Genomic DNA, 72,089 nt, shown 5'->3' on the forward strand with positions numbered 1-72,089 from the left:
AACTTTCAAACAGAGGTGCAGCTTCAATCCCTTCAAAAAATAAGGAAAGAATGATCTTTCCTTCTAGACCTCCACAGCAGGGGATAAAAGAGTTTTACAAGAAATGGAGGAAATGAAAAGAAAAGAATTAGGGACAAGAGTTAACACAGCATGAAAGGCAGATTAAAATTAAACAAGTATAAAAAATATACTTGTAAAAACTGAACATAAAGAGCACATAATCTATTTTTAGAGCAATAAAACTGTGAAGCAACACAAAGTCAATTAAAGCCGCAAGCGGCGTTGTATGGCCCGCAGACGCAACCCGCCTTCCACGCCCAACTCTACGCACCACCGCTGACCTCACCGCCCTCACTGCCCTCACCGCCCACAAATTAAAAGCTAGTCAAGGCTGATTTTGCTAATTATGCTAACTATGCTAGCTATGCTAATGTAGCTTAAAGTGCTAGCATAGCGATCAGCATCATCAACTGACTCAGAAAAACACATTACCTAAAATGCTAATTATGCTAACTATGCTAGTTATGCTAATGTGGCTAAAAGTGCTAGCATTGTGATCAGCATCATCAACTGACTCAGAAAAACACATTACCTAAAATGCTAATTATGCTAACTATGCTAGCTATGCTAATGTGGCTAAAATTGCTAGCATAGCGATCAGCATCATCAACTGACTCACAAAAACACATTCCTCCATTGGTGAGAGCTATATGTCATAAGTTTATAAAAAAAAACACTTTTTCCAAAATGGCGGCTTTTCTGTTGATTTTATCTCCATAGCAACCATTTTATGTTTTGGTCCCCTCTGGAGGACGAACAGATTGACGTCAGTTTCGGACAAATCGGTAAAAGTAAACTTTTTGTTGTCCTTAGCAACAGTGGTTTTATGCTAACCACGCCCACATTCCTTTTATTTCCATATCCAGTGTTTTTCAATGTATTCAGTTTCAGGCATTAATGCATGCATTCAATTTTCACTGTATTGTATTGAAATGCATGGGAGTTATAACAGTGCGCCACTTTGCTAGCTTGCCACGCGCACGCCGTTCAAAATCTACAACTTCTAATTCCAACATTTTTTACACAGTAGCTTGCCATTGATGCCCAAAAAGTTTTGAGACGATCGAAGAAAATTCCAACGACAAGTTTACGTTTGAATCTGGTGGTTAAGGTGTTTTTTATAGAAAATTCAAGATGGCCGCCTTATCCCGAGGTCAAAGGTCGACGAAACTCCAGAGGTGATTGTAGACTTACGCTAGGGACATGCGCGTCAAATTTCGTGAAAATCGCTCGAAAAAAAGTTCATTTATTCATATCGTGTAAAAACGCGAAAAACGCAAAATGGCAGATTTTGGCACAAAATGGCCGCCAAACCGTAGGTCGTGTCGCCATCACGTAATGATTTCAAAACTTTGTTTGGATATACCCGACAAAGTTATCTGGGTTTCGTTAGCCGATTCTTAAAAATAAAATCCGAAAAAAAATTTTTTTGCCGAGTCAGCACTTTTTTTTGCGATCGTTTTTTGTTTACCACGGCCACATTCCTTTATCGATTTTGTCGTATGTGACATCGTTTTGTTCAGTGTGGGCCAGGGTATTGCATATTTCAGTTTCAGGCTATTCCGATAAAATATGTGCGAGCTAGCTAAAATGGCGACGGATGCGAATTCGCCACGCGCACGCGTTTCAAATTCTACAACTTCTAATTCCAACATTTTGTCCACAGTAGCTTGCCATTGATGCCCGAGAAGTTTCAAAAAGATCGATAAAAATCCCTAGGACAAGTTTTCGTTTGTATCCGTTACTAAAGGTGCTTTTTTATGAAAATTCAAGATGGCCGCCCCTTCCCAAGGTCAAAGGTCAACGAAACTTCTTTGGTTATTGTAGAATCAGGGTCTTGGCATGTGTGTGCAATTTCGTGAAAATCGCTTAAACAAAAGTGTCGTTTTCCCATATTGTCAAAAAACACGAAAATCGCCATTTCTCTGTGTTCGCCACAAAATGGCCGCCAAGCCGTAGGTCGTGTGGCCATCCCATAATGATTTCATAACTTCTCTGGGATATCTCCAACATGCGTGTTTTGGTTTTGTAAGTGTATTTCAAAATATTTTTTTTTTGGCCCCATAAGCAATTTTCGGCCCATTCATTTTTTTTACGGGAACGCTCGCTGTGATGTCATCGACTTTGGGGGGGTGACGTTCTCTTTGCAGAAAATTCATTTTTAATTTATCCTAGGTGTGTGCCAATTTTGGTGAGTTTTCGGGTATGTGGCAGGGGTCAAATTTGAGCTCAAAACGTCCGTAACAAACAAGAAACGTAATAATAATAGTGAAACAAAGCAGAAACAATATAGAAGTTTTTGCGGTTAGGATTTCCTATGTATTTCAATGCGGCCTCTCTTTTACTATAGGCTGGGCATGTCTTTTTGGCTTTAAAACAGTCTTTTGAGGGCTTTTTGGGGCTTTTTCGTGTTTTTGTCGTCATTTTTGCGACTACAATTTTGTCGTTTTTGCATTGGTGTTGTACGTGTGTGTGTCTATTTTTGTTGCGTTACACAATTGTCGTGTTGTTGTGTGCTTTGGGCGACTTTTGACCCCATTTTTTGGCGTTTTGACACGTTTTTTTGACGTTTTGGACCTTTTTGAGTGTTCGACCCTCGTAGCAGTTACAATATGGTCCTTGCACTCTGTGAGTGCTGCGGGCCATAATAAATCTTAGATCTTACAGAAGAGAGCAGCATTTTACAGATCGCTGAAACATTGATTTGGTTTGGAGACTGTCCAGAGTCAACATGTTCAACCAGGACGACTTAAAGACTAAAGGGAGGCTGTCATGGCTCGCTTAGCGAAGCAGAACCAGATGCTGGAACCCCGAAGGAATGCACAGGTGAGTAAAGATTTATTTCTCTTGTCAGCGGGTTTGTCATAGCGTGACTTGACCGTGGTTCGTGGCGTGACTGGATCGTGACTCATGGCTGGAGGTAGCAATGGCTCATGGCTTGATTGGAGTTAAATTCTGGTTTGAGGTTTGGCAAAGGAGTCCTCGGGATTCCGTGAGGAGCTTCTGTTCTGTAAGACTGGATACTCAGGCGACCACTCATGGTTAGATTGTCCTGGAGACGAGGCATAGAATGGGGTCAAGCAAGGCATAAACACTTGAAGTAAGAAACTTAGTTGACCAGACTAAGCACCATTAGGGGCAACGAACTGGCGATGAATGCTGGTTCTGGATCCTCTTATGTAGGTCAGGAGGTTGATGAGGTGAGTGGTCACAGCTGGTAGTGTCAGGAACACAGCAGAGAGGGGAGGGGGAGGAGAGACTGCCAGAGGCACCATGACAGAGGCATCACAGGACAAACAGTGCTGTCATACATGGACCAGCTTTGCAGGAAGTTCTCCTTTGGAGAAGCAGTAAGTCAGGTTAATCGACAATTATAACATAATTTTGATGAACATGTTTTAACCCTTGTGCTATCTTAGATGACCCCCCCCCCTTCCATTGACGTGTTCTCCCTACCATGACAAAGGTGGATAAAGGTGGAAAGATTTCATGTAATCCATGGACACCAGTGAAGATCACAAATCATTGAAGAAAAATGGTTCAGAGCACTGTCTAGTGGGTCTAGATGACCCAACTCCCAATGTTTAAGTGCCTAGGATAGCACAAGGGTTAATATAGTCCCACCCACACTTAGAGGTAAATTTCTTTAGAACTTCTGCCGCTCTGCAGAAGCTATGTTCCTGGACACAGGTTTTTTTGTTTTTTATTTTGCCTAAAAATGACATAATTATGATGAAAAGACCACCTCTTTGGAAACAGATCAGAAGATAATTGGAGAGGGACTTTACTTCCAGAAAGGATGAACAACTTAAAAACCCATCTAGTGGTCTGACATCCTAACTTCTGGGGAAAAAGTTCAAATCTCTGAGTTTTGAGGTAAACAGCAACTTCTGAATAGCAAATGATTCAGCAGTTCTAGCTGAAAAGGGCGGTCTTTCTTTTCTGTGATACTTGTTGGGTATTTGCTTGATCTCTTAGCCCCACTGGTTGCTGAGGCTTCCCTCTAAGGCTTGGAAAAGCCTCTCTCAAGCATTTGACCTCTGTGCATGACTCAGCCGGTTCACTTGTGTTATCGAGGACACAGCCTTGACACCAAAGACTCACAGCATAGCCTCTAGTTCAGTGATAGGATGAAGAGACGTGGACTGAACTGACTGTATGGCTGCCGGACTCCGAGGTCTACAGGCTAAACTGTCTCGTTTGTTCCACCAACACTATCCGGGAAGGACAGTTCATTCTTTCAGGTTTTCCAAGTCCTCATCATATGACCCGACCAACCTTAGGGCTCTGTGGGAGTCTGAACTGCCCTGAGCAGGAGAGTGCTCCAAGACAAAAATACACAATAAAGCAAAGAAATTACAGCGTACTCAAGTTTACTCAGTAACCAAAAATAGTCATTTTGAGCTTAAATCCTGAACAGACTTTGGTGAAATGTGCCTCCAAATCCACCCATGGGGGGGTGTGCAGTTCTGAGTCTGTGAAGGGGGGCAGAGGTGGAGGGGCGGAGGAAACGGGGACCTTCAGAGATTCCCTGTGTGCCGAACCTGAAGGTTTCTGTTTCAGTGAACTTTACATCAAACGACCACGGGCTGCTGAGGTCTCTTTGAAGTGGCTGAGGGGCGGGGGTACCAGGACTAAATACAGACCCCTGCCTCAACATGCTTCAGTTCAAGGAGTTACAGAAGTTTGTTTCTAACAGCATTGTCATCGTGTAGACCTTTGCATCAGTACAAGATAGTCAAGCCTGTGATGAATAAAAGCCTCTGAAAACAGGGCTTTACTGTAATGAATTTTAAAATATGAACTCTTTAAAAACTTCCATTTACTCCATTCCTCTAGCAGGGGGTGTCAAACTCCAGGCCTCGGGAGCCGGCCTCCTGCAAGTTTTTCAGAAATCCTGCCTCATCTGCTGGTGATTACCTGTTTCAGGTGTGTTTAGCCAATACGGAGCTTCAATGGCAGGTTGGCTAGAAAACATGTAGGACGCCGGCCCTTGAGGCCTGGAGCTTGACACATGTGCTCTAGAGCTAGCACGGATAGGCTTGATGTTACGGAAAGGAGATGTTTTTAGAGCTTGGCTTTGAACTGTGGCAACAGAAAAGTTCGGTTGTGCCGTTACAACAGTGTTAGAAGCCAAAGTTGGAGCCAACCGCCTCCAGAATCCCAATGGTCATGTCAGATGGCTGGAAAGAGGTTTTCCATCATATCAGGTCAGAGGAGATTCTGGAGAGTTCCTTCCACCAAGCAGACGTTGGTTGGTTCACATGAGCTACCTGTGAAAATACAGACTTTGTTTTTCAAATAGAAAAAGAGGCATGGTGTGGTGTTATGTGAGATTAGTTTTAGAATATATTTTTTACTCGTGGTCAAATTCTTTATAGCAATTTAAAGAGAACAAGAACTAAAAGAATTTCAAAGCCAGTCTTTTATTTTGTCTTGATTGTTTCAGCTTTAGAGTGTTCTGTTCCATCCATGTTTCAATATCTAAAACACAGCTTAAAAGGTCATCAATGGGTCCCAAGTCATCAGGACACACAGCCACATATAACTGGGTGTCATCAGCATAACTATGAAAGTTTATGCTGTCTTCTGATGATGTCACCAAGCAGAAGGATGTACAGGTTAAAGGGCCAAGGATGGAGCCTTGTGGCACACCACATGTCAGTCTGTGCCTCGCAGATGATGCATCATTTACTCTGACAATAAAATCTCTTCCTGTGAGGGCGGATTCAAACCAGCTAAAAACTGTTCGGGTGATTCCAACCATGTCATGCAGTCTGTTTAAAAGAACTGAGAGGTCAACTGTGTGGAAGGCTGCACTCAGGTCCAGCAAAACTAAAACTGATGGTTCTTTATGTCAGTGTTGGAACTGAGACCATTTATGACCTTAACCAGCGCCATCTCTGTGGAGTGACGAGGTCAACCAGACTGAAAATGTTGAGAAATTCTATTTTTGTTCATGTAATAAAAAGCCTAGCTTTTCTAAAAGTGTACTTAAAATGGTAGGTTTGACACTGGTTGGTAATTGTCTAGATCTGAACCATCTAAACCGCTCTTCTTCAGAGCGGGTCTCACCAGAGCAGTCTTTGTGGACGTGGGGAAGATCCCAGTCTGAAGAGAGCGGCTAACCATGTTCAGGAGGATGTTTTACTGCCAAAGGTTACATATGGACTATAAGACTAGAAGAAATTGGATTGTTATATTCTCTGTCCTATAGAGTACGCTGGATTATAAGGCACTTCGCCTACTTCAATTTAGGCATCTGATTGGCCTGTTTATAACTAGAACTACAGAAAAAACATCATAAATATGAGAATTATTGAGAACATGTTAAAAAAAGGAACCAGATCCAGAACGGTTCTTCTGACCAATGGAATGACGTCTACCGTATTTTGTCTTCTTGGAGCCACTTCCTGTTTGGAACGCCAGGGGGAGGAGTCGATCAGTCCCGTTCTCCCACACAGTCAAGGGATCCACGATATCTTTCCATGCAGGCCAGTTCAGCAGCTGGCCCCCTCCAGAGCAGACGTTTGTAGCTTCTGTCGTCTGTGGTTTGCACTGACCAAGTTCCCAAACATCGTCATCATTTGGAGGGGATCATACATTTCCCTAAAACGCTTCTTTACCTTTTGATATTCAGTTGTTTTTGCATTATATGCAGGCTGCCTACACAACAGGCACATGTGCATCCCATCAGAGTCCATGACCTCTGATTACTCTGTGGAACATTTCCATCTCATTAACCTGGAAGACGATTAAAATGTCAAATTTGAATTTGGAGTTTTAGCCCAAAGGACATGACTGTGTTCTACCACAGCTTCCTTTTTGTGTGATAGAACATTTGTTGGCTTCTGCAGACGGTGTGACTGATTGTGTTAAAGTAAAAGTGGTTCCTGGCTCTAATCCTGGACTCACGGTAGAATCACTGACACAGTCATGAAGCTGACAGTTTCAGTGTCTGAGGGTTCAAAGACCATCAGAAAAGGAAACTTTGAAATCGCGCTAAGTTTACGTAGAAAAGGCCTTAACAGAAGTGTTTTCCTATTGGTTGATGGAAGTTGGAAGTTTATTTTATTTATTTCAGAACACAGGCGACATACAACAAAGAACAATACACTGTACAACAATTGTTCAGAGAAAACATCAGGGGGTTTACAGACACAAAATAAACGTATATTAAATCATGAAGCCGAGCATAATGACACGTTTAAATTGCTTTTTGCTTGTACTGTGGGAAATAGAATGTAAGTAAAATCTAATTTGGGCTAACAAAAGTGGGGGCTTTATTGCTAAATTTAGTCTTGTGGATATAATTCTTGGTTATTAAAATCCGGAGGTTTCTTAAATATAATTGATATGAGTTGGAGGTATCCCCCATCATGGAGAGGCCGAGTTCCGGCAGGCACAAGGACCATGCGGAGCCGTGACAGGCGGCGGGGCCGGGGTCTCTTCTCCGTGCAGCAGCATCCTCTGACATTAAACACCCGCTACACAACACAGAATAAGGAACCCGCACAGAAACGCAGCCTGCACGTGCAGCATCCACTGCTCGCTGCGCCACAGTCTCCACCGACCAGGAAGAATGGCCAAAAGTGAGACGCCGAGGAGAAGTTTGAGGACTGAAGGCTTCCTCTCTGACACCGAGCCGTCTGTCCTGGACCCGCAGGACTTGGACGAGTCCAGCTGCGGCTTCAATGACGTCTTTGACTCCAGAGACCCCCGCATGGAGCAGATCAACACTTTCCTGAAGAACGTGCACGTCCTGCTGGAAGCTGCCAGGTTCCTGGAAAGCGCCGACAGGAAGGACGGAAGTAAGTTTGCCTCCCTCTGACTTACTGTGGGGACACTTGGGAAAGAAAAGGCAGAGTTCCCGAGACCACCGAGCAGCGCGCGCGTGGCACGGCACGCCACCTGACAAATGCGTGTGGGCTGCTCATCCCCGCATGCATGCGGGCTCCCAGGAGTTTTCCTGCGCTCTGGTACCGGTTTGCGTGTTGGGGCCCATCCGGAAATACGGATTGTTTTTGTTGTTTTTTTGCCTTCATCGCACCTAAAGCAACACTGACTGTCAGGTGTTGATGCGTGAACAGTGCGTCCCGCACTGCTATAATAAATCTGATCACATTGCGGCGTCCTCCCGCTCCGTATGGAGTGATGTCATTGTGCCTCCGCAGATGGAAATGAAGCAGGAAACATTCAAACAAACAACCTTGCGCGATATCTTCAGATGTGTTGTTTACATTATGACCTTTTAAGAATATAAACATTTAGCACGTGGGTTTGTTTAATGTACCGACTCCTTGTTTCAAAGTAAGTCTTTTGCTGGTGCACAGACCTGGACTGTGCATGTGGACACGTTTGTGCAGAAACATCGACTGCACGAGCTGGATGCGCGTGCACGCTGACAGGTCGCCCGTCTCGTGTTTCGTGGGAATGTCAAGCAGACAGACAAGCAGATGTAGGAGGCAGCGCTTCTTCTCGCTTCTCTTCTCTTCTTCTTTTTTTTGTTGCTTTCTGCCGGGGGTTGGGAAAGGGGGGGTGGGGGCGTGCCGCGTTGGCTTCCACATGGCGCGTGCCTCCTCTGTGGTTGGTCAGGTGGGAGCACAGCCCCCCATGCCTGTCAAAAGTGTCTACCAATGAGACGCTGACATTGCTCATACGTCACTTGTTGCTGGGCCCGGCTTCCATGCCAGGTCCACGCCCCTCGGCACTGCGACCTGTGGGGTTTGTAGGAATTCGTCGTGAACTGGACTAACGGATCTTCCTGAGGAAATTTCCGGGTTTATGAGTCCAGTAGGACATTAGAGAGCGATTTTTGTTAATAAACAAGATACTTTATTGTGTTTGGATCTTATTACGATGGTTATGTGGTATTGTTATGTAATTACTTATTTATGTTTGCATTATCAAATCAGCAGTATTTGTTTTACTGAAATTAGTTTTTTTCTTTCCACATTTTTGCTGTTAATGGATGTTTTTCCGTATTTAGGCATACATTTTGTAATTGTTGTTGTTTATGACCTACAAATACATGCTATCATTTGTTATTATTTTGCTTGGTGCAGGCTAAAACACTTAAAACCTGTTTTGCCACATTTCTCTATCTTGAGCTACTTCCTCGGTTTCCCAGAGTTCTTTGCGCGTCGTCGTCCCGCCTCCCAGCTGAGCAGCTAGGTAAACAAACAGAAGAGGAAACGGCCAGCAGCACCGGGCAGTCTGCAGGCTCTAGGGTCTCTCTCTCCAAAAAATAAAATAAAATAAAAAAGGCATAATTTATATCGCGTTTATTTTTCTAATTAACTATGGTAAATGTCTACAGATTTAGAGTTTAATGTGTTTTTTGTAGTTGTACCAGCGACGCCGTGCAGGATTTGACCTCCCCTTCTTTCTAGCTTCCACTGAACTTCTTTACATTTTGGCCAAAATGCTCATCTTGTAGCGGCAGCGGACGAACCGCGTCGTTCTCCGCGGATGTAGCGATGCCTCGTCGTTGAGGCGATTGTCGTGTTTGTTCGTCTGCTGTTTGCGGGGCTGAAGCGAAACGACACCCGGGTCAGGGGCGCCGAGCTCAGGGAGGATGACGGCGGTTCAGCTGATGAACGTCCAGCGGCTGCTGGAGGCAGCAGAATACCTAGACAGGCGGGAAAGAGGTGAACACGTCTGTGCATCAGCCTGTCAAGAGGACGCGTGGAAATGTCGCACGCGCAGATCTGTCATGAGTGTGGTGTTCGTGTCTGGCCGGTTGATCAGCTGTTTCCTTTCCCTAAACAGAATGCGAACACGGCTACGCCTCCACCTGCCCCTCAGACCAAAGCACAAGCTACCAGAGGACACGAAGGTTCCGAAACAAGAAGTTCAACAACAACCACAACAGGTGAGAGCTCTCTAGTTCCCTATTTCCACTGACACGTCTGCGCATGCGTGGGACGTCTGCGCCTTGGCTTTGCACCTGAACCGGCTCCAGAACAGATAGCTTTATTTAGCTATATATCTGACTAATGTCACTGGAAAGAGCTTAAAGAAACAATAATAAAACCTCTATTTTATTAAAAATTACCAGATTCTAAAAGTATTTCTTTAAGCAACATCTGCTCCTTTATGTTTGTGGACAGTGGCTGCAGCCAATCAGCTTACTCAAAACTGGTCACATGACCTCATGTTCCAGCATTCTCTGCTTGGACACAGAGACTTGTGAACAAAAATCAGTACCTGCTAACTTTTATATTCTCGTGACATTTTCAGGAGCTGGAGAATGCAAACAATTAAAAATAAATTGTTTAGTATCAAAATTAGGCACCAACTTACTTGAATTAAAAAGCTGACGAGTGGTTTTGAGAACCGAAATTTTTGCCTGGAAAATTTGAAAAGCAGGTCGAAGACAAATTAATCGACTAAGTTATTACTAAATGTGCTCGACATTAAGCTACCCACCGATCAAGCTAGGTGTTTTCCCAGAGAGCGTCGTCGCTGCAGCCCGGCGCACAGCTGATCGCTGGTTTGGAAGAAACTTCCGGTGGCTAAGCTACTCCTACGCGCATCCCTACGTTATAACACCTGGTGCACACTAGCTTCTCAAATGAGGACTCTGGGTAATTACCCAACACGCTTTTATTCTCTCAACCCAGCCCCCCCCCCAAACAGAACAAAATAGAGTAATGCATAGACCGGGCATGTCCAAAGTCTGGACCGTGGGCCAGATGCGTTTAAATTCCCAACTGGCTTTTAAAAAATCAATCATATGCGGTTCTCGGCGTTTTCTAAAAACTGTGTAGGATTTCTTGATTGTGGTTGTGGCTAAATTACGTTTACAGATATCACCTCGAAGAGGAGGACCAGGCGAGACATGCTATCTGCGACAAGCTAACTTTGAATGACCAGTGCCAAACGTTGACAGCGGTTTTGGTAAAACGCATCTAGACGTATTTGTGTTCTGTGTGAAGAAAGGAAAAGTATGCCACAGCAATGACTATGAATTAAATAGTGCATTCAAATGTGAATGTTATTAAAATAGTTAAAAGAACGTCAGGCCGAACGGTGGACCTTTACAGACCCTAATCCAGGCGTAGACATGCACTTTAATGTAAAAACATTACACAACAGTTACTAATAATATTGCTATTATATGACTATACAGATGTTTTTATTTCTATAAATCCTCCTCGTTGTGTTGATGTGTAAAAGGCATTTTTTTTGTCCACCAGAGTAGGTTTTCACAGCATTTTCTGCACCAGCATTGGTCTGAAGCCAGCCGATCTCCACAAACACTCACTTCTTCTGCAGTTCAGACTCCTCCTCACATTTCTTTGAGGGTGGAGGAACCCAAAAAATTGCTCCAAGGAGCTGTTTCTTCTTCAACGTCTTTAACACTCGCAAACAGAATTCTGTCTTCCTCTGTGAAATCTTTAGTGGGCAAATGTACGGAGGCCCAGAAGGGTCACAACACAAAACTTTAACAACTCAAAACCAAAATATACCTGCAACAGAAGTTGCAGGTATATTTCCGTTGTAAATTATCGTGTAGTGTTGTAATTTATTGTGTCGTGTTATTGTTTTGTGTTGTGAGTTATAGTGTTGTAAGTTATTGTGTTGTGACAAATTGTAGCTTGTTATTTTGTGTTACGAAATCTAAAGTGATGTGTTGTGACCCTTCTGGGCCACCGTACAAATGCGCCTTGTAATGTGACGTGCTTTTTATTTTCACGCCGCAGGCACACCTGCATCCTGGTTTATGATGGAGCCTCAACCAATCAGAAGTCCCCTCCAAGAATAGTCGTGTCTATTGTAAATCGTTCCCAGTGGGTTTTGGTCAAATTTAAAAAAACGCTGTTGCCTTTTTTAAGACATAGCAGCAGGAGTTCATCAGAAATTTACCTGTTGGTGTGGAAGTAACCCTGCTCTGATATCCCATCATTCCTTTGTTCACACTCTGTCTGGCTAGCTTACAGCCCCTCACTAACATTAGCATAGCAAAAACCGACGCGCGATATGGGAGCTGATCCAGACCACAGCTCAGACTGGGAAAATAAATGGATTTATCTGCAGGTGGGGGCATCCCAATGGGGCGGAGCACGGAGACTTTGGCCCCCCCATCACCGTCGCTGCGTCACAAACCTGAGTTTCTTCTAACGGCGGGTTTTTCTCTGCAGCTTTAATCTCAAAGTCTTTTCTCTCTGTCCTCCATCATGGAGATAAAAACACCATTTTCATGAGGAGTCGTGTTTTTGAAGGTTTTGACGCAGAGACCACCATTTTTCATATCTATACTAAACATTTCTGCTTGTGCAGAAAGCAGTGGTGCATTGCAGAAACAGGCATGTTGTGGTGCCAGGTGAAAATTGCTGGGCTTGGTGTCGTTTTGGCACCAGGCAGGTGAGTTGGTTTCATGCATGGAAGTCGAGCTTTTCTCTATTTCTCACCAAACCTTAAATATTAATGTTAGAGATCCACAACAGGAAGTGCTCATCCTGAGAACTGCCTGCTGCCAGAGTCTGCATAGCAACAGTCACCATCAGATAAACTGTAAATCTGCTGCCCTATTTATAGCTCCTCATATGATTCTGGCCTCATAACCACTGGAGCCAAAATAAATGGCGTTTTAGAGGAATTTACTGTCCAGCGGTCAGTAATATTTAGGTGAGGGCGCTTTGAATAAGTCAGAATCCACAGTAGAGGAGAGAAATCAGGATTTCTTTCTAAAAGGCGACTTGTGTCGACTAAAGATGGCTCTGTAGGACAAATGTTGGGGCTTGATGTTGTTCTCTAAGGGGACTTGAACGCATCACAGTTCATTTTACAGCTGCAGATGGTGTTGTGGCTCATTTTATTCCCCGTTGGCTGAAAGACCTCAGTGTTGTTTAAATGTTGTCAGTGTTTATTAGAGGTCCAGTGTAATTACACTGTCCTGTAAATGATTTACTAATAGAGATGCTGTCATTTCTGAAGAGATGCACGTCACACGCTGAAGACGCCAGCCAGATACTCTGTAGTCTCCAGCACTTTTAGCAGAACTTTACACAATAGTTTATGACGATGTCAGTTTATCGTTCCCGTGATTGTTGGCCGCTCTGGCCTGTTCCAGTTACCTTGTCAGTGCTGTGGCGAGGCTTAAAGCGACTGGCTTATCTGGCTCCGCCCTCTCTTCCCTACCGTTTCTAGCAGGGGTGCTTTATCTCTCTGAAGCACTCTGAGTGTGCAGAGATGCACGCAGGAAAACACCAGGAAGCTGCAGGTCATGCGAGGCCTTGAGCCGGTTTGTAATCTGGGCGGCGTTTGTGTCACGGTTCACGCACGCCGCTTTCTGAGGACCGAGACGTAGAGTCGGTGATAAAAGCTGACGATAGACAAATGGATGTCTTCTGGACAGACGCCATGCTAAGATGCTCTGCAGCAGTTGATCTACAGCTGGGTTCATGTACATATGGACTGTGAACGCAGTCATAGATACTGACACAAAATATCTTTATTGTGGCGACGTTTTCTGATACGAATAACAGACATCCAGAGTCTGCACTCAAAACAAACCGACTTTTTTTCAGTACAGACACATTCTGCCTTGTCATGTCACTGGAGCTGCTACTGATAAGAAACGGGTTCAGACTAATGCTTCAAAGCTTAGTCACATGCACCCGTATGGGGGGGTTGACCCGGTTGTCTGGGGGGAGGGTCATAGAGAGGAGTGGCTGCATGGTACGGGGAGCGCAGGTGCATCTTGCATCGTATGCCCACCCAAAGGGACATCATGAAAATGGAACGTACCGTTGTCGTGAGGTGTGGGTTCCGGCTCCTTCCTGACCGCACACATGCTGCATGCACGGGGCGTGCACGTGATCCGTGAGTGTCTGTAGGACGTCCACACAAACTACACTGATTTTCTAACTTCCTCATTTCTAACAGTCAGGCTGCAGCGAGGAGTGTGCACGTATCCCGTGCACACAGGATCTGGAGGCATGGAAAAAATGAAAAATCTGTCTGACCCGCCTGCGTCTCACCCACTTCCCCTTACGTGTTGTAGAAGTGTCCTCTATGACCCGTGGCCTGCAGAAAACAGCGTTTTCTCTCTACGGGTTCACTCAGCGGTTTACGACCTTGATATTTTGTGCGGCTCACCTGCGTGCCGCGTCCAGGTTTGACCATTTTTCACCTGCAGACATCTGTGTCCACCTGTAAGGACAGCTGGGACCACGGCTTTGGTTTACTGCTTCACCCGCTGCAAAAGCCTCCTAAAACGTTAGTTTGGCTGAAAAACGGGAACAAGCCACCCATGCTTATATGTTCACTTTCTGCCCTGGCGGGGGGGGGGTTGTCCAAGCAGAGGACATGAACACATTGTCATGATGGAGTACAGACATTTTTAGTAATTTCATCGTAAAACAGTCCATTCCCACAGTATCTATACATATCATAGTATTTTATTCCATCTATTCCAAATATCTGTGCCTTTTCTGGACAAAATGACTGTTTTGGTGTTTGACGTGTATTGGAATGAAAGGAAATGCTCTGAAAAATCGCTTTCAGCATTGAAGTCGGGCGCCGCGTAGAGTGGGCGGTCCTGGTGGAGTGGGCGGAGAAGGAAAGGCGTCTGCTTTAGAGGAGGACGGTGGGAGACGAGCCGTCCTCCTCAGGAAGGCACTCTCACGGGCCGGCACATTCACTTCACGTTATTAACCCTCGTGCTATCTTAGATGACCCCCCCTTCCATTGAGGTGTTCTCCCTACCATGACAAAGGTGGATAAAGGTGGAAAGATTTCATGTAATCCATGGACACCAGTGAAGATCACAAATCATTGAAGAAAAAAGGTTCAGAGCACTGTCTAGTGGGTCTAGATGACCCACCTCCCAACGTTAAAGTGCCTAGAATAGCACAAGTAAGGGTTAATGGCCGACGAAGTGGGCGTTATTACTTTTTAAGGTAATAACGCCTGAACCGTCCAACGCAAAGTGCGGAAGCAACCAGTTCCAAATCTTCCGATTTGGATCGCGTTTCTCACAAAAAGCGGTCGTGATGCACCGCGTCACGTAACATATAGTCTGCGTCGCGCAGAACCATCAAGATTTGGCGATATATCTATGCTGATGGTCCCGATGGGTTGAATAAAGCATCAGTTCAGAGAGAAAGTTCATCTCTTACCGCTTGTTTTTGTCCAGATGATGAAGATAAAGGTTGTTTTAAAGAAGCCAGAGCAGTGATACAAAACATTTAAGCTAGCTGACCGAACTTCTTTTTTCACCGTGCAGTAATCAGGTTTTAATGCACACCCAGCAGCCAATCAGAATCGAGTATTCACCTGGACCGTGGTATAAGGGTTGAGATAGGGTTGAGCCCTAGGGTTGAGCCAAGCCTGTCCGATGGAGCTCCTCCCCCTAGCAGGGGGGGGCTGTCCCTCACCATCTCAGACTGTATCGCTCAGGAAGAAGCTGGGGAATGTATGGTCACAGTGATGAGCCACATCTGCTGACTGTGTTCAGTTTGGACAGACTGCTGTGCTTTCTAACCATCCTTTCTTTCATCTGATCAGCAAATACGTTCTTGAGTTTCATTTGACCGTTTCTTTTCTGTTTTTTTCAGGTCAACACACAACGAGCTGGAAAAGAACAGGTGAGTTGCTTTCATTCCCTCATGGTTTGACGCAACTGCTGGACAGGAATGCACATTTGTGGAACCATCGCCAACATCTGCTGTCCCATTGGGGCGTTCCCTCACTCGTTACAGAAAACTTTCCATATTAGCCTCGCCTTGACCCAAACAAAGGGGATTCCTAACGCCTGTTCTAACAGTAAAATCGGTCCAACACCAGAGGCCTGTTGGACAGGATGAGTTAACAAAAACTAAGAATCAAACTAAAGGGAGGTTGTCAATCGTGTCTTGGGTTTCTTCTCTTATCGCGCAAACTGAATTTCCTTGGTCATGCTTTGTTTTTCCATCCATGCTGCTGTGTGTTACAGCTGATGCAAATGCTTTTATCTGGACCGCATATGGATGCAGAACCACGTTGCACGCCTTCCTGGACTACTGCTCTAAGTTGTTTTAGTTTTTTATATTTGAACATGTGACCATTAAAACTATTCTGGGTCAAACACATGACCAGAATTCTTCCACATAGGTGCAAACAGCTGGTTGGAGTTTTTGGCCCAGGCTTAAAAAATGATGCCGTTTCTTTTGATGCAGTAAATAAGATGTCACCGATTTACAGGAATTAAAGACTAGTAGCTTGCTGTCATTTCATTGTCTCGGAGTCTATTTGTGCAACAAAAAGATGTGTGTGTGTGTGTGTGGGGGGGGGGGGGGGTATTCAGTCTAGTTACATACAGTATCGTCTCAGCCTGCCTTTCTCTGGCGGCTGAAGGATGGTAATGTTGGAGTTCTGCTCAGTCTTGCTCTTGTGCTGCCGTCCACCTGATTATAGCATCAGATCTCTGTTTACTGGTGTTGATGTGAGGCGTGGAAGTGCTGGCGTGAAGAGTTTGAGGCCGTGGGGCAGAGTTGAGCTTTCGTCACATGCACCCATACGGGGGTTGACCTGTACAGGCGCTGTGGGGCGTCGGGGGCCGTGGAGGGTCGTAGAGAAGAGCGGTAGCTGTACGGGGTGTTTCCCTCGGACAGCCACCTCAGGGGACATCGCCCAGAAGAGTACACCCCATTGTTGTGTGTGTGGTAAGCGTATTGTGAAGTATTCGCAGGGATAATCAAACACGCACTTATGATAAATGGCTGATGATGTCGTGTAAGTTCTGGTTCCCGGGAACAAAAGCTGCATGAATGGGGCGTGCACGTGACACGTAAGTGTCTGTAGGACGTGCACACAACCTACACTCTGATTTTCTAACTTCCTCGTTTCTAACAGTCAGGCTGCAGCGAGGAGCGTGCACGTATCTGGTCAACAGCACTGATGCGCAGCTTGTGCAGTCTGCAGGATTTGGGTGGGGTGGGTTGAAAAAATGAGAAATGTGTAGGACAGGCCTGTGTCTCACCTGCAACCCCCTCACTTACCGCTACACGCAGCATGAACATAGAACGCTTTCTCTCTACGGGTCACTGATCCTTGATGACCTTGATGTTTTGTGGAGGTCACCTGCGTGTCCCGGACAGGTTCGCCCGCAGACTTCCTATAACCAACCACCTGTAAGGGCAGTTGGAAAGTAAAGTAGTGCTAAAAGAGTCCAACTCATTTAGGACAGCATGCGTGTGCATTTGTCCATGGAATGAGGTACAAACCTCAGTGGAAGACCATTTACACAGGATTCCCACTGCTTTATGCAGGATTTAGTCAGTCACCATTTGGTTGAAGTCCTCCCACTTAAAAAGACGAGAAAGGCCTGTAATTTTCCCCATAGGTAAACCTCAACTATGAGACACCAAGGTAACTTTGGTAACTCACTAAAATGCATTCATAAACATTTGAATGGAAGAATTCTGTTAAAAGCTGTTTGCAGTTTCTGTAAACACGTCAGTGCTCAGAAACAAGTCAGGTCAGGTCAAAGATGGGTTAAGATGCAGCAGGAAACACATTAACAGGAAATATTCTCTGATTACTAGCTAGTCTGGCAATAAACCTGTCCAAAAAGGAATGTTTTGAGCCTAACTTTGAATGTGATACTGTCTCCTGCACCTTGCTATGGATCCTCCGTCTGGCTCCCCCCAGCCGTCCCCCCAACTCCATCTGGATGAAGCTCGTCTGCTGGACTTTGAATGTGTAGTTGTAGCGTTAGATAAATTAATTCCTCTCTAAGAGTTCTGGTAAAACGCCTGTCCGTCCTGGGGGAGGAGCCCTCCTTCATGTGGGCACCCCTGAGGTTTCTTCTTTTTTTCCAGAATCCGTTATTTAGGAGTTTTTCCTTACAGAGAAGGGGGGTCTAAGGGCAGAGATGCTAGTTTAGTTTAGTCAGTTTAGAATCATCGTGGGCTCCACGGTGGTTAGCGCTCTTGCCTCACAGTCCAATTTGAAGACGTAGGGGTTTGGCCTTCCAACAAGCTTCTTCTGAAGCTACAGTAGTCTGCACCCTAGATGGTAACCTGTCTCTCCCAACAGCTGAAACATTTAGGTTATAACATTCTTTCTGCTTTTCTTTCTAAACGTCAGTCCTGATCTCCTAGACCGGGGGTCGGCAACCCGCGGCTCCGGAGCCGCATGCGGCTCTTTAGCGCTGCCCTAGTGGCTCCCTGGAGCATTTTCAAAAATGTTTGAAAATGTAAATAGATGGGCGAGAGACATATATTTTTTGTTTTAATATGGTTTCTGTAGGAGGAAAAACATGACACAAACATTATTAACGTTTTCCAATGCTGTAAGAATGTGTAGAATAAATATTGTAGCGCTCGGCAAATACGTCACTTGCAGCGGACGAAACGGGAGCCAAGCTGTCATAAATGGTGAGCTGTCAATCAACTGGCAGCGCTGGAGAACTGTCCGTGGCCCAAACACCGCACGACTCCTCATAGAGGAGGAAGCTTTTAGCGGACCGCTAGGCAGGTGGCTGACGGAAATCGAACCACCGTCAGTTCTGAGCATTGCTTGATGAAGTTGAAAGTGAATATTCTGATCTCCTGCTACACAACACAGTCTGATGGATGTCCAGGGGGGACGTTTAGCGTCACTTTGTCGTCTGTTTAGAACACGTGAAAACATTCCTGAAAGGCAAAGACCTGAACTACCCGCAACTGGAAGATGCTGAGTGGCTGGAAAAGCTGCACATTTTGGTGGATGACTGTGACAAACACCTAAAGGAGCTGAATGAAAGTCTGCAGGCGCCACAAAGGCTTGAAGCTGTTCTGTCATTAGAGCCAAGCTGACTGTCATGGGGAACGTCGTCACGCACCTTCCATTTTATTGGTTTGTGTTCGAATCCTCAGAATAAAAATGACACCAAAAATCGGATTTCTTTATTACATTTCTTTAATTTTATCAATGAAACATAATTCATTGATATTGTAATGAAGTTAAACTTCAACAGAGCAGTCACGTGACGCGTCGTTCTCCCAGAATGCACTGCAGGGCAAATAAACATTTAATCGTTAATAATAAATATAGCTAATATAGATACACATCGCATGTGTTGCCTTCATTATAAGGCTAAAATAGGGCTGTTAATATTTTGCGGCTCCAGACATTTTTGTTTTTTGTTTTTTTGTCCAATTTGGCTCTTTCAACGTTTTGGGTTGCCGACCCCTGATCTAGACTGTGACCTTCCCCAAACCCTGCGTCCTGCTGGTTGGGAACAGCCCCGACTGTAAGCCTGTGTCAGGCTTTTACCAACAGTAGCATCTGCTGCTGTTTAGCTGAAGAGTCTCTGGTGGGTTTCCACCTTATCAAAGCTTTTTATCTGTGGCCACTGAGACGGTCCTCCTTGGTGGGGGGCTCAGGCTGTGATAACCTCCGAGCTGTGCCGGCTCGCCATGATAGCGCTAACATCAGGAAGAACTAAGGGAGGCAGAATGATACCATCCAGACATTTGGCCTCGTTTTGACACTAGAAAACATATCTGCAGCGTTTCTTATGTAATAAATTCTTACAATCTTGCTTTACTTTGTCATTGGTTAGGTAGAGTCTAACAGGAAGGATCTTGCAGGCTGTTGGTTTGCCTGCAGTGCTGCTGCCCCTCTAGAGGTGTCTTTCAGACGTGGAGTGACCCCTGAGCTCACGGTGTCGACTGATATCTGGCTGCTCCTCAGTTGTGTTAAATGAAGAGTATTTTTTGTCTTTTAGTGGCCTGTTGGAGCCTCAGTGATGTCAGGAGATGGAATCAAACATGTGTCTGTTTGAAACAAAACATTTCCTTCTACGCAGTCTTCTCAGGGAATATAAAAATCTCTGATGACTAGTTTGTAGAGTCACAGACATGCAAAAGTGGTTGTTGTTACCGGAGAGATCAGCAGTTACATTTTATTTTCTCTTTCTCTTCACCTCATTGACGAAGAACATCTTTGTAGGGACCTCCTTTGCTGGCCTTGTTGGGACATGTCCAGCCCTGAGCCTGGTTGAGGCTCAGATGTAGATAAAAGCCGGTGTCCTGATGCTTGTTTGGGAGAGCAGGGCCGCTTCAGGAGCCTCTCTTTGTCAGTCCATTGAGAGCAGGCTATTCTCAGGCTCAGCTGTAGGGCCTTAAACTGGGACCATTTGTCCTGAGCAACGTGACAACACGCAAGCTTTTCTTGGCTCTGAAAAGCAGCTTAAGGACTTGATCTTTGGTCTGGTGAGCCCAGCTAGAGCCACGTCCACGTGCTGGGTCGCTTCATCTGCCCTCCCTCTAGGGCCATCCGGTCCCGGTGCTTAACTCCCCGACCAGGCGAGAATTGGCAGGCACCGGGGATGAGTAAAGAGATTGGTCAAACGTACCTGACTAAAGGAAAGCCCTGAGTGGCAAGCTAGCCGGATCTACATTCCAGATTAGTGTTCCGTGATGGTTTCTCTACTGTAATTACTGCAGGGAGTCTAAGCAAATCCTTTACCTGCCCCGGAGTCAAATGTTGGATCTAAGGATTAGTGAACTTCTTCCTTCAGCCAGTGCTGCCAGAACAGAGACGAGGATGCTGTGGTCTGTGTTCAGAGGTTCAGCTCTTAGTGGTCTGCATCCAGCTGGGGGTCATCGGGTCAGTGAACCCCTCCTCATGTAGAACGTCCTTTAGTGATGCTCTGAATCTTCAGCTTCCCTTCATTTGCTGACATGAATGCAAATGTTCAGGCAAATGTACTTCCTATAGACGGCAAAGGCCTGCAGCTTATGGGCAAATGTGGGTGAAGAAGAAACTTCCTGTGAAGGAACATTTTATGACCCGAGGATAGAAGAGTATGTAGACTGTAAAGACGGTAGATCTGAGTCTGATCTTTGCATCGCAGCACAACTCAACTGTCTTTTGTAACTGATTAAAAATGTCCAAAGTTTCTGTCTCTCAGCTGCTTTGTCTGATTGGATTCTTCAAAAGTTATTTCTGATAATATAAAGAGGTAAAAACTGAACATGTCTTTCAGCATACTTAATGGATTCTGATATTTATGCATTTGTTGAAGGAAAAAGCACAGAGAATACTGGATACTGTTAATGCTGAAATGTTCAGAAAAGTGGGAACATTGAAAGTAGATTGTTGCTAAGCTCACTTTATGCAGAATGAAGGTTTATGGACACAAACAAAGTTCATTCTTTCCGTCTAGTTTGCCGCATTAACCACAGCTTCACTCAGGCTGGAAACACAGAAGGGGAGAAAACTGGATGCTCCTTTTACATCAGGGCTGTCTGATTTGGACTAAAGCTAAATACGCGTTTTAGCTGTAGAGTCTGAGCAAAGGGAAACACTTCTGCCTTTTGACCAGGTTAACTACCTTACCTACCTAACCACTCCCCTCAGCACATGCCTGCAGTCACGCTGCTCGGCCTGTGGTCCTACGGTGCGGTGTGACCTTTTTGACGTCTACCTGAAGGATTTGGAATTTGTACATCTGTTTTGAATTTCCTGTTGTGCTTATTAAAGATTAATGTCAAATATGTCAGCAGCATCCATGTCCCATCCCCCATTATGCATTATAGCACACCAAACATCTGTAAGAGGGTTATGTGGTAGCAGAAAACTGCCCCCACCCCGCTCACACACCCTGTTCTCCGGTCTGGCCCCGGAGCCCACATCTGTTGGGATCTCCGGCGGCCTAAGTAGGACATATTTGGTACATGGCCACAGCGCTCTGGTAATCCCAAGCTTCTGCCCTCGACCCCCCAGCCGCTAACGGTTGGCCTGGGCAGAGACGTTTAGGTGGTTCAGTCACAGTTTTAGACCTTTAGAAACCAAAGAACAGTAGAAGAAGAAGAAGCCAAATGACCTGGATAGAGGTGGAATCATTGATATGTGCTTCTTCACATGGAACTACACGTGTTAGAGTTTCCCATCAGGTTTGGATGTAATGTCTCCGTGTGTTTGTTGGAGGGGCCTTCCCTTCCTCCGGTCAGGGCCTCAGTTCCTTCCATCGCTGCCTCCATTCTTTCCATCTGGATGCTCGTTCTGTTCCCTTCTGCTCTCGGTTTCGGCCTTTTTTATCAGAGCAGATTAGGAGGAAGCGAGCATGTGTAAAGTAATCCGTGCGTTAGTGATGGGCTTCAGCCCCACAGCCTCTTGGCTCAGCCATGCAGAGGACGCTTCCTCTCTCTAAACTCCTGCAAACTTTGCACACGCGTGTGAGCACGTGTTCCTGTCTGTGGTGGCTGCTCGCTGACGGGACATCGCTGTGCCTTTTTTTTGTTTTTTCAGTTTGAAGCGGTCTGGCCTGTCATCCGTCAGGAGCATGCTCTGTGCGTCCTGTCCTGGATTTGGTTGTCCATCAGTGTCTTTATCAGTGTCTAAGTTCAAATGGATGCATTTCATTTAACCTTTTTTCCCCCAGTGTGCCTTCAGTCACGACTCCATTAGAAATTGTACTGCAGGCTTAGTGCCGTATGAAAAGATCTCTTTCACACACCGAACCTCTTTTTTGGGATTGAGGTCACAACTGCCTGAATGCTCTGAAGTCCTCGTCATGTCCACCCACTAGCAGCGCTGCATCTCTCCCCCTCAGTGTTGCTTCATAGCTGCACTTGGTCACAGCAGCCATGAAGATCCGAGACTTTCTGCTGATGGCGGTTAGCGTTCCAGTCACTGTGCACTGTAGTAACATGGACCCAGAATGGATGTCAGCCACAGGATGCCTCTAAGCCCCATCACTATCACAGAGTAGTAGAAATAAAATGACAGGACCTAAAATGCCTCTTTCATGGGCGCTCAACTCTTACCCATCATCCACTTTTTTGTGTGCATTGTTGATCAAAACAATAACCAAACATGGTCCTGAAATGAGCCAATCAGAGTGTAGTTTGTGTGGACGTCCTACAGACACTTAAGGATCACGTGCACATCCCGTACGTGCAGCATGTGTGGGGTCAGGAAGGACCCAGAACTCACACCTAACGACTAGAGCGTGGTGTGAGGACGCCGTACCACAGCATCACCTGTACGTCATACGTGTGTGAACCTCCATTATCCTGATGAATACTTTAGATACACTTACCACACACAGGATAATGGTACGTTCCATTTTCATGATGTTCCCCAAACTGTCCGTACGAGCCTGAAGACACACCTCTGAGGATGCAGCCGCTCTTCTGTACGACCCCCCCACGGACACGGACGACCCAAAGACCTGTACAGGTCAACTACCACACGTGACTGAGGCATGATGGACCGGCTCATGTTCAGGCCATGCTGAGTTTCTGGGCAGATTACACAAATCGAGCACTCCCCCTCCTCCCCCGACTCTCTGTAGCACTCCCCCCTCCTCCCCCGACTCTCTGTAGCACTCCCCCCTCCTCCGTATCTCCACCATGGGTTAGTAGTTAGAGAGTCTGAACAGTGGACCATAGCAGGCAGTGTGTCAGCAGCAGATGAATGTGGTGAACACTCTTTCATGTTGCAACATTATTATTTCACATAACTCTCTAAAGCAACGTACATGACACTCTTTCCCTGTGGGATCATTTGGGGAGAAACGCTTTGCCCTTCAGCACTAAACTCCAACAGTACAACGAGCTCAAAAGTTTGATAACCATAGAACCTAAAAGCAGCAACCAAGTCAAGTCAGCTCAAAACCGATAAGCCTGACTGCAGTTATATCTTCATTGGAAACCTAAACCTTGATGTCCAGACGTGATGACGTGGTAACAAACACCCATGAACCGTATGACATGGACTCAGCCACATACTGAGGAGCCAGAGAGGATTGTGTATGAGTAAAAAAGTTACAGTTTAAATTTAGTGTCAACTTAAACATTCTAAGTTCTGATTAACTTATTATTGTTAATTAAGAATAACTTTAAAAATATGATGTAATCGGCTTCCTCATAGACTTTGAGTTCACTGAACCTATTTTACAGTGCACTAGGGCACACAGGGCAGCTGGGGGTTTGAACCCCTGACCTACCTGTGCCAGACCGGATTCTCAATCTATTGAGAGCTACAGACATCCCATAATCAGCCTTCCCTTTGGCTCAAATCACTTGGTAAACATGAAGATCATTTCTACGGCATCAGTGAGAATCTGAGACGGCTGGGAGCTGGTTAACGTTTAAGCCGGGCGCCGTCACCTGCCCGCCACAGTGCAGATAATAGAGCTGTAATTGGCTAAAGTACACATGGAAGGCTCCAGCTGTGCAGCCAGGCTGGAGCCTCTGTGATGACTGTTCCAGCAGTTAACCCGCTGATTTGTAGTTTCCCCCGTTTTCTGTCCGGGTTAACATGTGACTCTGGCTGCACGCCGGCAGCAGCGGCGCGGGGAAGAGTAGAGCGGCTGCACGCTCAAACCTCGACAAAAGAAAGAGACCAGAGAAATGTAAGGAAAGAAAAGCCCTCTCTGTTATTTTAACAAAGAATCAGGAAAAACACAAAAGGCTGTAGTGGAGGATGTGTGTGGAATCTAGATTACAGATCTGTGGAGTGATGATCTAGTGTGTTTGGTCCCTATTTGATATTTTTCTACGCTGTGGATTCTGTGGCAAAGTCTTTAGGTTTGTGAGAAACTAGCTATCCGCGATGTAAACACATCTTTACACATCTTTAAGTCCTGCAGCAGTCGGGACCTCTTAGTGATGCTTCTTTCTTTCTGCACCTTTGAAGGTTCTTTTGCCCCCACCATGTAGTCCAAAACTCACCAAAAAAAACAGTTTTGGGCACAAAGATGTAAAGAAATCAAAAAGATGACATTACAACAGTCAAAACTGTCCAAAATTATTTCTGGTTAAACAAAGCTGCAGATGCCAGGTCGCGCCTGCAGGCCATACAGTGCTGCTCAGGGCTTTCATTTCATCATTTAGTGTAGGGCAATTCTAATTTTTTCAGATAAATCGGATCTCATAGAGCTGATTAGAGGATCTCCAGTTGGCCTTTCTGTTGTTAAACATGTCCCCAGTGGACAGAACCATGTAGTCCACCCCCCACCCCCCACTTTAATGGACATACACAGGATCAATACATTTGAACAGACCTTCATCACTGTGACTGTGAGACTTCCAGTCTCTCTGGAACCTGGACTGGATCTGAATTCAGGAGCTCCTGGTTTGGGGGGTGTTGACTGTCGGACCCCCGGCACTGTTTTGTGCTAGATTTTGTTTTTTAGCAGTTTTGCTTGTTATGTATTACAGCACTGATGAGCCGCCGATTGCTTTAAACAGAAGGATAAATAGCGCCGGACCTGATGATCTGGGATGTCTCAGACGGGGACACAGAAAGAACAGGATAAGCTTTTCTATCCGACAGCCCCATTCCCCAATGGAGCCCGTCTACTGATGCCTTCATTTCCTTTCTCATGTTAATGTAGACGATGGATCACTGAGGCTGTCATTGGTCAGATGTAATCAGTGTAATAACTGAGCACGTTGACCCTCTCTTTACATGTATTGGAAGTGGGTCTGGTCTGGTCTGTGTGTGTGTGTGTGCGTGTGGGTGTGCGTGGGTGTGTGTGTGGGTGTGTGTGTGTTTTAAGTGGAAGTGGGGGTTTGTATGGACTGATTTTTGTTCTGGAATCCCCTCCTGTGTCATCCAGTCATTATCACACACACACATACTGCATGTGTGTCTGTAACATACACACATGTACACAGGCAGAGGCTATCCCAGCTGTCTTTGGGGTTGGGAGGGGGCCATCGTAGCGTAGTCGTGTTAATACGGGCTGATCAATCACCTGTCAAAGCCAAAAGGCGGAGCTTGCTGCCTGTGTGTGGGGCCGTCAGCAACACAAGCCGTCCGTCCCCACGCTAAGGGACATCCGGGCCTGAATGAGACGCATGTCAGTGCTGCTGGTAGAGTGGAAGCGCCTCATTGTCTGGGGGGCAAAGGGAGGGATGGCTGTTTATCAGACGTCCCTGAAGGAGAGAGCATGGACACGTTAGGATGGAGGGAAGGATTTCTGCAAACCACCGGATGGCATGAAGACAAGTCCAACTGCAATAACTGGAGTTTAAAGTGGAGCCGAGTCACTGAAGTCAGCACTAACACCACTGCTGGAAGAGTTTCTGTGAAGCTTCAATGAGACTTTAAGGTTTTCTCATCAGTCAAAGTTCCCGAAGCCTCAGCTACGGCTGTCTGAACCCTGAGTTTCCTCTGGTCCGTCTGCATCTCTGTTGCAATGGATGAAGAGACCGTCAGTTCATTTCCATCCTCGTTGGGTCTCCGGTCCCCCCCCCCCCAGCGGAGGAATTTGTCCTGCTACCCCAGTGTCATCACCAGCTAAACCTTCAGCAGTCAGGCCCCATGCCCTCTCCTTCCTTAAACACTGCATGTTTGTCACACATGATGTCGTGTTTTTGGACCTTCAAAATGAAACTTTTGTTGTCCATGACGACAAAGGAGACAGGTGTTATCTGCTGTGTTCATGTGCGTCTCCGTATGAGCACGCCACCGTAAATATGACATAACGTTTTTATCACGTTTTCTTTGGAAGTTTTTATTTTGTTTCCCGTTTCTCCGCCTTTTTCACCGGGAAATCGGCACGATGGCGGACTGGAAATAGAGGCGCGGCAGTAAAGCTGGCGTGGCGTTGCAGCGGGCCAGACTCCACGCGCAGACATGACGCCGGCCACGTAAACATTCTGGTTGATTCATGCATGTTCTATTTCTTGTGTCAACGCACCGCAGACCAGAAATCCGCCTTTACAGGTAATGGTAAATGGTAAACGGCGTATACTTATATAGCGCTTTCTACCCTCTTTTGAAGGCCCAAAGCGCTTTACAGTCACAGTCCCATTCACACAGTCACACACACAGTCACACACACAGTCACACACACAGTCACACACACATTCACACACACAGTCACACACACAGTCACACACACATTCACACACACAGTCACACACACATTCACACACACACACACACACCGTCACACACACAGTCACACACACAGTCACACACACATTCACACACACACACACACACACAGTCACACACTGATGGCGGCTCCGCTGCCGAACACTGGCGCCAACCTCCCACCAGAGGCAAGGTGGGTTTCAGTGTCTTGCCCAAGGACACTTCGACACATGGGCGTGCAAGGCGGGAATCGAACCTGCAATCTTACGATCATGGGTCGACCGCCATTTTGGAAGAACTTTGAGCGTCTGGAAAAGCAGATAAATCCAATTCATGGACATTTTCTCTACGTTCATGCTGCAGCGACCGGTCGTAGAGGACACCTCTACAACACGTGATGAGACGCAGGCGTGTCCTACAGATTTTTCACTTCTTTAAACCCCCCCTCCCCCAAAATCCTGCGGACTGCATAAGGATCCTGGTAGAGCTGTTCACGTGACACGTGCACACCCCATGCATGCAGCACCGTGCACGGTTGGTAAGGAGCCAGTCCTCACACCTTGACAACCAAAGTGTGGCGTTAGGACGCCGTAGGACAGCATCACCTGTACGTCACACGTGTGTGAAACTTCCATTATCCTTACAGGATACGTGAGCAGGTTAAGGTTTACTGGGAATACATCATATTATTAATGTTTTTCTTTGTCTGGTTTCTCAGGAACATCCGTCCACTGAATCCAGGGTCAAACGGGGTTTTTGTGTGTCTGTTTGTTCATTTGTGTTTCGTTATTGTCAATGACTGAACCGGAACGCTTCTGTGTTTAATGATCTTGGTTGTGTGTTGTGTAATCCATCATCAGCAGACTCTAGAGCTGCACAAAACACAGCTGTGAGGGGGTTTCTTCATGTATCTTCTTCTTCCTCTTCAGTTTTTTCCACAACAAAATCAGTGAAAGCCCCTTGAAGAACCTAGAACATCTGTTAGTCCCATGTTGACCTAAGTAGAAAGTTGAAAACAGCCTGCATTTCTTTAGTTCTGACCCTCCTCAGAGGGAGGGATCTGCCGTCAGCCTCATGGACATCGTGCACATGGATGTCTACGTTCAGGCTCTCTAAATCAGTCCTTGGCCTCATAACTGGTTGTCCTCCAGGCTTTTCTGTTAACCAGCAGCTGTTTATGGAACCAGTATTGGCCTTTTCTGAGAACTTGCATGACTACAAGAGGCAAAGGCAGATTCTGCCTCCAGCTCGCAGGTATTTATGGTCCAGATCTGACACTCACTTTCTAAACCGCACATGGCGTTAGCTTTTCGGCTCTGGATTGAAACAATTCTTGTTGGAGGAGATCACCAATCGTGACCTTTGATGCTTTAACAAAGCAGGCATGCCTGTGTTCAAATGGGACGGTGCTGAGGAGAATCCTCTGAACACAACGTCACTCCTGACCAATGGGACCTTAGCTAATCCCATTGGCACCTTATTGCAATAGAGACTAGCATAGTCACAAAGGGCTACAATAGCTCTCTCAATGCCCAAAATCCTGTCGTTATTCAAAAACAAAATAGTTTTGTTATAGTTCTTTTACTTTTCATCCCCTGAAATGATTAAAATATTCCAAAATAAACTGTTTTTATGCCACCAGCTAGCATTTCAGACAAAACACTGCACTTTATAGAAATCAAAGCTAAACCCAGCAAAAGCGTACATTTCTGTGGGGATGCCGCTGCAGGCTATGCTCTCCAGGAGAAGCGCTCATGCAACCATCCTGGTCTTCTGCTGCCTCTGCCGACGGCGTCTGAAAACACCTCTGTCTCTGACTTGGAATTGTTAGTGGCGGTGAGTTTTTACTTCTTTGGGATTATTTCAAATGTAAGGCGTATTTCTTGATGAAATAGCCATTTCATGTCATGGTGTGTGACGTGTAAGAAACCATCTGCGCTTAGTGTTTCCTCCAATTTTGAAAATCCTGTCCACGTTTTGCTTTGGGTGTTTTTCACCAAATCACGTCCTCCCCTTATTAGTCTGGTTTGCTTTTGCTACATGTGCAAGACGTGTTTACTGGCCCCGCCCACATCCAGTCACCCCTCAGGCATTTGTTGCCTTTCTGATGTTTTCCAGCCATCCTCTGATCAGCGCTCTCTGCCGTGTTTGCCTTCAACCGCGTCCTTCTGGACAGCCAGGTTGTCCTCCTGAACACTTGTTTTGCTGCGGTGCAAAGTGCATCACGCATGTGTGAGGACACACGGGAAACATGAGACTCCACAGGGTGATCCTCAGATGTGTGAGGGCGTTGGTGACTTTACTTTGGTTCAGCAGAAGTCCAGGTTGGTCGTTTCTTACCTGCCACCTCATTCCACACCTAGTAGTTGTGTCCAAGTGTTGGTGGCCATAATGGGATATTTTTGCTCACTTCCAGGGTTTCAGGTCCTTAGCAGCTTTTGTCTGAGGTTCATGAAGACCAGCTTGTGAAAGAGGAATTATCTGAGATCATCTATCAAGAGGATGACGGTTCAAGTCTTCACCCGGCAGTCAGTAGCTCGATTCCCAGACAGACAGGCCCGTACATGATCTGAGTCGGACTCGTCTCTGGCGGCGCTCCTCGTCCCGCCCTCTTATCGGTCGCTGTCTGCTTTTGTTTTTGAGCAAAGAATAAAAACATGTCATTTTTTTAGATGGACAAATGGCAGAGCGGTTTTAAGCAGAAGCTTTTTGTTAGAGGGGGAGGTCTGAGCACAGAGTGGATTTAAAAACGTGACAGATCTGCAGTTTCACATCAATAATTCATCGGGACGCCAGCAGAGCTGCAGCGTTTTCTGCGCGGCCCGCTTTCCGTTTAGCCCACAAACACGGCCGGTTACCGGGAGATGCTTTTGGTTTCCTGACAGTTCAATGATCCTGAATGCAGTGTTCTCTGTCTGCAGTTAAAGGCAGATGTTGTCTCTGTAAAATCACCCAAGTGGAACTGCCCCCCCCCCCCCCCCATGCACCAGTCCTATGAAAAAGCCGCTACTGAACAGGCGAGAGGGGGGGGGGGGTGTAGACGTCACACAAGCATGCCGAGTTAGCGGCTGTGGGTGTGTCACGTGCAGTGGACTCTGGACACCTCCCTATTGGTTCTACAAACGAGTACTTCTCATCAAGTCAGAACTGCAATGGCCATAGCAGCTAAGTCTCATGTTCCTGTCGTCTCCATCCATGCGGAGTCTAAAGACAGACTGAGCTGGAAGAGCAACAGCACTGCTGTGTGCAGGAAGGCCAGCAGCAGACTCTGCTTCCTGAGGTCCTTCAATGTGTGCAGCAGGATGCTCGGGATGTTCCACCAGTCTGTTGTGGCCACCACTTCTCGGTGGTCTCCTGGGGGGGCAGCCTAGCTGCCAGGGACACTAATTGACTGAACAAACTGATTAGAAGGGCTGGCTCCGTAATCGGGTACAAAGGGACACATTTGAAGCTGTGATGGAGAGGAGGACTTTGAACAATGGTATCCATCATGGATGTCTGGAGTCTCCATCCTGTTCTTGACGGACAGCAGAGAACCTTCTCCAAGAGGCTGAGGCTTCGCTGTCCCACCAACAGCTCATTCCGACCTCACTTCATCAAACTTTATAGCTCATCATCCATTTGCTATAGATAAAGTCATTTGATGTCTGTTTTCTAGAGCTGATAACCGAACTGACAGTTTTCCTGATTGTCACTCATTGTTTGTTTGTTTGTTTGTTTGTTTTGAGCCTGTAAACAGACGCTGCAACAACCCAATTTCCCAAGCTGGGATCAATAAAGTATCTTTATCTTGTCTTCGTACACACGGTCTACGCTTGAGCAGCAGAGTCTTCAGCGTCTGCAGCTAATTACTGCTGCTCCTCTGGAGGAAGATCTTTGAGTTCACGGATGTCTTTCCAACCTTCCCTTCAGGCCACTGAAACAGCAACCCTACTAATGTGGTGCTGACCGAGTTAGAGGTGCAATCTTCTTCCTTCACCTCTCAGCAGGGTCCATTAGATATGATGGACATTTCCTGAGGCCTGTCCATAGTCCCAAACCAGGGCATTGTCCAGATGAAGAGGCCGCCCCCTTCAGAGACCTACCTGCCTGATAGAAACCTTCCCAGGAACAAAGCAAACAGAACTAATTCTTTGTGTTCTCCTTTATTTCAAAGCCACTTCTTCTTTTGTCTGATAGCATTGTGATCCTTACTTTGGGCTAACTAAGGGATAATGCCCGACGACGTGTCCATTATCAGAATTTAACGGACGACACTGAAGCCTGAAGCACGGCAGCTTTCGTGAAGTTAGGTTAATTTGTGATCATTCCTACACTGAAGGCCATCAACCCGCTTATACCACGGTCACTTACTAAAGAAATAAGTATTACATCCGTTTTTGGGACTTTATTCTTGTTGTTTTTTCGGATGAAATCACTTTTTCGCTAAAAGTGAACAATTTGATAAGTGGAGCGGTGCGTTGTCACAGTAACCGGCACTGACATCGACAAAGGGAAGTCATATATGAAGTGGAACATGTCTTCTTGTTCCTTCCAGACGGTCTGTTCTGTTTGTTTGACTGTAACCGCTTGTTCTGTCTGTTTCCTTTACAGACGAGCTCATCTGCGGCTGTGTCTGGAGCGCTTGAAGGCACTTATACCTCTGGGCCCCGACTGTACCCGGCACACCACCCTGGGCCTGCTCACCAAAGCCAAAGCACACATCAAGGTACGCGCGGTTTCTGACTGCGCATCCGGATTACACGCCTCAGCACAAAACCAGTTTATACTAAATCCATCAGATGCAAAAAGTGCTGTTCACACTGGCAGGTTTCATTCACACCTGGATTTGTGTTAGGGGTTCAGGTGTGAAAGCTCACCTGAACCCGTGTCGGCTTCAGAGTCAGGGTCTCAGTGTAGTTGCAAATGAACTCTGGTGTGCTTTGCTTACGTGTGAATGCAGTCTGGACGGCCAAGGAACGTTCATTTGCTGCATCCCAAATACCAAAGACGTGCTCATGTGCGAGTTGGAATGAGTGTAAATGTGGGCGGTACACGCGGTGCAGTGCTGGTGGAGGTGCCTTCGAAGACACGTCCGTCAGAGAACCAGCAGCTTTTTTCTTCTCCAAGCTTCCTTTTATCTCCTGGTCAGATCCAGACGTTCCTCAACGACAGCAAACATCCTCCGGTCTGCGTGACGCCGCGCTCATTCCTGTGGCTCTCATGGATGTTTTGTCCATGTCCTCTTGTGTGTCGTACCTGGACACCATCAATCCACAGATCACAGATGTTTGTGAACCTTCAGGGGTGAAGGATGAAGAATGTTTCTGCTCTCCGATGAACCTTTAGTGGTAGAAGATGCCGCTTTCTGGTTTTCCACTTTCAAGTTTCTACGTTTTTGGTATAAAAAGTGAAGCGATTTGTTGCTGTTTTATGATCACATGACATCTAGAGCTAGAAGATATGACTGAAGAAATAATCTCAGATTTTTTCATTCCAAATTCAAATTTCCTTCCTGCTTTTACTTTCTTTAACAAAAATGACAAATGTATTTAACAAAAGCTCTTTGGAATTTGTCTCCAACACAAAGTTCTACTAAACACAAGCTGTAAATGTCTGCAGAACAAAGCAGCAGATGTTTGGGAGCTACTGCCAGCTTGATCATCTACAGAGAAACACTAGAACCGCTGCACAGCGTTTCTGGGAGCAGCCACCGTCAGACGGATTTAACTGTTTGTGGTTTGAAGTCACAACCAAAGACCAAAATCTCATTTTTGACCAACCAGACAAGTTTGACGGTGGATAAGAACAATCTACCACCCAATAATTCCATTATTTTACAAAGAAAAACTGTAGATGTTATCTTAAGAATGATATTAGGTAAAATTCTTGGTTAAAATGCCCCCAGCAGAAGAGGGGTTTCAGTCGATCCCCTTTGGTCTGAACCAACTGGAAAGAAGCTGCTGAGAAAACAAGGACAGATTTACTGAGGGGGAGCAGACTGACAGAAAAAACACTTTTTTTCTGATTCTGCCTCCAGTGATTCATTTTTACATGAACTCAGAACAAAAACAGCCCAAAATTCAAGATATGGATTCTTGATATTGACAGTAAAGATGCTCTCGGGGTGGGGTATGATATCATAATAGCATGATAGCATGGTAGCATGATAGCATTTAGCATGATAGCCTTTAGCATGATAGCATTTAGCATGATAGCATGGTAGCCTTTAGCATGGTAGCATTTAGCATGATAGCCTTTAGCATGGTAGCATTTAGCATGGTAGCATTTAGCATGATAGCATGGTAGCCTTTAGCGTGGTAGCATTTAGCATGGTAGCATTTAGCATGATAGCATGGTAGCATTTAGCTTGGTAGCATTTAGCAAGGAAGTATGAGATCATAATAGCATGATAGCCTTTAGCATGGTAGCCTTTAGCATGGTAGCATTTAGCATGGTAGCATTTTGCATGATAGCATGGTAGCATTTAGCTTGGTAGCATTTAGCATGGAAGTATGAGATCATAATAGCATGGTAGCATGGTAGCATGGTAGCATGATAGCATGGTAGCATGGTAACATGATAGCATGGTAGCATGGTAGCATTTAGCATGATAGCATGGTAGCATGGTAGCATCCGTGTGTAATGACCCCGCTGTCTCCAAATCAACACTTTCTCTGAAACGTTCTGTTGCTGCTGTGAGTCCAGCAGGTTTCTCCTCCGGTTCTTTCTGGATCCTGGTACAGATCTTCACGTTTTCTTGTGAGCATCAGTTGAAGCTAATGAAGCAGCTGCTTTAGAGACTGTCGAACCGACTTTACTCCTAACAGCGGAAGAGAGCAGAGAGCTGGGAACATAAAATCTCCATTTTCCCATAATCGTCTGAAACAACAACTTTGAATGAATTGTCCAGTTTTGAGGATTGACCCGAGGCGTTCTGTTTTTTACATACTATGTGTGAAAGAAGTGGTTAGCCCTCCTGTCAGAGCAGAGGAAGAGGACAAGGCCCACATTGTTGCCCCCCCCCACACACACAATACCCACCACTGCTTTGCACTTGTGCGGCTGTCAACTGCAGCCTCTCCATTGCTTTTTGAGGGTTCATTGTTGTGGTCTGTTGCTGGGAGCCGCGCTCATTGGTGGTGGCGGCAGCTGGGACAGGAGGCTACAAGGTTACAGCACCAGACTGTTGTATCAGGCGCTGCCGCGACCCCGCTCGTATCAGAATGTCACCACGGCAATGCAGGGACAACAAAACCAATCATCTTAGGCCATCGGAGCCACGGCGAACAAATGCTCAAGGTGACGAGGGAGAAGTGAGAGCCCGACCAGAACACCTTCTGTCTTTGCTTGGAATTTAAGTTTACAGCTTTTACCATTGTAGTGCTAATGCTACAGTTTGTTTCAGACTCTGTGAGTTTTCCCACACATGCACAGCAATGTTCACATGCTAATACGAGCACCTTCTTATCCAGAATAAGTGTGACCATGGAAACGAGCCGGTTTGATCTTCCTGCCTAGAAGAAGGTCATATTCCTGACAAGCCATGAGAGCGATGAGACAAGCCGGAGATTCCAAACCTGTTCACAACTTTGGAGCATTTTTTAGCTTATTTTCAAGAACAATGAGCATCAAGAAAGAGAGAAAGGAGGACATGTATATCTGGCTTGTACTTCATGAAATTCTCTGTCTTCAGTCTCTGATGTGAAACTGAACATGCCAACGTGAACCAGAGGATTTCAATGTAGCTTTTGATTTCTCTGCAATGTGCTAACCTGTTCTAGTTAGGATTGACTCAATGTGATCGATTGGATGAGAAAAAACATTCTCTGGATTTGTAAAGACATGTCTTTGCGTTTCAAATCTAAGCAAACCCTCACCCTGATACAGTTCAGACAAATTCTTGAAAAAGAAACCCATCCAGTTAGACCTTCATCATCACATTAAACCATATCATGGCAAACTGTACTTTGTCCAGAGACTTCGTCATATGTTCTCTGAGTCATGCAGGGACTGTAAACACAGCATGATGGACCAAACCCCACGCCACAGCCCTCAAAGAGCATGCTAGTGGGGTTTTTGCATGACAGAGCCTGTGATTCACTGAGTCTGAAATGTCTTTATAGAAACTGAACGTCCTGTATCAGGTGGATAGTTTTCCTCCTGTCCTCTTTTTTCATTTAGCACCAAAGTTACACCTACTTAATTCAATTAATTTGAATGAAATTAAAATAACTGTCTGATAACTACATGTTATTTTTAAGCTGACTTAACTAAAAAAATATTTATCTTAACTGTAGCAAATAATTAAGTTAGATCAAAGTATAAAGTTTCTCTTTCCAACATCCATATGTGGTCTTATCAGCCTCTCATGGTGGAAAAAGTATTATCTGAGCTTCTTCATCCACTAAATCATCTTCAAATGGACACGCCATGCTGCTTCACCTCTCTGTAAACAAACTAACCTTCAACTAAACCTGCTCCAGACCAGGTTATGTTCAGAGCATGGGTTGCTATGGTAACTTGACATACCCTGAAACATACCTCCATTTCTGGAACCGAAAACTGAGGTTATCAACTTCCTTAGCCTCAAACTTACCGTGGGAGCTAGCATAACCTGCTTTCTGGAATAACCCCCCCATAGACCCCAATCATGTTGGTGGACTGAAACGGCCAAACGCAAATGTCCAACGCTGGGGAGGAGATGAGGAGGAACCTGACAGTTGATGATTCTCATAGGACAACCTCACTCATCCCACCAGAAGTGGTTTGGGGGGGGGGGGGGGGGGACTTGTGTCCCCTCGCAGAATAAGCTCCTCTTCTTTGCTAGTTGCCTTTTTCACCTTTTTACTAACTCTTTAATCGATAAAAACGATTTATTACAGAGGCATTTCATATGGATTTCTCATTTTTTAACCCCCCTTCACATCCTGCAAACAGTACAAAGAGCCCGTTAGAGCCGTTCACGTGACACGTGCACGCTCCTCACTGCAGCCTGACTGAAATGAGGAACTTAGACAGAGTGTAGTTTGTGTGGACGTCCTACAGACACGTTTGGATCACGTGCACGCCCCGTGCATGCAGCATGTGTGCGGTCAGGAGGGAGTCAGAACTCACACCTCACTTACGACTAGAGTTTGGCGTGACGACAGCATCACCTGGACGTCATACGCGTGTGGAATTTCTAATATCCTTATGAATACTTTAGATACACCCACCACACACACAACAATGGTACGATCCATTTTCATGGCGTCCCTTAAGGTGGTTTTATGGGCCTTAAGAGAACTGCAGACACACCTGAGCTCACCTGAAGATGCAGCCGCTCCTCTACGACCCTCCACGGACCCGGATGACCCAAAAACCTGTATGAAGATCAGGAATTCTTCTGCTGTGCATCTCTTTCCAAACCTTCCAGGAGTGAAAACCTTCACAGCCCAACAATCCAGGGGTTTTGTGTGGAAGTCTGTCTTCAGGATTTCACCACTTTGATGACGTTTGAGCATCGGAATCATTGAAAAAAGGAACCAGATAACAGATTTAGATTCATTCTGTGTCATATATAAAGTGTAGGATTAAGACTATATAGAAACTGTATCCTGAACTACATTTAACGTGGCGAGCAGGCGTCCTGGTGCTGAGCATGATGGGTAAACCGTTTCTCTTTCTCGTGTTTCTGAGCAGAAACTTGAAGAGGCCGACAGGAAGAGCCAGAACCAGCTGCAGTCTCTGGAGCGCGAGCAGAGGCACCTTCAGCTTCAGCTGGAGCTGCTGCGCGGCGGCGGCGGCGGCACGCAGAGCAACCCGGGGGAGGGCGAGAGGATACGCATGAACAGTGTCGGCTCCACCCTCTGCTCTGACCGCTCCGATTCTGACCAAGGTGTGTGATTTAAACACATTCTCCTGTTCCATCCTACTGCCCTCCTGTAAGGGGGCAGACTTTGCCCCAGTGGACGACACGGGGCAAACGCTGCAGAGGTTTGAGGACTTCATGGTTGTGTCCCAGTTAGTGCTCTAGAAAAGGGCGTTTGCATTTTTCAGGGTTTCTGGATCTACTATTCCAGAATCCAGTGCTCTAGAAATTTCCCAGAAGCCTCAGTGAGAAACCAGTGTGCATCCATGCTCACTAGATTGGCAAATATAGACCATAATGCATTGCGTTTGAAGCATTTTTCATGTTCTGTTTTATAAAGTGTTTTTCATCAGAACAGTCCAGATAGTCGGGCAGCACTAAAACTGGGACTAGGAGACCAATCTGACGGCTTTCTTCCTCCTCTGTTGCAGAGGAGATCGAGGTGGATGTGGAGAGCACGGAGTTCTCCCATGGGGAGCTGGACAGCGTGAGCACGGCGAGCACCAGCGACCTGGACGACCACAGCAGCCTGCAGAGCATGGCCAGCGATGAGGGCTACTCCTCCTGCAGCGTCAAGCTTGCCTTCTCCTCCTAGAGGCTCCCGCCGCCACGCCCGCCGCCGTCCCTGCCAACCCCTCCTGTTCTCCCATCTGTTTATCCGTGCAGTCCTGTTGCCGCCTGCGAGGATGGGCACGCCATCAACTAGCACCCCCCCATCCAGGCCTCTCAGTTCCTGTCCGACGGTTGGAGGAGCTCCAACCGGCTCTGGCTGCGTCTGAACTTTGAGCCGGAAAGCGGTTTGGGGTTTGCTGCAAAGGGAGGCGACAGACTGCCGCCATTTTTAACCCCGTTTCCGTTTGAAGTGTGAGATAGTCGGAACGATTTCCGACTTTTGCTTGAAATCATGAAGCACTTAAATATCAGAATGAAGAACTTTTCTGTTTCCTCATGGGGGGGGTCTCCTGTCGTCATCCCGTCACTCTGGCGTTGGGCTTGGAGAAACCGTGATGACAGCAGGGGAACTGGGCCGTATGGCCACAGCTGGCTCCGCCCCGTAAGCGTCACTCCAGCCCCAGACGTCGTCTGAAGCTCGGACTGTTGAACGGGCGCTATTGGGAAACTGACCAAGGAGGAGGAAGGCGATCCGATCGACGCCAAGCTTTTACCGCAAACGTCTGCGGCGAGCGCTTTCAGCCGAGCTCGGAGGAACGCAGATGCAGCAAAGCAGGGAAAAACGCAGACATTCCTGTCGAATGTGGATCCATTTTCATACGAGTGGAAAACTGGAACTTTGAATGTGTGTGCTGGGTTTTCCCTTTTCCCTGACTCCCACAAGCCCCGCCCCCCAGCGCTCCATAAAGGCACAAATGAAGAAGACAAAAACGGAAATGTGTCCAAAGCGCCACAGACTTTGGGAAACGTTTCGTCCTCTTCCCAGCAGTAACAAGCAATAACTCTCATCCTCGTTTTTGGCTCGTCAGTTTACTTCCCTCCGCTTTTGTCAAAGCCCTGTGTGTGTGGGCGCGTGTGCAGGTGTGGGCACATGTGCACGTGTGTGTGGGCGCGTGTGCAGGTGTGGGCACATGTGCACGTGTGTGTGGGCGCGTGTGTGTGGGTGCACGTGCGGGTGCAAGTGCGTGTGGACATGTGGTTGCACGTGCGGGCGGGTGAGTGAGCATGTGCGGGTGTGTGTGCACAGGTGGGGTGTGTGGCGCATGAGCACATGCGTGTGTGGGGCGTGTGCACGTGTGGGGTGTGTGTGCATGTGTGGGTGTGTGTGCACATGTGGGTGCGTGTGCACGTGCATGTGTGTGCACGTGCATGTGTGTGCACGTGCGTGTGGACGTGTGGGTGCGTGTGCACGTGTGGGGTGTGTGCACGTGTGGGGTGTGTGCACGTGCAGGTGTGTGGCGCACGTGCGGGTGTGGGTGCGTGTGGATGTGTGGGTGCGTGTGCACGTGTGGGGTGTGTGCACCTGCAGGTGTGTGGCGCACGTGCATGAGCACATGCGTGTGTGGGGCGGGTGCGTGTGCACGTGCGGGTCTGTGGCGCACGTGCGGGTGTGTGTGCACGTGTGGGTGCGTGTGCACGTGCGGATGCGTGTGCACATGTTGGTGCGTGTGTGGTGCGTGTGCACGTGCGGATGCCTGTGCACATGTTGGTGCGTGTGTGGTGTGTGTGCATGTGTGGGTGCGTGTGCACGTGTGGGGTGTGTGCACGTGTGGTGCGTGTGCACGTGCGGGTGCGTGTGCACGTGTGGGTGCGTGTGCACATGTGGTGCGTGTGCACGTGTGGGATGTGTGCACGTGCGGATGCGTGTGCACGTGCGGATGCGTGTGCACATGTGGTGTGTGTGCACGTGTGTGTTGTGTGCACGTGTGGGTGCGTGTGCACATGTGGTGCGTGTGCACGTGTGGGTGCGTGTGCACGTGCGGGTGTGTCTGCACGTGCGGGTGCGTGTGCACGTGCGGGTGTGTGTGCACGTGCGGGTGTGTCTGCACGTGCGGGTGCGTGTGCACGTGCGGGTGTGTGTGCACGTGCGGGTGCGTGTGCACGTGCGTGTGCACGTGCGGGTGCGTGTGCACGTGCGGGTGCGTGTGCACGTGCGGGTGCGTGTGCACGTGCGGGTGCGTGTGCACGTGTGGGTGCGTGTGCACGTGTGGCCGTCCAGAACAGCTTTTGTAAACACACACAGCTTGAACCTTGGTTTCCAAAAGCTGGCGTTCGTGGACAGAAGTGCTGCTGTCTGACTGCGATGCGTTTGAGTTCCGTCTTTGAGGAGTTTCTGGTGCTTCTCCGAGTGGCAGTGAACGCACCATTCCCATGCGCTCAGACTGAACCCTTTTTTTTCTTGGGTTCCTGCCACATTCAGAAAAGGGGCTTCTTCCAGAACGACCTCCGTCTGTTTTTATTTATTCCAGCGTCCTGATTGGTGGAAACGCTGCCTCCCAGCAGCGGTCAGATCTTTGACGTTTGGTAGGAGAATGAAGAACCAACCGGTTGTTATGATGTCAGGATCTCCAGCCCGCCTCCACTGGCATTAGGAATTGCACTTCAGCCACAGTGGTCTTCATTGTCTTCATCTACTGTGTGAACAGAGAAAACCACTTTGATTATTTATCTCTGACCCCACTAAGAGCACAAACGGGGGGAGGAGTTTATTTATTTGGTTCTGACGTCTTCTGCTCTTTTTTCTGACTCCTTCCTGATCTTAAAACTTGATTATTTAATACTTTTTTGGGTGGGAGGGAGGGAAACAAAACAAAACATTGACTGTATAAGGGAACTGGACTGAGTGGCCCCTCCCCCCTCGTGTTCCAAACAGGAGGGGTTATAAACTGGCCAATCAGATGCCTCAATGAAAGCACCTCCAAAATGTTTCATTGACAGAGTTGAGAATTCGCTTTCAAGGGAAGGGGTGTGGCCTTCCAGCAAGCCCACTCCTGATTGGAAACGGTGGTTGCCATAGAAACGCTGATAAAGACCGACTCGGACCAATCACTGTTTACTAACCCCGTCTGGCTTTAATTAGCGGCGACCTTACCACGGGAAAAACGGCGGCTGCCAGAAGTGAGGCGTTTTCCGTGGCTGACGTCAGGCTCGCTCAGTCCACGTCTCCTATACAGTCTGTGAACTCCATGTAGCCGTTGTTTTTGCCGTTATTTTGTCTCCTGTCGGTTCGGTGGACGTTTAAAGGCGTGACCCCTTTGCTGCTCCCAGTCCTGAGCCTCGCCTGTTTCAAGTCACCAGCCTTGTTCAGAACTGACCCCGCCCCCAGCGGCGCAGACCCACAGCCGCCACTGAAGGTTTTCTGGGACATTCTCCGTCTCGTTGGGGTCCGCTCCCAGGAAGTTGGTTCTGCACAAAGTGGGCTGATTCTGATCCGGCCGCTTGACAATTAAAGAGGGGTTTGCAGGCCGTCGGTCCCGCTGGACTTACCTGTACAAGGCCTCTCACCGAGGGGGGGGCCTTTGGTTCTTCTGAAGGACATCCTTGAGGACATCGTAGAGTTTGACCTGTGACCTCCTGGCAGAGCCCCGTGAAGCTTTGGAATACGGAAGGAAATGCCAAAATGATCCACCTCAGTGTCCTCTCTCCTCTCTCTGAGGGACAGTTTACATGAATTCTGCCCCCTTTAAGTTATGGACCTTCATCTCCTTGTTTGTCCCACCCCCCTTGGTTAAAGGAAGCCCGCCGCGGACTGGAGAGGTCCGGCGGGTCCCAAAGCAGAGTCCAGCTCTGCCTGTACTTCAAGTTGCGTTCAAATGCACTGGGACAAATCAGGCTGTTTGTAAACTGTGTGTCAGTAGTGGCATGTGACAGAATCCTCTGATGATGCATAGATGGTGGGCAGAACCGAACCGTCAGAATGGTCCCTGATCCCGGGCCGGTCTCCAGAGGTTTTCAGGCTGCTATTTATAGCAAGGGGGGGGGGGGGGGGTCACAGCTGGTTGAGCTTATTGTCGGGTGGATGCAGACCGGTCCCGGATCAGCTCCTCAGCCGGTCCGGTTCTCCGTTTCTGGCGGCGCTGCAGGTTCCAAAGCACATCTTCAGATGCTCTCCGTCACAAAACTATATTTTTCACCTTTTCGTTTTGGAGATGTTGACTTTGGTTAACGTGTAGTTTGTGGTAATGCAGCTTGGCCAGAAACGGACGGCGCCGGGGGGGTGGGCGGGGCGGCGTGCTCCACCGGCGGGCTCTCCGGGGGCCGGATCGGAGACGCTGCCCCGCAGAGTCGGGTTTGCCCACCTGGACCTGGAGAGAGCGTCCTGTTCTCTTCTGTGCTCATCCTTTGTGGAACATGCACTGTAACCATGATGATGATGATGATGATGATGATGATGATAGAAGTGTATTTGAAAATGCAATACTTATAATAAAAACACCCAGATTTTCCAAACCCACGGCTCGGCCTGTTCATGCACACGTGTGCGGTGCTCATATCACGCTCAGATGACATGATGGATGCATGAATCACTGCTGGATGACAGAAACAGCACCATAATCACACGGTTCATGTTTATGTTGGTTCACGTGTTCTTAGCGTGTTCATTCCTGATACATCTGTGAAGTTTTCACAACTTCTCACTACGTATTTTCACGTATGACCGATGTTCATCCGTGCATCACGCACATCATGTCTGTGATTACTGTGGGACGCGGCTGATTCTTTTGCTCATTCAAAGATCTGAAAGCGAGTCAGAAGTTTTGACTTGAGGGGCTTTTTTGCAGGATAACAAAAGTAAATGTTGATTCATCTGATCTGAGCTGCTCCTTTAGATCAGCTGTGGTGAACTGGACTCTGTGGTTCAACCCAAAGGACTGCGTTAGGCCTGAAAATCCTTTTCCATCAGCATCTTTTTATCGTGGACGCAGGCTGAACAGCTGACAGCACAAACATGACATCATCTCAAATTTAGCTTTGAAGCTGAATTTTTGCTGGTGCTTCTTGAGGAGTCTAAAGGTGACAGGAACCCAGCGGGAGGACCAACGTTTGCTTCCAGCCGGGCTCCATCCATCAATCCATCAAAGCCTCGGGCCTGGAGTCTGCAGCCTCCAAAACATCCATGCCGTCCAGTTTCTTACTGACCAAAAGCCACAAAGTTCCACTTTATCATGTGGAGGAACACATAATCATGTTTTGTAGCAATAAATCCTTTCTTTATGAAATGCAGCTGTGAATCTGTACCAGAAATGAACGATGACGCTGTTCTATCCGTGTTATATACAGCAGAGCGCCGCCTCCCAAACGATTGTCTTTCTTTTCATTTAGAAGGATATTTTTAGGGTCAAAACCAACCCAAACAACACTAATGCTACGATCTTTTATAAAGTATTATTATTATTATTATTGTCATTTTGATGGGATAAAGGTTTCTGATGAAGTCAAGAAGCCTTAAAGCCGTGAACACATTTTCTTTGTGCTGTTGTTCAACGGGCTGCTGTCGACCCGAACACAAGAGGAAGGCTAAGGCCGAAGAGCAGCAATAGAAGGAGAAAAGAGCCCCATGTGGCCCCGGGGCCCCAGGCTGCAGACCCCTGCCTCAGCCCAGCTTCAGTCAACAACAAACTACTGACCGAGGCGGTTTGATTCCCAGAACTTGGATCAAACATTTCACGTCTGTCGTGTGAAGAGAAGACTCTGAGCTGAACCTGCAGATGAACATCCTGGTGCAGCCAGAACCTCCAGAAGCTGAAATGCTGAGATGGGAAAATCTACCGCAAACAAACGGACCTTTAAGAGTCTTTTGACTCAATGTTCCTGGAATTGGATTTGAATGAAGTTCTACTGTGAAGTATCACTTCTCCTTTTTATCTCCAGTTTCTTGCTTCTAAAACTCAGTTCACAAAGGGAGACGGCTTTTATTTCTTGTTTATTTTTTGTAGTACTGTTTGTCCTCAGACCGACATGGAGGCGTGTCGCACAGAATCCAAATGCCTGAAGCTGCTCTGAGAATATAACATAAACACAATCACTTCATCTTCATCACACATTCATCTTTAATTCTGCTCTGATGCTCTGATGCCTTTTCTGTCTGGAAACCTGCTGAGACTCCGAGGAGGATTTGACCAAATGCTGCCATCTAGAGGATGAAAGCTGTCATTGCTGCTTTTCCATTCAATCAGACCAAAGGGGATTTTTCTATCACTAACATTCATTCATTCATTCATTCAGGGTCACGGGGCTCCTGGACATCCTGGACATCACCAGTCTGTCGCAGGGCTACAGTCCCACACCCATGCACACACACACACACACACACACCCACACCCACACACACACACACACACACACACACACACACACACACACACCTAGGGACAATTTAGAACCAATGAACCTATGAAGCATGTTTTTGGACGGTGGGAGGAAGATGGAGAAAACCCACGCATGCACGGGGAGAACATGCTAACTCCACACAGAAAGGCCCCCCATTGGTGTTCTGGTTCAGGTCCCCCAGCCGGGACTTGAACCGGGGGCCTTCTAGAGAGTTCTAATCCCTGCAGCACCGTGCAGCCTCTTATTACTATCATGTTTGAATAAAAACCTGCTTTCTCCCAAATCTACCTGCACTCTTTTCATTTGTCTGTTTTAATGTCCGATCGTCACTTTTCCAAAGCGGCTGCTTCTTGTTTTCACACATCTCACTTCGTTCGTTTACCTTTTCAGAATCTGTTTTTTTACACCAAACAGCTGCTTTATGGCTGAAAAACTACCCGTAAAGCTGTGGACCAAAGTTCTGTCACAGTGGACCACTGGGTCAGCGGTTCCTCTGATGGTCCGGTAGACCTGAACCAGGTGGACCGGTCCAGCGTGGGCTGTACTTCTGCTTGAATGGTGTAAAATCAAAAAATCCAAATCACCTGGAGATTTGGGGGAAATTCCACGTTGAGCCACTAGGCTGCGACCAAGCTTTGCATGAACTGAGCAGACATGGAACACTGAAAAGATGTTTTAATTGTAGCTTTCCAGGGTTCTTTGGTAACTTCTTCTAAATGTGTTCTGCAACAGAGATGTCACTGCAAAGATCCAGCATGAACCCCCAGATGAGCATCTGTTCTCCGGTTGGAAATGTGCAGCAGATGGAGAGGAAACCATTTCTGTTGATGGGATTAACATTTACACTGAAGACAAACATCTCAGACAAGAGACACTGAGGTCATCACAGACCTTCTTCAACCCGGGATGGTTTTGACGCTGCGCTGCACGTCTGACCGCATCGTTGAGCTGTTAGACGTCGGCCACTGTCTTCTGTGCAGCTTTTGCTCTGAACCGTAGCGTCTCCACCTGCACAGGTGCTCATCCATGTCTGAGACGGTTCCTGCATTCCCGCTCTGAAGGTCATTTTTGCTGCATGAACGCACACAGTCAGCCTGTCCATCAACGACATGCAAGCACACACGGCCAGTCCGACCGTTTGGGTGAGAGGGTGAAGGTCCAAAGGACAAAAGTCTCATGAAGTTGGGTGTTGAGTCATTTGAACTCACCTGAAGGAGTTAAATGCAGTTTTCAGAGGAGAGAACATGTGTAACAACAGTCCTTTGTGTGTTTACACGCTCTAAGAGCTCAGCCGTTTGTCCAAAAAAACAAACTTCCTACCAGGAGAGGGAAGTGGAGGCCAGACAAACGAGAGTGACTGCATTCAGATTCTCAGGCCTCATGGAAAAAGGTTCATTCATGAATGTAGAGTTCTTCAATCTGGTCAGGAGGTTTCTTCTTCTTTTCCCCTGAAGGTCAAAGGGCAGGGATGCCTGTTTAGTTCAGTTTAGCCATTATCTATTGAGTTCTTTATGGTTCATGTTTATTACACAATCACTGCTATGAAGTGCATTGAGACGACTGTTGTTGTAAATATTGGGCTATAGGAATAAAATGTCAGACTTCATGTAAAGACAGCATCTCTGTGGGAAATGCTGAGAGGAAAGGAGATCAAGGGAAGAAGTCTGGAAATGGAACCGTCATGTTTGATGAAGAACATGGCAGATTAAACTGTTGTTCATGATTTAATCTGCTCCTTCTCGTCCAACATCCACTCCAGTAGAGAAACCAACCAGCAAACGTTTTTGTCATGGCGCCAAACGTCCGCTGAGGGATTCTGGTCCCAGCATCAGACGATGAGACTCTTGGAGGAGAGAATCACCAGAGAACTGCTGGAGTCGCTGTCTGCTTTTGGTTTTCCTGTCAAAATAATCGTTTTTCACAAGAGGGAACATAAATAGGCGAAGGCGCTCAGCTGCAGCACCTTTGAGTGATTTTCTCACAGATTCTCCTGAAAACTGTTTGATTGACACTCCCTGTGGTCTGCTCTGTTAACCTTCACGATGATGCCAAATGCACTGGCTGTATATGAGAACTCGACTCAGTGACTCCGCCCTCCTGGCGTTCCTAACAGGAAGTGGCTCCAAAGAGGGAAAATAGACTTCTATAGAGAAATAAACAGCTGTTACTTCTGCTGTCATTCTATTGGTCAGAACCGTTCTGGCTCTGATACCTTTATTTTGCATCTTCTTGATAATCTTCTTTTTTTTTCATGATATTTTTCTCTGTAGTTTTAGTTATTTAAATTGTAAACTGACCAATCAGAGGCCTGGATTAAAAGTGGGCGGAGCCTGCTAGCCCCCACATCCAATGTTCAAATCCATTAAATGTTTGTATAGCCGTCTCTGAAGATGCAGGTGGGTGTGGCCCTCCAACAAGTTCACTCCCAATTGATGAGAGTGGTTTCGATAGAAACAATGACACCGACCAATCACTGGCTCCAACATGGTCGAGGGGTGGAGTCACAGTCCCTGAGTCTAGTTCTTGCAGACTGTTTATGGTAACAGGAAGTAAACTTCGTTTTTCTGGGTAGAACTGTGTCACTTTGTTTATTATTTGTTGCTGTCAGTTTGGATTATGAAGAGTTTAACCCTTAGATGACCCCCCCCCCCTTGCATTGAGGTGTTCTCCCTACCATGACAAAGGTGGATAAAGGTGGAAAGATTTCATGTAATCCATGGACACCAGTGAAGATCACAAATCATTGAAGAAAAAAGGTTCAGAGCTCTGTCTAGTGGGTCTAGATGACCCAACTCCCAACGGTAAAGTGCCTAGGATAGCACAAGGGATAAATACGTAAATACAATAGATGTGTTATCGGTTTGCAGGCCTTTAGCTCGCTGATCATGGCGTCCCAGAGGTGTCATCAAAAGCTGCAGATGACTTTGCATCGCAGAAGCTGATCCAGTAGAATCTTTTTTCAGTAGAATCTGGCCCAGTAGAAGCGTTGCATAAAAGCTAAAAGACTGTGGACTATTTAGCACATTTTTGTATCCCGGATGAATCTTTCTTGTTGGCGTCTCTATCATCTCTTTTTTGGAACGAGGTCACTGATCCGTCCTCATCACCTCTGATCAAACTGGGTTAGAAACCATCGACTGTTGCAGGCAGCATCCGCTCCCTCCTCCCTTCTTTGTGACTCATTCATGGACTGCATCTCCGTTCAACCCCCCCCCCCAGTCGGCCTGCGGGGGTGCAAAGCTATGCAGCCAATGACGTCCCTGGAAGAGGTGCCGTTAGAGTCCACGAGGGGTTAGGAGGAGGGAGAATTACGAAGGGCAGTGGGGTTGTGTGCTGGGGATATTTTAGGGGAGGGGGGAGGTCTCCTCCTTAGTGCATGAGTCACCATCCCTGTGATGACAGGGTTTGTGACATCACAGCTGCCTTATCGAGGCAGTTCCCACAAACGTCCTCCACTGCTGGAAGAATAGAGACCCCAGCATCTTATCCCCAAGGAGGAAGAGGAGGCTGCATGCTCCTCTTCCTCCATTAGGACTCACGCATGGGTGTCCGTGTGTCGGTGATCGCAGTGTGACAGATGAGACTGGTGCACGTCACGCTGTGACCAGCCTCCCAGCATCCAACCACAGGAACCTCCTTCCTGTGAGTCTCTGCTGGAGGGTTAGTCATGCTGTCGAGAGGAGGAGACCCAGCGGGCACGCAGGCCCCTCCCTCAGGTCACATGGTCCAGCGGACGCCAGCAAACACAGGCAGAAGGAAGACGGCAGCATGGAGAGTCTGCAGGTCGCGACCTGTGAGTCAGCAAACAGGCAGAGCGGTGCTGATGCTGATGATTGTCTCCAAAGCAGAAAGCTTCAGACACTTCCTGTCATTTGGGGAGAGTTCTGGACGAGTCACAAGCTGCGTCCGAATTCCCACCCTAATCCCTAACAACTAAAACCCTGTATAGTGCACTATATAATGCACTATACAGGGTTTAGGGCAGTAATTCGGACACTGGAACAATGATTTTTACCCCTTTATTTGTGCTCAAATAAAGCACCTCCATGAAGCCCAGCATGCACTCAATCAGATGACAATTGTGTAATCCTTTTGTGTTTGTCTGCAGCAGCATGACAGAACGACAACGGGTCCATCCCATCAATTTGCAGGTCTATTAATACATTTCCTGTTCTGCAGGTGCAGCGGCGCGCACACACAGGTGGAGTCTCTCTAAGGAAAGCTGTTGTCACATTCTGAGGAACGCCTGCAGACGTCTCAGAGGCTGAAAACCAGCCAGAGTTAACAGACTGCAGCTGTGGAGGAGGCTTTGACCTCTGAGGGGAAAGCAGGGTCATAATTAAAGAGCCTGTATCCATTTATCCTGAAGCCTGTAACCCTTGTGCTATCCTAGGCACTTTACCATTGGGAGTGGGGTCATCTAGACCCACTAGACAGAGCTCTGAACCTTTTTTCTTCAATGATTTGTGATCTTCACTGGTGTCCATGGATTACATGAAATCTTTCCACCTTTATCCACCTTTGTCATGGTAGGAGAACACCTCAATGGAAGGGGGGGTCATCTAGACCCCATAGGATAGCACACGGGTTAATTGTTTTATGTTCATTCCTCTCTAAAACATCCCCAAAGTGATATTTTGATCCATTCATGCATTTCGGAGTTTTCCTCTATAAACCTGCTCTCTGATCAGCAGCCCCTCCCAATTCACTAAAACAACTGCGTTCTCACATTGTGATGTCACAAAGTGAGGAACCTCCCCTTCCAGGAAGAGTCTGTGCTGCCAGCCCCGCCCCCAGGCTAACAGACACACCCACTTTCTCAGTGGAGCTAGCGGTGATCCGATAAACGCTTTCATGTAAACGAATGATATGAATGTCCATCTTTGGAAAAGTTCGGATCTTTGTTTTCGTGGGAGAAACGCAGACACGCTGCTGAGGCAGACTCCAGGATGACGTCATGAAATGGGCGACACCCACATGGAGAGAAAGGCGGAGCCTCAGAGATCGAGTCGTGGTACTTCTGAGTAAGTCATGACTACATGAGAAATGTGTTCTGTGATCAAATACATGCATATGGTTTATGATAAAAGGCTTGAGAACAGCATGGTAGGGCCTGTAGACCCTTCAGAAGACCACTGTGAGAACAAAGACCATCAGGAACAGTATATTTCCTGGAATCTTTAAGGTCCATGAGTTTCAGGGATGGAACTTTCCGCGTCACAAGCTCCTTTATTTCAGAAAGGATCCTTATTCAGTTTTAAAGATAGTGTTATGTGAATTTATCTTTCATAACTTTAATTTGTGTGAAGATTAATGGTTTATTTCCTGTCTTTTTATCATAATATAAAGTGATGTAGCTCACTGGATATGACATGAATTTGGCTTATAAAGTCTCTCACTTTCTTTGTGGGACCTGATAAAAAAACGTTGTTACACAACTTTCAACACAACATCTCACACATTTCTAGATTTAAATCTGAGTCACAGAAGGAAAACGTCTTTGTGAGGCGCTGAGAATGTGTGAAGCAGCTGCTGCTTCCATGTGGAAATCCATCCCAGAAGAAATGCAGACGTCCTTCAGCACAGCTGCAGGAGTTTCACCTCATTTCTGTCTGAAGGACCTGCTCAGCCGTCCGGTCATGTTTGTGGTTCTCCTGCCGTCCGCTGTGATTCCAGCTCACATGGACTGATGTTCAGCAGAAGTGAAGGCCTCGCCGTCAAAGGCAGCAGCACCACTTTAATCCGTATGTCAGTCATAGTGAGTGATGTCACTGCGACTGTGAATGGCCTGCTGTCCATTTAGCCGGGACTGTCCCAAAGTGAGCGGCTGGACGACTCCGTTGGTGAAGCGCAGGGCCGGCACACAAAGAGCCAAGAAAAGACGGAAAAACCTTCAGATCACAGATGAGACAGGCTCCATCATTGACCCTTTCAACGTTGTAGAAAACAAAATAACAGTGTGTGCAAAAGTTTGTGCCCCCTGCAGAGCAGTGCTGCCCCCCCTCAGACAGCATCACAGCCTGTAAAGGCTTTTTGTATCCAGCCAAGAGTCTCTCACTACTTGTCTATCCACAGTCCTCTCTGAGACTTCTGGGATGTTCCTCTCTGCTCTGTTCAGGACTCTCCTAGATCGTCAATGATGTTGAGGTCAGCTGATTGGGATGGGCGTGGCCAAACCTTCAGTTTCTGCCTCCTAATGTGGATTTGGAGGCGTGTTTAGGATCATTATCCATCTGTAGAAGCTGTCCTTCCTCCAACTTCTGCTTTTTCACTGATGCTATCAAGTCAGTGGCCAACATTTGCTTACATTTGGTAGAATCCATTCTTCCGTCTCTTCATGAAACGTCTCAGCTGGCTGCAATCCAACCCCATACCATGGTGGATCCACCCCCATGCTTTAGATAGATAGATAGATAGATAGATAGATAGATAGATAGATAGATAGATAGATAGATAGATAGATAGATAGATAGATAGATAGATAGATAGATAGATAGATAGATAGATAGATAGATAGATAGATAGATAGATAGATAGATAGATAGATAGATAGATAGATAGATAGATAGATAGATAGATAGATAGATAGATAGATAGATAGATAGATAGATAGATAGATAGATAGATAGATAGATAGATAGATAGATAGATAGATAGATAGATAGATACCACTAAAATCCTAAATAATAAATGAAACTACATACAAAAGTGCTTCAATGTGTGTTAAAAACCAGAGAAATATAATAATAGAAATACTGTAGTTCAGGTGAAGAAAACTTCCGCTTGTTTACAAGAAGAGGTCCAGGTTTAATGCTTTCTAGCCAACATGTTTATAGCAGTTGGATAAAAACTGCTCTGCAGCTGCTGAACCAGGAGCTTCTGCGGTATGTTAGTGCACGTTCTATGGAGGTGAGGTCAAAGGTCACCTCCAGTCTTTGGGTGATGTCATCCTCCTGAGGATCCTCTGGAAAGCCAGTCTCTGCAGGGCTTCTTTCACTCCCGCTTAGGCTCTCCTTGGCTAAAGTTTGGGTAAAGGTCCCGCCTCCTGCTCTGACCCCCCCTCCCCGGTTCCCTGCAAACCGTCCAATCACTGTCATTTAGCGATGAATGCTCTAAAGTAGCACTTGCCTGATGGAATGACGTTCAATTCCTCTGTCCTGTCTCTCCTCACAAACACCATCCCACAGTTCTCCCTGTGACAGGTTTTGGTGACACGACTTTGTCCTGCTGTCCGGCGGACACGCTTCCCTTCCTGGTTCAGTAGCAGTTTTGGGTTTTGCATCTCCGTTAATTGCCTTTCCTTCCTTTCTGTGTTTTAGTGTTGCTGCAGCGTCTGCAGGCTTGACGGCTCCTGCAGACGCTCGGTTCCATCGACAGAGCCTCACATGTCCCTCAGTGAGCCTCCTGCCTCCTTTGCCTCACCAATAAAAGGTTTTACTAAAGCGCATCCAGCAGCTGAGATGCGACGGCCTACATGCTGATGGTTCTGGACTCTGAAATGCAGAAATGCATGGGGGGTGTCTGTGGGGGGAAGCGGACCTGCGGTCTGCAAAGGCGCAGCCTGCAGAGCCACCGCCCCAGAGACGTCTCACTTCAGGATCATTCCCACTGAAGCTGCTGACTCTACGGGCTTAGAAGGTGACGCCTGCAGCCACAAGGCAGCTTGGAGGATGAGGCATTGTTTAGTTTCACCACAGGAAACATATTTGCTGTTTTGTCATCTGCATGATGTGGCATTCTGCCATTATTGTTCATGTCTAAAGTTCCCCTCTGATCATCTTCTGATCTGTTTCCAAAGCGTTCCCAGTCGTCTTTTAATGATGATGATGCAGTTTTTAGCCAAAATCCCAAAAACCTGTCATTTTCTAGGATTCTGCAGAGCGGCAGGCGTTTATCAGAAATTCAGCTCTGAATTGTGGGCGGGGCCGTTGGCACAGAGCAAACCTGCCCTCGTTTCTAATCGACACCAACCCGACGTTAGCGGTGCAGCATAAACAACAGAAGTATCGGGTCTATCCAGCCGTCCAGTTCTGATCCAGATTCCAGCTCAGACCAGCAAAACAGAAACGTTTATGGATCCGTTGGTCTGAATCAGAGGAAAATGCTACACCAACATGTTAAAAACACAAAAAACACAGGAGTGGAGTGAGTCTGTAACCTTTGGTCTATCCTAGGCACTTTAACGTTGGGAGTGGGGTCATCTAGACCCACTAGACAGTGCTCTGAACCTTTTTTCTTCAATGATTTGTGATCTCCACTGGTGTCCATGGATTACATGAAATCTTTCCACCTTTATCCACCTTTGTCATGGTAGGGAGAACACCTCAATGGAAGGGGGGGTCATCTGGACCCACCAGATAGCACAAGGGTTAAAAAAAGTTCAAAATGATGAAAAAAGTGAGGCACAAAAATGTTCAGGAGTTAAAATAATTAGGTTCATATTCTGTCTGTTCTCACTCGTTCTGTTTTTTTCTCCGCTCGTTTCTGAGTTCGATTGTCTTTGGATGTTTTCAGGAGGGGAAAGGTTGTCTGAATGACGCATGCGACCGCGCGGCGTCCTCACAGCTGCTGGTTCACGAGGCAGATTGATGGATGTGGGTCTCTGCAGCGAGTGAGAGCGCTGTGACGCTGTGCTGAAACCGCTGCCCTGTCCACACGCCTGCGGGCTCGGCAGTGGGCGATGTTGTGTTTGTGGCTCTGCTGATGGTCACGATGGTCCATCATGAGGCCACAGCTGCACCTTTTTAGAAGAAGTCTCCTTTTCCTGGTTTGTTTATCAGGTTTTAACACAATAACTGCCTTTATTGCTTCAAAGACTATAAAGATGTACGATGATGGGGTACACAGTACAGGTACCACATTCACAGCCTCCCGCTCACAGTCCTAAAGGTGAGAGGTTCAGGGTGCGCTGGGAAAAACAGTTTTTGCACTTTGTATAGAAATAAACTATTGAAGGTGCATAGAAAAACGACCATGTCTTTGAAAGCTCTGTGTTTGTGTTCAGGAGAGTATGTTTGTGGAAAATCCCTTCAGCCAATCTCCACTCACACAAACGTTTAGTCCAATAGAAGAGCAACAGCGACCCGCTCCAACGGTCTGAACAGGACAGACGGATGAAGCCTTGAACCTCAGTCCTCCATCAGCTTCTCTGATCCATTCATCTCTCCGACTTCCTGCTGTACTTTGTGTCAAACGGGATTTTGAGGAGACAAATGTGAGTTTGTGATGTCTGAATCCACAGACACACAACCGCTGTGTGAAGGCCGTGTCACACAGCCACTGCGTACATTTAGCACACACCGCACGGAGGAAAACTGGTGAATAAACGAGGAAAAAGTGAGAAAAGTTATGGTCTTTAGGGGAAATGTTCACAGATGTGTCAGGAATGAACCACGTTAAAACCGCAGAAGTACGAATAAAACACGCAAAGAACACGCAAACCAGCGTAGAGCATGAACCGTGTGATTATTGTGCTGCTTATCTGTAATTCATTAGTGATTCATGCATCAATGATGTCATTGTAATGTGATCTAAAAGTTCTACATCTGTGGTTCATACGTGAAAAGTCTGTTAGACAATCGTAGAAAGACACACATATACATATGCATCTGACAAAAATTGTGTAAGATTTACACAATAATTGTGTAAAAAATACATGTAAACTGAGTAATTCTTAACTGACCGCAGATTTTGAGCGGTTCAAAATGAAATTCCCGTAGAGACCCGTCGGCTGAAACCCTCAATGAACGTCCGTGCACATCAACGAATGACGAGCGCAAGGAACACGTATGAATGACGTAGATCACGCATGGATCAGGAAAGACTGAACCTTCACACGTGGAAAATCTACAGATTGTACGTAGCGGCTGTGCGGCACGGCCTTCAGACAGGAAGATCTCCAAACTTGTGCTCAAAGAAAAGACCTAAGGGGGGCGTGAAGAGGGCGGAGCTTCTGAGTCACTATGTTTGTGGTGTGAATGACAAAATGCTGCAGCCATGAGTCATCAGTTAGTGACACTTAGTCTCTGCGGCTCCAGTTTCCTGTAAATCTCAAACCGGTTCAGTGTGAGAAAATGTTTTTAAAGTATTTCATGAGAGAAATCTCAGAGAATCTCAGACGTGACCCCCCCCCCCAGTGTGACATGTTCAGACTGCCACATGGACACGCGTCACAATGGCAGGCCTTTAACATGTGTGAACGTTCAATGGTGTGGGGCATGCTGGGAAACAAATACAGGACCTGGTGCGTTACATGGTGTAGAATGTTTCATCATTAGGGTTAGGGTCAGTACCATGACGACCCTTTTCTTGGATCCTCCCCGCCTTGTCATGGTCACTGCAAGTTATTGGTCATAAAGCGTGAGCTGAAAAGACGTCACACATCATCTTCAGCTCCTTCTCTTTAACCCTCCTCACACTGAACCGGCCTCAGAAGCTCGTTGGTTCGTCTTTCTTTCTGCTGCCAGATTCCAGAGAGAAACAGTCTGGTCCTCCTGACATCGGCTCAGACTTTGGTCGTCCCAAGCTGTGGTCGCTGTGGCGACGTGAAATATTATCATCTCTACAACGGCTGAGAACAACTTTATCTGGAAGAAAGGGAAGCTGTCATTTACATCTAAGCACAGAGCTTTTGAGTTTCAATCATCCCAAACTGTTGTGATGTCATACATGTTTACGTCCTAGGACACCCAGAGTACATCAGATAAAAAGGGGTGTGGCTAAAGTCTGGAAATCAGTCACCCACTTGAACAACAGAGCCGGACCGGCTGCTGGGGACTTCAACCGTCAACCCCTTTCTGTTCATCACTCTGCTGAACAGTGCTGGATCTGGGACTACAGAGGCCATAATTCACATTTAATGAGATTCTCTGAAAGTCTGTAGTTGCCTTAATATTTTTTCTAAGCACAACATGCTAAAAACGGGCCACAGCTCAATGATTCATGACCCATGAAAATGGTGGTTTTGGTGTTTTGAACATGTTCTTGTGGTGTTTTTCTAATGACGGAGGACAAAGTGAACAGATTCAAGATTAAAACTGCATTTCTTAGTTTTTTCTTTATTCAAATCTCAGAAATCTCAGATCAAATCTCATCTGCTCAGAAGCAGATGAAAAAACAGTTGAAGAACGATCATTTTTCTGACATAGAAAGATCTGGAATCAGGAGGAACAATACGTGAATCACTGCACCAAACAGAGGTGTGGAGAACTAAATGATGAATAATGATCAAGAATAGAGGAAAAGTAGATGAGAGTAGAGGACAGAACCCCAGTTCACCATAGTTCCCCCAGCTTCAACTTCTAGCAGCTACGAAATGTTCATAAGTTTAATTTAAACATGTTTATAATAAGTTGCATGTGCAATGATACTCAAAGCGGATGGTAATTATAATAACAAGAATAGAAAATCTACATTTTTAGAATATCACTATTAATACAATATATTACTAATCTAAGCAGGGGGGATGGGCCACCCTGGCCCGGTTCATGAAAACCATCTACTGCAGAGAAATATGTATGATGGATGTAATGAAAACTGTTCATGTTGACGTGTAAACGGGTTAAATAATGTCAATTTAATGCAGTTTGAGAGCAATAAAGATCTGTCAGTTTCTTTATTGGTGTGGGAGGGTTGCAGATGTAACTGAAAGTATTACAGGTATTTCCTAAGCATCTATCTGAGGCCAGCCTCCCACAAACAACAACAGAAAAGGATGAGTAGCTGCTAGCAGCCCAATTAAATGTGAGACTGTGAAGGTGTGAGATCTGGCAGTGTGCGCCTGACGCTCGGCGTCATTCACACCTCATTATATTACACACTAATGAGAAAGTCTTGAGGATGACTAAGTCTGTGATGAAGCAGTCACGTTTTGGCCTGTTTCATTTCTGTCTGATCTGCGTCTCTGCACCCCGCCAGCCTTGATCCTCGTGGTTCTATGTGCTTCCCTGACTCTGGTCAACAGGAAATGGGGACGGGTGAATCACAGCGGAAACACGTCTAAATAAATCCTCCTCTAAGAAGTACTGGCCACGTTGTATCACCAGAGAGGAGAGACTATCACCAGTTTCTAATGTTTTCTATTGTTTCCAAGAACTGAATCACTTAAACGAGCGAACGTTTTTTTTCCACTGCCTTTTTTGTCATGCTACATGCTGATGGTGAAATACATTTAACCCTTGTGCTATCTTAGATGACCCCCCCTTACAGTGACGTGTTCTCCCTACCATGACAAAGGTGGATAAAGGTGGAAAGATTTCGTGTAATCCATGGACACCAGTAAAGATCACAAATCATTGAAGAAAAAAGGTTCAGAGCACTGTCTAGTGGGTCTAGATGACCCAACTCCCAACGTTAAAGTGCCTAGGATAGAACAAGGGTTACACAGAGGAAAAGAGTCTCTTCAGCAACTTGTCCTTCTGAAAACGCTGCAGACGTCTGCAATGTCTATCCCAGCAATCCAGAACCACGGTGCAGAAAACTGTCCCACAGGCCTGTTTCCTTTCTTGATGAAGCTCTTTTGTCCTCCACCGGTTACCTGTAGTGATGTCACCTGTTGGAACTGACACCTGTCCACATCCCTGAACAGTCAGACTGCAACCTCTCCACCGTGACCAAGACCAGAGAGCTGTCAAACAGTCCAAACTGCATGATGGAAAGGGTCCATGACCTAAAAAAAGCTGGAACCACAGCAACAACTGTAACAAGACCCATGATCATGAACTCAAAACCTGCAGAGCTCCGAAGAGCTTCTAGCTTACCCCTTGTGCTATGACCCCCCCGTTCTATTGACGTGTTCTCCCTACCATGACAAAGGTGGATAAAGGTGGAAAGATTTCATGTAATCCATGGACACCAGTGAAGATCACAAATCATTGTAGAAAAACAAAACAAAGCCGCTTCTACAGAGTGGACTACAGCAGCTGTTCTTGAGGGTTGATAACTGCAACTCACCCCCTCCCTGCTTGTCCTCGGCTTCCCAAATCCCCTCCCTACCTCCTCTGTGAGCTGCCCGAAAGATGTGCCTGGCTCACGGAGCTGCACCTGATGGGCAGACTCATGGGGGGCCCCCCACTCCCGTCCACCACCGTTTCCCCCCTGAGCCTCATGTACTGTGTCTTTGTCTGAATATGTGCTATTTGTGTTTAAACGGTGTAGTTTTTTTCTTGTATCAACACATTGTACGCAGTGTAGGGATACGACTTTTTTTTGTCACCAAACCCAACCCCCGGCCCTCTTCGTGGTCCATCTGCATGCTATACAAAGGTGCGCCGGCGCAGGTCATCTAAGGCGCTCGGCTGCATTGACCTCAGTAACCTCTCGAGATGTGTGTGTGTATCCTGTGTTGCTGTTTGTCTGACCTTCTTCATCGAGATGTACTGGAACTGAGTTTCTCCTTGTTGGGATTAATAAAGTTTTCATTCATTCATTCAAAAAGGTTCAGAGCACTGTCTAGTGGGTCTAGATGACCCAACTCCCAATGTTAAAGTGCCTAGGGTTAACCCGCACCACATGATGCGCATGTTTAGATGTGTACAGGTATAAATTGGTAAAGGGGGAAAATGTACATGTGTGGACATCCAGTCGTACATGTGTACATATCTACAGGTGTGCCGGTGTACATGTGTATGTGTGTAGAGGTGTACCTGTGTATGCGTGCACAGGTGTACATGTGTACAGGTATACATGTGTATGTGTGTACAGGTGTACCTGTGTATGCGTGTACAGGTGTACCTGTGTCTGTATGTACATGTGTACATGTCTGCAGGTATGCAGGTGTAAATGTGTATGTGTAGACATGTGTGCAGGTGTACATGTGTACAGATGTACATGTGCACATGTCTACAGGTGTGCAGGTATACATGTGTACATGTATATGTGTGTACCGGTGTACATGTCTACAGGTGTGCAGAGGCACATGTTTATGTGTGTACATGTGTATAGGCGTACTGGTGTATAGGTGTAAAGGTGTACATGTGCACATGTCTACAGGGGTACATGTGCATTTGTGTGCAGGTGTACATGTCTACAGGTGTGCAGGTGTACATGTCTACAGGTGTGCAGGTGTACATGTCTACAGGTGTGCAGGTGTACATGTGTACACGTGTATGTGTGGACATGTGTATATGTCTACAGGTGTGCAAGTGTACATTTGTATGTGTGTACAGGTGTACATGTGTGTGTGTACATGTGTACATTTCTACATGTGTACAGGTGTACATGTGTGTGTGTACAGGTGTGCAGGTGTACATGTGTACAGGTGTACATGTGTATGTGTGTACAGGTGTATAGGTGTACATGTGTACAGGTGTACATGTGTACGTGTGTGCAGGTGTACTGATGTACAGGTGTACATGTGTACATGTGTACATGTGTACGTGTGTGCAGGTGTACTGATGTACAGGTGTACATGTGTACATGTGTACATGTGTACGTGTGTGCAGGTGTACTGATGTACAGGTGTACATGTGTACATGTGTACATGTGTACGTGTGTGCAGGTGTACTGATGTACAGGTGTACATGTGTACAGGTGTACATGTGTACGTGTGTGCAGGTGTACTGATGTACAGGTGTACATGTGTACAGGTGTACATGTGTACATTTGAACAATGCTGCCGAAGTGGAGGAAACTACATTACCTGAACACAATTCACCGTCTCTGTTGGCCTGTGCAGCATCAACAGGAAATAAGCACAAGCTATTTTAACATACTAAGCATTTCTTTTAAGATTTAATGTCCTTTAATTCTATTTCTCTGGCTCCTTTTCTTCATACATTTCTGCTAACGGTTCATTTATTTGGGCTCTGGTATTCTTTTTCCAATGGGTCCATCATCCTCAAGCAGAAACTTTAAGAGAAAACGGCAGGAAGTCAGCAGCTATGAAGCAAACTAAACCCCGACAGCATCTGTCATAATGTGTATGAATCCAGCGTCTCTCTTTATCCACTCAAGGGAGACTTGGAAAAAGGAGGACAATCTCTGTATGAGTTAAGACGTGGTCAGTAATGTAAAGCAGCAGTTCACATTTTGCAGCTTTATTCTATAGTGAGCATGCAGCCGCTGCAGTGTGGATGATTGCATGGAAATGCAGGTGTGTTGTTGTGTGTGTGTATGTTTGTGGTGATTTGTTAGACAAAGGAGAATGACTCACAAGTCAATTAAACATGAAAAACAGTTTTTTACTTCCTTCTTGTGCTGTTCTTACTCTTCGTCTCTTTTTCCCTGCATGGTCTTTTTTGTTGACCATCCTGCAGGATTTACTCCACATTTCTGTTCCTGCCACGCCTGCAGGTCTGCAGGTTTCCACGCTGCCATGTATTCATGTGGAAAAAACTGATGATTTAGGTGATGGATTCAGTTCTATCTGGGTCAGACTGACAGACATTCAGAATTCAGAACATCTCCACACACACAATCAGCTGACCGACGTCAACAACCAAAGAGGCGTTCACAGACAGAAACACAGAGTACCACCAAAAAGGCTGAACTCGGCTGGTTTACTGCACTGGTTCTCGTTATTAGGATCCCACTGAAGCTCATTAATGTCTGGGATGCTGTCCCGTCAGGGAGGTTTGAGGCCGCAGGGCATCGGTGACGCCTTCAGCCAGAGTCTAAGGTCTTCGTCAGACCTTCATCGTCATTGAACTCATCTAGACATCAGCATAGCCGTCAGCATCCTCATACTGTAGCTGTTGTTTTGGCTGAATGCTTCTTTCATATAGACCTTTCTAAAATAATAAGAATAAAAAAGAAAGATTAATGCAAAGTTGTGATCAACAGAGTCGCATTTTAGGAAAGAATCATTTGAACTGTTGCTTCAAAGCAAACTAAGAACTACATGTTACAGGCGGGAACTTTTATCCAAATGTAAATTAAAACGTGTCAATCATAAATTAGTGTTTACCGGTGCCTCTGAGGGGCTGCATGGTGGTGTGGTGGTTAGTACCCTTCAATCAGATGTTTTGAACGTTGGACATGGAGACCAGCAGGCTCCACCTACTTTTATTGAGGCCTCTGATTGGTCAGTTTATAACTTGAATAACTTGAACTAGAGAAAAAATATCCCGAAAAAATGAGGATTATCAAGAAACTGTCAAGAAAAAGGTATCAGATCCAGAACGGTTCCTCTGACCAATAGAATGACTATCAGCTGTTTATTTCTCTATAGACGTCTATGGGAGTTTGGCTTCTTGGGGCCAGCAGGTACTTCCTACACGTTACTTTTTGACCGCTAATGAGAGTCTAACTTTGAGGTTTCAGTCTAACCTACAGCTGGCTCTGTAAACAGTTTGTTGTCGATCTTTTTTCACTCCGTCTTTCAGTTGCTTGTTAGTGACCTCAGAACATTCAGTCTATAGGACAAACTGCTGAAAACTGTTGGACATGTGCACCATACATGAGCTTTTCATTGCTGGAGTCATCTATCTCACCTAAGACGCCTCTGAAGGTTGATCCAGGCAGGAGACACGCCCACATGTGCACAGTCATGCACGGACTCTTCGGATGTACAGCTGATGCAGGACTGCCTTAATCACCGCATCTTCAGTCGTGACGTCTTGGTGTTTCATCCTAAAGAGCACTGCGCGTACACCTCTGTGCGTAACCATGGCGCTCAGAATACCGCCCCGCCTTTCTTCTTCCATGGCGGGACTGAAGGGGCCTTTAGGGCAGCCTGGGGGCTCCTGGGAAACTATGACGAGCAGACGGGGATGACTACAAGGAGAGGTTAAGAGAGCAGAAGTGTCTCCCCAGCCGGAGACATGAGTGTCTGGGCTTGAGTCATCAAATGCAAGAGGGCTGGGGCTAGGCCCTGGGGGGGGTGCCAGGTCAGATTCTCATTGTTGACAAAGATGGCAGTGAGGAGGAACGGCGTGGATGTGATCCTAAGATGCAACGACTGCGTTTGCATGTTAGGGCTTAACCCTTGTGCTAACCTATGACCCCCCCCCCCCCCCCTTCCATTGACGTGTTCTCCTTACCATGACAAAGGTGGATAAAGGTGGAAAGATTTCATGTAATCCATGGACACCAGTGAAGATCACAAATCATTGAAGAAAAAAGGTTCAGAGCACTGTCTAGTGGGTCTAGATGACCCTACTCCCAATGTTAAAGTGCCTCCGCAGTAAACATCGTCTGAAAGCGTCTGAACGGTCGGTTTATTGCAGAGAAAAAGGAGAAAAGTGACCAAGCCCCAAAGAAAAACCAGGCGACAGATGACAAGGAAGACATCAGAAAAGCGTTGGATGACCTGACTGAGTGCGTTACAGTCATAGAAGCTGAGCTGGCTACACTCCTCCAGAGCTGGAGGGATCAGAAGACCTGGACCCGGATCAAACATCCACACAGCAGAGTCAACGCTCTGCACAGACGAGGAGGAACAACACTCCATCACAGAGAAGCAAAGGTCAAAGAAGGTCTATTTACTTAATCATGTTGTACTTCGTCTTTGTCGTGTGTTTATTGAAACTTGTGGATTTTTTAATGACTTGTGTTTGTAAAGTAGAAATATCTGATCAGAAGTTAAAAGCCAGATCATGATCATTTAGGTAAAGAGAAAAAACAAAAATCAAAGTTAAGTAAAGCAAAGCTGGAGTGGAATTATAGAGGTCCAATCAATCTATTTTGATGGGTGAAAGAAGCCGTTTCTAGATCCAGAACTCTGAGCCTGAAGCTGGTTACAAACATGTTATGATGTCATGACTGCTGACATCACAGAGAAAGCATTCCACAGAAGAAGAGATCACTTCTGATCGTAGTGAAAACAACGAGGTGTTTCAGGTCAAAGCGAACGAGGCCCAACGCCTCCTGAAGCGGCTTGTTTGCATTCATGAGACAGTCATGTGACACATGGCGGATTACATCCACTTGACAAACAGCAGTGACTCACCAGGAAGGAGCGCACTCGCTGACAGTAAGGAGTCACTGAAGGACACTCCTCTGGCGCCGTGTCCTCGCGGCGTCGAGCTTGTTTCAACGGGTCCAGACGTCACACCAGCCTTTTTCTCTGCCTTCAAGTCATCTGTGAAATGTTTCCGAAACGCACAACTTGGCTTCTTACAATGAAACATGACTGTAAAGCAGTAGAATTAGGCTGTTTGAAAACAGATGAATGAATAGACGGAGTCCTGAGTCTCACCTCAGCTTCACCTTTAGCAGCTCCTCTCAGCCTCAAACCTTCATGTTCCTGCTGGCCGGGAATAAAAGACAGATTATCAGGGAGAAAGCAGACTCATGGAAATGTCAGCGTCAAGCTCCGTTTCCCATCAGTGTTGATACCAAGGTACTGAAGCATCGATTACCACATTACAGTACTGAATAGTCTATTAAAGTTTGGATTACTAATTAATAAACAAGACAATAGAAGGTCCTGTGTCATTTCTGGCTCCTTTCGGTTACCAGCTGAGTTACTGCGGTGTTTTGTGGGAGCATATTGCAGCGGTCATGTGACCAGAGGAGCCTTTGCCACCATACGGCACAGCATGAACCGGTGACTGTGAGAACATGGAAAACAAAAGGGAGCATTGCATGGACACATGGTGGCTAAAGCTTCAGCCAGGCGTGAAGGAGATGCTTCCACTGAAACGTGCAGATGCATGGAGGAGAAAGGGATCCAGAGGACGGAGGAGCCTTGCTTTGCTGGAAACTGTATGAGAGAATATTTCCACGACTGAGCAGACGGACACGTCAGAGCTGCTGCTGAATAAAGAAACTTCTTTTTCTTTTTACATGTTTATTCAGACATGTTTTTATGTACTTTTTGTTAATTGGTTGAATGCTTTAAGTCCTTCATCTCATTGTTTTCCTGTTTCTCTTTTATTCTAGTATCTTCCACTATTTATGTCTCTTAACTCCTCCTACAGTGTTTCATCTATTTTATTCATCCAACTATTCAAATGTTCAGCTCTTTCAGCTTTTTCCAGCTGTGACTTTTGCTCTTTCAAATCCTTGAACTTTTCCAGATATTCCAGGATTTCCATTGAAATACATGGGGGATCCTTGGTGTAGAAGCTCGCTGGTTCGATACCCGTCTCTGGCATTTTCCACAAACATATCTATTTTGTTATTGTGCTGTTTTCACTTTATTTATGGTCAACTTTGATCATTTCTTTCTATCTTTCTTTTGCCAATTATTCCCCTTAAAGTTTCATTTTCATTCAGCTAGCCCCGTTGGGGTCACGGCGCTGCTGGAGCCTATCCCGGCCGCTCCTGGGCAACGTCCTGAACAGGTCGCCAGTCTGCCGCAGGGCCACATATTTTATGCAAAAGGTAACCAGTAGTGAATCTTAAAAATGTGGCATCGCCCATCTCTGACACTGACCTGACATGATGGGATGTTTTGGAAAAACCTGCAGGTTTTCTTTAAACAGAGTGTGACACCTGATGATTTGGTCTCTTTTGTGTTGATTCTAAATACAGAAACCCGTGCAAAGTCCTCTGGGTAATGCTTTCTAATAAATAGCTGCCTTACAGTAGGTGGATCAGAAAAAAAGAATGAGTGACAGCATCCAGGGAGCGCCGTCCAAAAACAACAAAGCAGTCGATTATCTGACAGAAACAATGAGACACGTAGAAAAGTATGTCAATGAAAACTAAAGTTCACTTTGAGCTGTGCTTTTCTAAAGGCTCATGGGGAAGATGTGAAGCTTCTCTTTGAAATCAAGTGTTGATTTTTGTTCAACACTTGGCTCATCAACTGAAGTGAGTTCCCCCTGAAAAAGCTGTGATCATCAGGTTTACTGAAATGCAGAGACACTAATGACCTTTGCTGTATGCTTTGGATGAGGAAGACGAGGAGGAACGTCTTCCTCAGGATCCAGCTCTGGGTCACGGAGGCCAACCTCAGCGGCTGCGACACGCTGCCATTTCCACTTCACTGTCTCATCAGAGCCCTTCAGCTCAGCTCAGCCGTGTTTTCCCTTTGAAACTCCAGGACAGACTCCATCAGCTCCTCCCAGAACAGATCCCATACGTTCTGTAAGAGAAGATGAGAGGACATCTCCCAAAGACTGCAGCTGTTCAAGGAGCACAGCTTCAGGTCCCAAACATCCGTCTCAGTCTGTCCTCCCTGCTGCAGCATGTTTGCTCTGCACATCCGTGACGTATCCGTCATGATTCATGAAAGTCAGCTGTTTCAGTCCCATTTAACAGATAGATTCCAGTTTGTTTGCATCGATCACGACTCTTCCTCACTCCAGTCAGATTACAATCATCTGAATGATCAAAGTCATTAATATTAAAGCTTATTTACAATTATTGCCTTTAGTTTGGCTTCTTAACCTGATCTATATATATGGCTGTCCTTCGTGTGTCGAAGTTGACTGTCTTGAGTTTGAGGATTAAAAATGACAGGCTCTCATGTGGGCTGCTAGTCCAGCACGGGATCTGCAGAAGCGATCACATGTCAAGCATTTGAAATCGGTTGAAGTTGCTACGGAGTGATGTAACTAACATTGAAGGACGTAAAGATTATACATAGAGTCATAGATTGTTTTCAGTTTCATATTTTCAGATCTAGACCTTTAATCGATGAAGAGGACAGTTTTTGTCTGCAGCAGATCGGCAGGGATGTATTTTCTAAAAGCTGAGTCAGGCTTAGTGCTTCTGAAAATAAGAATAAAGAAGTTAAAACAACAGACTGATTGAAAGGAAATCACACCCAGTAACAGAATTTAGTCTAAAGAAAGTTTCATCCAACATGAGGGTTCATCAGGCCAAGAATCCTACGGTGGCCCTGAAGGGCCAATCTTCTTCTTCTTTCTCTTTCGGCTTTTTCCCATCAGGGGTCGCCACAGCGAATCATCCTTTTCCACCTCACTCTGTCATGGACATCTTCTACCCTAACATTAGCCAACCTCATGTCCTCTGTTAAGACATCCATGTATCTCCTCTTTGGCCGTCCTCTTGCCCTCCTGCCAGGCAGCTCCATCTCCAACATCCTTCTACCAATATATCCACTATCCCTCCTCTGAACATGTCCAAACCATCTCAGTCTGGCTTCTCTGACTTTGTCGCTAACACAGGCAACATGAGCCGTCCCTCTGATGTACTCGTTCCTTATCCTGTCTAACCTGGTCACTCCTAAGGAGAACCTCAACATCTTCATCTCCGCTACCTCCATCTCAGCCTCTTGTCTCTGTCTCACTGCTACCGTCTCTAACCCATAGAGCAGAGCTGGTCTCACCACTGTCTTGTACACCTTTCCTTTGAGTCTTGCTGACACTCTTCTGTCACACAACACTCCTGACACTTTCCTCCAACCGCTCCAACCTGCCTGCACTCGCCTCTTCACCTCTTTTCCACACTCCCCATCACACTGAACTGTTGACCCCAAGTACTTAAACTCCTGCACCTTCTCCACCTCAGCCCCCTGTAACCTAACGCTTCTACCTTGATCCCTCTCGTTCAGACACATGTATTCTGTCTTACTACGACTGACCTTCATGCCTCTTCTTTCCAGAGCAAACCTCCACCTCTCTAGCTGTTCCTCCACCTGCTCTCTACTCTCACTGCAAATTACAATGTCATCCGCAAACATCATTGTCCAGGGAGATTCCTGTCTTACCTCGTCTGTCAGCCTGTCCATCAGCATAGCAAACAAAAAAGGACTCAAAGCTGATCCTTGGTGTAGTCCCACCTCCACCTTGAACTCCTCTGTCTGACCTACAGCACATCTCACCACCGTCATACTTCTCTCATACATGTCCTGAACTACTCTGACATACTTCTCTGCCACTCCAGACGACCTCATACAGTACCACAGCTCCTCCCTCGGCACCCTGTCATACGCCTTCTCTAAATCTACAAACACACAATGCAGCTCCTTCTGACCATCTCTGTACTTTTCCATCAACATTCTCAAAGCAAAAATGGCATCAGTGGTGCTCTTACGGGGCATGAAACCATACTGCTGCTCACAGATCTCCACCTTCTTCCTAAGCCTGGCTTCCACTACTCTTTCCCACAGCTTCATTGTGTGGCTCATCAACTTTATTCCTCTATAGTTGCTGCAGTTCTGCATGTCACCCTTGTTCTTAAAGATCGGGACCAGAACGCTTCTCCTCCATTCCTCAGGCATCTTCTCACTCTCTAAAATCCTATCCCTGAAGGGCCAATCATGTCGACAAATCATTAGACACAAAACATTTTAGAGATCACAATGAAAACAGCAAAAGAAAAACTGAAAAGCAGGGTTGCATTTTAGAAAACAAAATTCCAGAAACCAAATTAAAAAAATGCACTTTTGGAAACAAAATGAAATGTTAGAAAAAGGAAACAATGAGATTCTAGAAAAGGTAGGAGGTCTGGGACGTCTCTGATTGGATGAAGACGATTGTCCATCATTTCAATACTTGAGATGTTTCCTTTTTCTGACATTTCATTTTGTTTTCAAAAATGTATTTTTTCATATTTGTTTATTTTACGTTTTTTTACATTTTGGGTTCTGGAATTTAGTTTTGTTTTCTAAAATGTAATTTCTGTTTTTTAATATTTGTGTTGTCTTTTTAATGGTTAAAAGGTTTTTATGTGGAGTGATTGGCCCTTCAGGGCCACCGTAGAATTCGGTTGTCAAATCTCTGACGTCGTGTGACTGCAGATGTTTTAGGGGCTTCTCCGCTGAAGGTTTCAGAAACATTTGTAGCAGAGGAAACAGCTGCATTGTATTTGCAGATTTCACAGCTGTGCCTTCCAGTTCCTGTTTGTCTGCTCCTCCATACACGCCGTTTACACGCCGTTTACACGCCTGCATCAGATTCCCGTGTTGGTCTGAACAGCTAAACAAAAGCGTGTCCCAATCAGCACCAGCAGCCTCCAGATGGGATCTCTGACTGATCTTCCTGTTGTCCTAACCCTCACAGACCACACCCTTATGGATTCATGGATTTATTTCACAGATTTTTCAAAATGGTCAAGAAGAGACGACAACAAGTGGAAGAAGAACCGCCATGTGTCCAACTGGAAGCGTCAACTTCCACCCAACAGTTGACACGCGTGACCAGGCTTTGCTAACAGCTCCGCCCACAACTCAGAGGTGAATTTCTGATGGACTCCTGCCGCTCTGCAGAAACTATGTCCTAGAAAACCACCCAGGTTTATGGATTTAATCTGAAAACGGCATCATCACAATGGAACACTTTACAATAGATCCAAAGATGATGGGAGCGGGTCTATCAAACACTTTTTTAATCTGACTAATTATTAATTATTTGTCAGGTTAAAAAACTACTAATAATTCATCATCGCTCCTCACCTCTGCACTACTGAACACAATGCACAAATTACACATTTACACAAATTACACACACTGCTCCCTGAGTCTTATTCATATATATTTTTTTAGTGTGGCTCTCGAGGGGATTTTTATGTTCTTCTAAAATGGATGAATGTAAAAAGAAGGAGGGAAGGTGTCCAGTCATCCCCACACCAAGAACCCACCACAGCCACAGCGGCAGCCAGGACCCCCCAACATCCGGACGACAGCAGGTAGAGAACAACCGAAAGCCAGAGAGCAGGGAGGCTTGGGAGGACAGAGAGTGCAAGCTCCAGCCAAACCAGGAGAGCAGTCCCCCCCCCCCCCGCCAGTAGGGCCCAACGTGGGGCCCTGCCCAGGAGAGCAGCCAGCCCCAGACGAGCAGCCCACCACCACCCAGGAGCTCTGGGCATGCCCCTGCCCCAACCCCAGGTACGAGCCAGGACCCCCCAAGGGAGACCCGCCCCACGCTCCAGACAACCACCCACCCAGTCCTCGCTTGGTCCAGGATAGAGCAAGGCAGGGGCCAGTCACCCCTGCCCAGGAGGAAGACGCCCCAGAGTGGTGTTGCTACCATGGCCCGACCAGGCTCACCCATAGATGGAATCTGGAGAAGGCCAGTGCTCCAGACCAAGGACCAGAACCCCCACCACAGGGTCACGGACACCCCCAGGCTCAGATGTCATGTGAACCCCGGCCCCTGGTCTTGCCAGAGAGTTCAGGGTTAGACAGCCGCCGGGCCCAGGAAGCCAGCACCCAAGGACCTGGTACCCCCACAAGGGATGGGGTAGGGGACAGATGGTCCCTACCCCATCGCTACCCGAGGTCCCACCTCCCTTGTATAATGGATGTGTGTGTTTGTAAGCATGTGTGTGTAGGAGAATATATTTTTGAGGGGTAAAGGGTGTGTGTACCATGGAGGTGCAGTTTGACTAGGCGGGTGGGACGCTGACAGGACATCTGCTGATTACTCATCTCCCTGAGTCTCATTCATGAGGATGTTTGTGGGGAAACGGGCAGAGTGTCCATCCAGATACCTGACTGCAGGTTCGTCTGCCTCCTTCCCCAAAGTCCAGCTAAAGAATGTGGCGTGACATAAAGATCAGCTCACGGCAAAAGTCTACCCAGATATTAACAGCAAATCATAGAAAAACAATGTTTTGGAAAGAGGAAACTTTTCCTTTCTAGATATTTTAGAATGTTTTCTTCCATTTATCCTTTCTTTCTTGGTCAGATCGTTGCAGTTTGGAGAATCATTTAAACCAAACTAAATACTCAAATTAAACAAATATGATCACATTTCCTCAAAAATTACAATCTTTCCTGCAGGAGACTTTTCAATATTTTTGGAAAACTAAATTGAGGCTTTCAATCCCCTTTGATTGTCTTAGTTACAGAAAAGCGGTTTCACTTCCAGGAAGGTACAAACCCTCATGATCAATTTCAAAACGACTAACTCCTCATGTTTCCCACTTTTTCTTATCAATTGTTTGCTAGACGTCTTTTTTTTTTTTTTAACCTGTCCTGTCATTTGCTAGACGTCTTTGACTGACAGCTGTTCACTATGGAGACGTTTAAAATGTACTAAAAACCAAACAGGAAGATTCTCCCTGCTCCAAAAATGCCGGACCCTTGGTTTCCCGTGAAAGGAAGAAAAAGCGGAGGAATTTCCTGTTAGAAGGGAAGTTCAGCGTCATTTACAGTAAGGACAGGAGGAACTCTGGCCGAACAGGAAGCTGTTCCGTTTAGCACGCCATAGTCTGTCATGGCGAGGGTTTGGGCAGCCTTTCTCCACAGATGATGTCCTGCAGGACCACATGCACACGTTTAGAGGCAGAAGGTCACAGGAATCCAACCTACAACCTTCCAGCTCTGAGAGCAAAAGATCAGATCCACCAAACGCACAATAGGCTGTTATTTTAACAGACTTTGGTCAAATATGGACATCAGTTATTGACTTTTACAGCAGAAAGAAGTGAAAGAAAGAGAACAAGTGGCATCTCAACAACGGTGAAAGTCTTTTAGAAACATTTTCCCAGGACGAGAAAAACATGAACATGAAAACGTGTTGCAGGTTCTCCTACAGAGATCAGATTTATTTTTGTCATATTTAGATACGGCGAAAGGCCTCTTGAAAGATCTCATCATAATCGTCCAATTAAACTGTTTGTAATTTTATGAAGATTGCTTCCCACTTTTCATCCTCAATGTTTGCCTCCAACTCCCATCTTCCTTTCTGTTCCAGTGACTGATTTGACAGGTTTGCCTGCAAACATTTGCAATATTTGATCCTTTCTTCTTCTTTGATTTATCTACAATGCTTCTGATTATGAAATGTCCTGTTGGAGTTGGTGATTGTCTCAGTAAATAATAATTTGCTCCTGGAAAAAAGTGTTTTTCAGTGTTTGTCTGCAGGTTGGAACAGTTTGACCTCAGCTTCCCCACATTTCATTTTAAATGTATGGCAGTAAGTCCAAAGCCTGACAAAGGAGCATTTCCGTTAGAATGATGGTCTTCAGTCGCTGCAGAGCGGACCTGCACTCAGTCTGGCCGTGACCTCACAGGTCACAGGCTCTGAGGTCAGCTGCATCATTACCCGTCTGATGATGGCAGCTGCGAATAAAAGTGTGAATCCAGGTGGGTGGGGGCAGCTGGTGACTCATCGGGTGAAGCCTGACACCTTCAGATGAATGAGGTGAATGGAAGCTACATGACAGCTCATGTTTGTGTGCAGCTGAACTTTGAAGGCTGTCGGCGTGGGAACAGGGCCGGCCTGGAGAAGGCCTCACTGATGGAAGCGTTGAGAGGTCGGGCAAAGTGAGGTAGAGGAGGGGTGAAGGCCTTGACAGAGAAGATGAAGGTAATTTGGCTTGACGTTTGTCAGGTTAGCACTGAGAGTCGTCACCAAGAACAAACGTTGGTGCAGCTTTCTGTGGTTAACCCTTGTTCTATCCTAGACACTTTAACATTGGGAGGTGTTCTGCTCCTGGACGGATCTTCCCGCCGCCGCATCCCCTTCCTTAAGTTTATTCATGATTACCAGCTTCATGATTGAATTCAGGTAGCAGGGGCTCATTACCGAGACATTGATTTCTTTCTGTAATGAACAGACATCAAGGAGCCTCTCCAATCGAAACACCAAACGTTGCTTTTTGAAGTCCAGTTAAAGCAAAGACAGAGCACTTATACTCCGGCCCGAGTATCTTTATCTGCACCCACAGAAAGTGTACTGCTGGGAGATAAACAGTCATTAATGTCAGACAGTGGCTTGACTTTCAGGAGACAGGAAACCACATTTGGGCTATTTTACTGCCCACATTGAGTTTTTACAGCTGGAGGGTCAACACAAGATTAATATTTGCTTTCAGTGAGGCTGATAAAGAAAAGAGATGTTGTGTTCCTCATGCTAAAACCGTCTTAATCAGGGACAATCCTGGCATTGTGCACAAGTTCAAATTCTTTAAAAAAAAAAAAAGGAAAATCTCGTTTATTTTCTAAACCTGCTTCCTTCCTGTTCAGGGTCACAGGGTTGCTGGAGCCTATCCCCGCTGGTGCAGGCGAGGCGATCTCTGGTGAGCTTCCCCACCCATGGCGGGGCAAAACAACCCCACACACCAAAGGGAGGAAGTAGAGTTACCAGTTAAGCCACAAAGCATGGTTTTGGGCGGTGAGAGGAAGTCTGTGGAGAAAACGCCGCTGGGAGCTGAACCAAGGCCTTCTCACTGTGCACAGAGAGTGCTGACCACTGCACCACCATGCAGCCCTTACCATTTATATTTTCAACGTGAACATGTGGCTTATTTTTACTTAAACTGGGGGGGTAACGTCAAAATTCTTTGTCCTGCTACAAACTTTAAAATTATTGGGGTAAAAATGCAGCTTTTTGGAAAAACAGACACAAATTTAGACTTTTTGTGCTGCAACAATCATACAAATGGTTTTGTTTTGGATGTACTTGGCAGGAGCGTACGTCTGTATTCCACCGACTGTGACGACAGGAAGGAGAGAAAAAACGTGAGCGATGGTCGTTTGAGAACAATGTCATCTGCAAACTGTCGGGTTTAAGCAGATTTTTGGTGGAGGATGGGACCAGCTGACCGGTGGGACTCTTGTTCTTTGCTGCTCTTTCCTTTCTCCATCGCTTCCTGGACCGGTCTGTCTCAGGACAGCTTCTGATCTGTCCGTCTTTGACTCGGACAGCTGCAGGGTTTTGGAAACACCTCCAGAAAAAAGGGACACGTCTGCTCAGTGCAGGGCATTATGGGAAAATCTTCTGGGAAATCTGGTGGTCCCTAACCTAAATGATCTTTGAAATACAATTATAACACCTCAGAATGATGGTTTTGTGTTCTCTGTAACTAGACTGGGGCTGTATCCAAATACTCGGATACTTGGGATCTGTTCCAGAAAATTCAAGTTACAAATATCTGCAACATCTAGAATTGTTGATTCACAATAAAAACAAACGTCATGCAGTGTCACCATCGCTCTAAAATCGTCAGAGTGACGGCAGAGGTTCTCATTTTCAAAGTAACTGAAATTAGTTCTGAAAAAACTCTTCTTCTTCTTTCGGCTTCTCCCATCAGGGGTCGCCACAGCGAACAAGTCGCATGGTAAACTTGGCAATGTTTTACGCCGGATGCCCTTCCTGACGCAACCTTCTCAAACCGGGCTTGGGACGGCACAGAAAATAGTAAGTAAGTAAGTAATCTTTATTTATATAGCACTTCTCACAGAAAACGACTCACAAAGTGCTTCACAAAGTAAAAACAACATAAAATCAGTAGCGATACCCAATAAAACGCACACAGGCATAGAAATAAACAAACAGGCAAAAGTGAACACAAGTAAAAGTCAGCTAAAAGCTTTCCTAAATAAAAAGGTCTTAACTTGAGCTTTAAAACACTCGACTGAGTCAATCTGGCGCAGAGACAGGGGGAGGTCGTTCCAAAGTCGGGGAGCAACTGCCTGAAAGGCGAGGTCTCTATAGGTGACAATTTGGAAAAAAAGTGTATGAAATGAACATTAGGCATATTATGAAGACCTCTGGATCTGGTGATGTCATGTGATGTTGTACCGGATACCCCCAAAAGGACAATTATCTTTATCTTTATGTTTATTCCTGAAGTTAACCAGGAAGTTGACGGAGAAACTTCTGAGTCTGACTTTGTTTAAATTAAAAAATGCCATTTTATTTCCTTCTAAATCTTTGTGTTTTGATCTGTTAAGTTGATTCTGAGCTTCTGTTGTAAATAAAGGTATAAATGTTGGGGATTAAATACATATGTACATATATATATCCATACATCCAGGAAAAAGACAAACACATAGGAACCATTCAAACATAATAAA

General features: G+C 46.2%; 1 protein-coding gene across 2 annotated transcripts; it reads left to right on the forward strand.

The window, feature by feature from the left end:
- The first annotated feature begins 7,165 nt into the window (after positions 1-7,165).
- On the forward strand, positions 7,166-38,171 carry LOC101164381 (max-interacting protein 1). 2 transcript variants are annotated; one of them, XM_023952580.1, is made up of 6 exons: positions 7,166-7,871; positions 9,832-9,934; positions 15,627-15,656; positions 31,468-31,582; positions 36,538-36,733; positions 37,138-38,171. In XM_023952580.1, the coding sequence occupies exons 1-6, from the start codon at positions 7,643-7,645 to the stop codon at positions 37,299-37,301; spliced, it is 837 nt and encodes a 278-aa protein (XP_023808348.1). In that variant the 5' UTR covers positions 7,166-7,642; the 3' UTR covers positions 37,302-38,171. The 2 variants fall into 2 exon arrangements, with proteins under 2 accessions (XP_023808348.1, XP_023808371.1); XM_023952603.1 differs by lacking the exon at positions 7,166-7,871 and adding an exon at positions 8,828-9,710.
- Positions 38,172-72,089: the final 33,918 nt, after the last annotated feature.

The sequence above is a fragment of the Oryzias latipes genome, chromosome 1 (genome assembly GCF_002234675.1).
Source record: "Oryzias latipes chromosome 1, ASM223467v1".
NCBI lineage: Eukaryota > Metazoa > Chordata > Actinopteri > Beloniformes > Adrianichthyidae > Oryzias > Oryzias latipes.

Excerpts from the sequence above, each read along its gene's own strand:
- LOC101164381 (XM_023952580.1), top strand. The coding sequence starts at position 7,643 with ATGGCCAAAAGTGAGACGCCGAGGAGAAGTTTGAGGACTGAAGGCTTC. Across the intron at positions 15,657-31,467 it reads AACGAGCTGGAAAAGAACAG|ACGAGCTCATCTGCGGCTGT; the intron begins GTGAGTTGCTTT and ends TTTCCTTTACAG. Across the intron at positions 36,734-37,137 it reads CCGCTCCGATTCTGACCAAG|AGGAGATCGAGGTGGATGTG; the intron begins GTGTGTGATTTA and ends CCTCTGTTGCAG.